The 71,844-nt window shown below is 33.9% G+C and overlaps 6 protein-coding genes, 1 long non-coding RNA gene and 1 other non-coding gene across 10 annotated transcripts; 5 read left to right on the top strand and 3 right to left on the bottom strand.

Moving 5' to 3' along the window:
- Positions 1-4,117: 4,117 nt before the first annotated feature.
- LOC111015939 (loganic acid O-methyltransferase-like) lies at positions 4,118-8,586 on the bottom strand. The gene is made up of 3 exons (XM_022291138.2): positions 8,452-8,586; positions 7,184-7,807; positions 4,118-4,683 (listed from the first exon to the last, which is right to left on the bottom strand). The coding sequence occupies exons 1-3, from the start codon at positions 8,530-8,532 to the stop codon at positions 4,342-4,344; spliced, it is 1,047 nt and encodes a 348-aa protein (XP_022146830.2). The 5' UTR covers positions 8,533-8,586; the 3' UTR covers positions 4,118-4,341.
- Positions 7,600-8,753, top strand: LOC148209235 (uncharacterized). Its single transcript, XR_015787266.1, has 2 exons — positions 7,600-7,738; positions 8,432-8,753. It is a non-coding gene; the product is annotated as an uncharacterized LOC148209235 (long non-coding RNA).
- Positions 8,754-17,703: 8,950 nt separating this feature from the next.
- LOC111015905 (vacuolar fusion protein CCZ1 homolog B) lies at positions 17,704-24,984 on the top strand. Of its 3 annotated transcripts, none has more exons than XM_088117748.1 (10): positions 17,704-17,820; positions 18,636-18,844; positions 19,432-19,525; positions 20,183-20,366; positions 20,592-20,701; positions 21,169-21,264; positions 21,431-21,868; positions 22,522-22,677; positions 24,012-24,241; positions 24,695-24,984. In XM_088117748.1, exons 2-10 carry the CDS (start codon positions 18,660-18,662, stop codon positions 24,723-24,725), a joined length of 1,524 nt encoding a protein of 507 aa, XP_087973874.1. In that variant the 5' UTR covers positions 17,704-17,820; positions 18,636-18,659; the 3' UTR covers positions 24,726-24,984. The 3 variants fall into 3 exon arrangements, with proteins under 3 accessions (XP_087973874.1, XP_022146780.1, XP_022146781.1); XM_022291088.2 differs by having other exon boundaries at positions 17,707-18,038; XM_022291089.2 differs by lacking the exons at positions 17,704-17,820; positions 18,636-18,844; positions 19,432-19,525 and having other exon boundaries at positions 20,227-20,366; positions 20,618-20,701.
- Positions 23,352-23,452, top strand: LOC148209234 (U6 spliceosomal RNA). Its single transcript, XR_015787512.1, has one exon. It is a non-coding gene; the product is annotated as a U6 spliceosomal RNA (small nuclear RNA).
- Positions 24,985-26,745: 1,761 nt separating the features above from the next.
- LOC111015869 (vacuolar iron transporter 1) lies at positions 26,746-32,276 on the top strand. The gene is made up of 4 exons (XM_022291041.2): positions 26,746-27,250; positions 27,407-27,492; positions 28,324-28,438; positions 31,861-32,276. The coding sequence occupies exons 1-4, from the start codon at positions 27,000-27,002 to the stop codon at positions 32,156-32,158; spliced, it is 750 nt and encodes a 249-aa protein (XP_022146733.1). The 5' UTR covers positions 26,746-26,999; the 3' UTR covers positions 32,159-32,276.
- Positions 32,277-34,301: 2,025 nt separating this feature from the next.
- Positions 34,302-38,929, bottom strand: HSFA8 (heat shock transcription factor A8). The gene is made up of 2 exons (XM_022291038.2): positions 38,463-38,929; positions 34,302-35,671 (listed from the first exon to the last, which is right to left on the bottom strand). Exons 1-2 carry the CDS (start codon positions 38,682-38,684, stop codon positions 34,721-34,723), a joined length of 1,173 nt encoding a protein of 390 aa, XP_022146730.1. The 5' UTR covers positions 38,685-38,929; the 3' UTR covers positions 34,302-34,720.
- A 3,670-nt stretch (positions 38,930-42,599) lies between these two features.
- ATTPS6 (UDP-Glycosyltransferase / trehalose-phosphatase family protein) lies at positions 42,600-46,275 on the bottom strand. The gene is made up of 3 exons (XM_022291120.2): positions 43,866-46,275; positions 43,501-43,774; positions 42,600-43,107 (listed from the first exon to the last, which is right to left on the bottom strand). The coding sequence occupies exons 1-3, from the start codon at positions 45,866-45,868 to the stop codon at positions 42,805-42,807; spliced, it is 2,580 nt and encodes an 859-aa protein (XP_022146812.1). The 5' UTR covers positions 45,869-46,275; the 3' UTR covers positions 42,600-42,804.
- Positions 46,276-56,449: 10,174 nt separating this feature from the next.
- Positions 56,450-57,703, top strand: LOC148209233 (uncharacterized). Its single transcript, XM_088117465.1, has one exon. It carries the CDS (start codon positions 56,450-56,452, stop codon positions 57,701-57,703), a length of 1,254 nt encoding a protein of 417 aa, XP_087973591.1.
- The last annotated feature ends 14,141 nt before the right edge of the window (positions 57,704-71,844 follow it).

The raw sequence follows: 71,844 nt of genomic DNA, 5'->3' as shown, positions 1-71,844 counted from the left end.
TCTTCTTTCGATCGAAAGGTACTCCCTACTGCAATGTCCTCAGTTGACAGACCAACTTCATTGTCCTCACCTATCCGAGTGAGTACCCTTGAGCAAGAAGTTTGACCAGTTGCACATGGTGCATTCGTACTAACCGTGTGCATTTCGATCAAGGGGTCCAAAGATGGAGCGGCTACATCCTCTGGGTCTACTTTCTGCTCGTTCTCAACATCAGCATCGCTCTCGAACTCATTATCGTGGTTCTCATGATCTCGATCGAACTCAGTATCGTGGTTCTCATCATCCCCACCTTCATACTCCACGTGATTGTCATCATTGTCATCCAATTGACCGCAATAGTTTGTTTCATCATCATCTAGGTTAAATGATGGACCAACATCCGGAAGCGTGGAATTCAAAGGAACTGATGACACGTAATAGGGAATGGTTTGCTCTACCTGGTCAGGAACTGAATGGCATGCTTCAGTCCTTGAAACGATACGATTCCGTGAAGTGCTTCCACTACCGTGTCTTTCCTTCGATACGACAGATACATACAATGGGACTTCAGATGGAGGTGGTGGCCCTCTTAAAAAAAATCTGAGGTTATGATCATCGAATATATAATACTGTGGAACCTGATATTGGGGCTTGAATAGGTATACACGACGTAACAAGATGTTGAACTGGTCCCGATCAATTCTAGTAAGCATGAACATGGCACTTATGAGCTCATCGTACGTTATACTATCGTCTACATCTTAACCTCCCATAATCCCACCTTCAGATACAGATTGAGACTCATTCCACATACCACCATAGTTAATAAAGAGACGAGGCATCCTGCATTACGAACGACAAGTTAATTCAAGGTGAAATTAAGAGAATTCACGGGCAAAAACATGTAAATTCTCGAGCGTGATGCTTACACATCTCGGGCGTGAATGATATTATTTTCGCCCGAGTATGGTTCAAAAATGGCTTAGAAATAGTTAGAACAACCAGAACAAACAAATTGTTTAACCCATATCCACACTACGTTTCAATCGAAGATGAAAGCTAAAAAAATAAAATTATACAAAAGCTAGAGATGCAAATGTGCGAGTTCATAGATGAAGACAAAACATGTTCTTCAAAATAAATAACACCTACCTCATTCATGTAGAAAAATATCACTTTCAGATGGAAAAGTCCGAGGTAATTTACAGGTACGTAATTCTTTTTGTTGTCTGAGAGCTGAGTACAAGATGCACTGATGAAAAGTAAAGTCATTCGTGGGAATATTTTCAGTTAGGTGTTTCCCTTATTGAAAAAATTCAATTCATGGGCGAGACAGTGGCATTTCACGGACGTGAAATTAATGTAGGTCAACCACATAACTTCATATCTCGGGCGGGATAGTTGTAGTTCACGACCGGGAAATTAATGTAGTTCAGTCTATTTCTCGCAGAAGTCTCGCCCATAATGTCATTATCTTGTTATTTTTCTCAGGTTTCGCTCGAGAAAGTAACGATCTCGCCCGAGAATTCAATTTGTTTGCGAGGGGTAGTTGGGTACATTTACTACCACTGACACGTTAGAAAAGTCACTAGTGGGCCATTGAAAACGTATTTTGAGGGGTGGGTTATCTAAGCAAAAAGTTCTCTTGAAAAGGCCATTCATGTCATTTTCCCCATGTAGCAAGTGATAAAACATATCGAATCCACAAGGATTAAATAACTAAAATGCTTCAACTTTTGCTCAAGAAATAAGAAAAACAAACAAGGGATATTTCATATTATCACTACTTTGCAATTAAGATAAAAATGCATTTAAATGAGATTAAAAAATAATTTAAAATACCCAATCCTTCCGCACAAGGCACAAGTAGAGTGAAATGAGAAGACTAAAATTCAACTATAAAAATGGGGGGTTGTGTCCCTGTTAGTGAGATGTTACTAACCGATACTCCAGCAACAAAGTTGCTATAGCTATTGGCCAAACAAACATGAAATCTTCCCAAATTTCCAGATTTCAACGTTATTTTAACCATTGTTAAAACCAACGACTCTTCAACTCAGTTTTTAGCCATGTTAGGTGAGACCTATTCCTCAATACCCACACTCTAAACTCGAATATAGATATATCTAACATAAGTTAAAGCTATTATCTCTCTATTACAATCTTCCAAAAGTTAATAGTGAGCTCATCCAACATGGTGATCAAGCATATTGAATTTAGAAATTCAAATCAAACTCTAACTAAGTAGAAATAACTTTATAAACTAGAAAATCGGCATTCACAAACAAAGGTCCACGACTCCCTTATTTAGCTACTTAACTCCGTAACAAAGAAGAGGGAAGAAAAAAATACAAAACTCATGAACTAGAGAATACAAAAGAAGAAGAAAATGAAGAATGACAGCATCCCTTCAGTGTATCAGCACCCTTTTTGTCCTTTTCGGGTTTCTCCTACAAAATTTAAGAATCTTCCCTCCTTTCTGTTGGGATAATGAAGCCAAAACAGATGACTCATGTCGTACAAGGAAATGATTTTCAATACCACTACCAATTCCTACAAGGAGTAGGATATTATTGTCTTATAAGGATTACAATATTGTTTTCCTATAAGGATTGAGATATTTGACCTTTTATAAATATAACCATTTTTTAAGGTTTCATTTGTACATAATCCAAATAAGAGAGATTTGAGTGGTTGTGGGCAGTGTGTGAAAAAGAAAGTTTGTATCTCGTGGGTTTAGTGAGGGTATTTTCAATGTGCAATCCTAGGCAGCCATTATTAGACTACTTAGAAGTAAGATAGCAATATCTTGAGTGAGATCTTCATTGTAATATTCTCAACTATAATTGAACTTGCTTTTTCGTAGAAGACTGGACGTAGTGCCAAGATAGGGACGAACCAGTATAATCCCTGTACTGGTGTTAAGCTTTTTTATCCCTATCTCTTATTCCTTTGTTATTGTTACTTACTTATTTGCTTTTAGCCTGTGGAAGAGAAAAATCAAATAGTTCTTGTTTGAAGAACTTACAAGAGGATCGATTGATCTATTTTTTTTCCAACAATTGGTATCAGAGCATTTGGTTCAGAGATCATGGGATCAGCAAAGAAGTCAAGTTTTGAAGGAATCATGAAGTTCGATGGGCCAATTTCGCATATTGGAAGATGCAGATTAAGGATTACTTGACCTGTAAGAAGTTGAATAAAGCTTTAAAGGAACGACCAGTAGGGATGAAAGATGAAGATTGGGTAGAGACGAATGAACGAGCAGTTGCCTTTATCAGATTGTGTTTGTCGATGAATATGGCAAGTCTCGTAGGAAACGAAACGACAACAATAGATCTACACTGGATAATAGGTATCATAATCCCTCAACTAATAATAAGGTATATCTCACAAGGAGATTCTTTAATATTCAAATGGAAGAGAATACTTCTATCAATTCAGGTCACAAAATTAATCAATCAGTTGCATAAGTTAATTGGTTTCTTTCATTAAATTTGTAAGTTTTTTAAAATTATTTAGTGGTGCATTTTGCAGATTAATCGAACTTAATTGAGAATCTTTATTTTCAATAAATTAGTGAGATTTTTATGGAGTTTTATTTTTAAAATTAATGGGTGAATTGCTAGAAATTGAATAGATACGATACATACAAGTTATAACACTTATCTAAATTTATAATTATAAATTTAATTAGATATAAAAGTTAAAAATTACTCATTTTAAATGAAAAAAACATACCTTTTGAAAAAATATAATTAAAAAATCAATAATGTTGAATCAAAAGCTCAAACAATTCCCTCGAAAAAAATGCTCAAACAATCACGAGACATGGAAATGGGGCGCAGCACCAAACCACTAAGGAAGCCAATGGAACAAAAATAAAAACGAATATTGTATAGAAATATTATAACAAATATTCATGTTTCTCAAAATTGTATAGAAATTTTAGAAACAATAAAAACGAGTTCCTTATTTCTCGTTCTTTGTTTCTCGTTCCCATTTCTATTTTGTTTACAGCATAAATAAAAATCTTGTTTTTATCATTATTGAATGTATCGGTGCTCGAATCATGCAATCCTATGTTTCTTCATTAAAAAAATAAAAATAAAAACGTTACCAAACCAACTCATAAAACTAAACTTGTAATTTAATCTTATTTTTAATAGATTAAGTTAAAGTAGTAGATAACCATCGTCCATCCTAAAATAAAATAGAATAAAATGGTGGTCTAAAAGTTACACTTTATCCTTTATTCCAAGTGCAATTCCACAATTTCAAGAAGTCTATTGACAAACATTAGGGCAGTGTGCATAGTTGCTATCCCTTTGATCTTTAGAATAGATCAAAATTAGCATCATTTTATTCTTTGCGCTTCAAAACAGCAAAAAGTTGAACCTTTTCATGGAGTTTTTCATTGATCTCCTTGGAGTACTGCGAGAGCCTTCTTATGGTTCTTTCGAACATTTCGTCGATTAAGTCCTTCTTAAAGTGCTCGAGGAAGGTTCCCTCCATTGCTGCCCTTACATGATTGATCCACTCTCGAGTGTCGATGCTCCCTTTCAACCATGTCGCTGGCTCTGCTAGCTCGATTCGCTCGATGCTAAAATGTCCATTTTTTTCTATCAATCTTGTCATCTCTGCAGGGCATGTGATGTATATAGGTAAGTTGAACGAGTCCACCTGAGCTTCGTTAAGTAGTCCCTGTGATCAAAATAAATACCATTTAACGAGCAATAGCATAACATGATATCAAAACAATAAATTATTTAAGGCTTGTTCGGTAAAAATTCATGTTTCTTATTTCTTTTATTTCTTCTTTTTTTAATAAAAGAAAACAGAATCGTATTTGGTAATTAGTAATTAATATTTCTTGTTTCTTTCTCTGCAATCATTCTTGTTTCTTGTTCTCTACCTTCCAGGGACAGTCCGAGATGATATGGGATGTTAGGCAAAACTTAACAGGAGGCTTTAAGCATATAAACCTTTTAACAACCACCATAATTTGTTGTTAATACTTTATTCCAATTATATTATTTTTATTAATTAATTCTTGCATTGAGGTTAAATATGTGATCGTTACTCGATTAATGACTTTTGAGCTGACGACTAAGATTTTTCAAATCTTTAATTCCTTCATCCCCTAATTAAACTGTATTATATTTAGTATCAAATAACATACCAGAAACAATAAACTTTATCAAAATTCTTTGATTGAACTAGTTAATTTCTATCATTTTTTTCGCCTTTAGATAATTTTTTTAGTATAATGAATATTATAAAAATATCTAAAATTTTCATCCTTCGAAAAAATTAAATGATCTCAGACATTTCTCTACCAATAAATCAATTAATTTAGAATCAATATTTTCTAACATTCCTGGATTATTATTATAATCAGAATGCATCATCCATGATATTCTAAGTAAAGATTTAATATATATTACAATCAATTTTTTTATTCTCTTTTATTCTTTTCTTCTTAAATTTTGATATCAAAATGCATGTTTTGTTTGTAGACATGTTGATATTCTGAGTAAGCAAATCTAAACAAATATATTAAGGTATTGAACGATCAACAATATAAAATAATATTTTTTTAAAAAAGTAAAAGAATTTGAACGAAAAAACATGGAACTTTAACTTTGCTAGATTGATTGAGCAAATAAGAAGATTTGATTTCGACTCAAGCAATTGATAATCACACGGAGTTGTGAGACGAACATCAAAAATAAAAAGTTGAAGACTTGAGAGAGGGAGAGAATTAAAGTTAAAATTAGTTTAACATATCTAATATATATATTTATGGAGTTTTTTTAAGAGAAGTTGAAAGGTTTTAGTTGTAAAAAAATAAATAAATAAAAGACAAAGGAATATAGAAGGTCTCCCAACCTAAACTTAGAAGAGAATTTTAAAGAGGTTATATTAATGGTTGAGATTTTTTAAAGGAAATTTAAAGGAATTGTGAAAAAAAAAAGTTAACAAATTTGAGAGGTAGCCAATTAAAACCTATAAAAATTTATAAGCTTAATTATGAATTTTTTATTTACAAGAGAATTATCTATGTTACTAATTTGTATTTTCAATATTATAAAAAAAATTAAAATAATTAGATAAGTATATACATTATATATCGCCTCACTCGCTTATAGATTAAGCCGGCCTGCTAATTTAAACCTTTCTAAATTAGAAAAAATAAAAGTTTTATATGAAAATTAATTTTTTAAACTAAATATTCAAAATTTTTACATTTGATTTATTTTTAAATATTTATATTACATTTTATAAGTGAAGAATAAAAAAATAATACTTTTATTTATGTTTTGAAAAAAATAAACGTTGGAAAAGAGAAAAAAAACAATAAATTTGATTTATGTTATTTTCAAACTTTCTACACAATTTTGAAAAAAATTCTTAAAAATGATAAACAAAACTTAAAACAAAAAACGTGAACGTTACCAATCATACCTTTATATATTATTCTTTCATCTATATTCATAGTTCCTTTAAATACATACATACATGTCTTACACCTCATCCCAAATTTATATAGGAAAAAAACACAGAAAGAAAAAGTTATCATAGTCTAATAAATAAAAACATATATTATCATTTCAAATATCATAATTCAATCGGTCAAAGAGCATAACTCAGCGGTAATTGACATATATCTCCTGAATTCAATCCCCTAAACCCTACATATTGTATTCAAATAAAAATAATAATAATATCATAGTTCAATCCCCACGCCAGAATGGTTGAACTCAAATTTAATCCAACAACTTTCAAAGTTGTGTATGTCTAATCGATCTTGAATTTTAAAAATTATCTAAAAAAATCTCAAAACTTTCAATTGTGAGTCAATAAGCCCAAAACCTAGTGAACATTTAAAAAAAAAAATTTACAAACTAAATGCCCAAGTTTTTTCTTTCGAATTTTTTCTTTATCTTATTTAATTTGAGATTTTTTATTTTTTTCTTTTGCCATACAATTTATTATAAATAAAAATAAATGGACGGATGATTCGTGAGTGTTTTATGTAAGAAAAATCATTGTAAAGAAGTTATAAAGATCGGAGAAATTAAATACGAACTGATTTGTTAACTCTGATTAGTTGGGCAAAAAAGTAAATTTGTTAAATATGTATTTAGATGATAGTTGTTAAACTTATATTTATTAAAACTCTGTTTATCGGTAGATTTACCTCCGTAGCCATGTCCATGAGAGAAGAAGCCAAATTATCATACAGAATTCCAAACGGAAGCTGAGAAGCAGAAACGCCATCAGAAACGCCCAAACAAATGATCACCATAATCCCTCCGGGAACCACCTCCCAAGCCCTAGCCTCCAGAAATCTCTCCATATCCACAGCGAATCGCTCCGCGTACGCATCCACAACTCCCTCCGCCGCGCCAATGTAGTGGATCCTTCCCCTGTTCTCCACTTCCGCCGGCGCCGCCGACAGCCAGTGGATCGCATACGCGCTGTGCACCAAGTGGAGAGACGCCTCCGGGAACAGGCGCCCGTGGAACGACCCCGGCGCCGCGGCGGCGAAGTAGTCGCGCTCCGGCGGCAGAGACACGAACAGGGCGTTGAAATCGTTCGAGATCTGGTCGTTAAAGAAGACTTGGAAATTAGGGCTCCCAGATTTGAGATTCGATTTCATCGCCGCGATTATGTACTGCATCGTGCAGAAGGTGTTTGGTCCTGTCGCGCATCCCAAATCCGCGACACGAATCGTGTTCGATCCAGAAGAAAGGTCCGTTGTGTTGAATTTTGTTTTGATTTCATCTTCGATTTTGCTCCTCACGATGTCCACAAATGACTTCTGCGATTCAAAATTTGTATTGTAGTATGAAAATTTGAATGTTCTTGTATGATATCGAAAAATTTCCCATATCAGTTTTGATCTCCATTTCAAAGTTCTATGTTAGTATTTCTAGTTTGTAGGGCAGAGTCGCATTCTTACCTTTTTTTTTTTCTTTTTTTTTAATGTATATAACCTCTCAATTTTGAAATATTTACGAGAAAATTAGATAAAACATTTTTTTTTTTAATTTAAGAGAATCTAGGAACCAATTGCCTCATTTACTCCCAACTAGTTTAAGCTATAATCGTTTTTCAAAATTTAGGAGCAAATGAAATTTGACCGTAGTTTTTTCAAAATAAAATTTTCTATACTTTTACTAAAGAAAGCTGCAATTTGACTCATCCATCTTCGTCGAATCCCAATTTTAGATCATAGGCTCGTTTTAACGTTTGTTACTCTAATACTACATCAATATTTATAAGTTTTATCTCAAATCAATTGGTAGGAGTCCATGTCCATGTCTATTATAAATTTTTGTTAAAAAAAAAAAAGAAAAAAAGAACTCAAATATTTTACAACACTATCTTGTGTTTTGATGATGAGTTAGAACTCATAAGTTTATGCTTTATCCATTGATTGAAGAAAAGAAGAAAACTTGGCACCTGATAGAAGGAGTTTTTGGAGTAGCTGTGTGAACCATGTCCTCCATTTGCAGGACGAGAATCTGTAGGAGCTCCTTCCATTTGATCTCCACCATCAATTGCCCAATCACTTTGCCATTTTATATATGCCTCTTTGGAGAGAGATTATAATATAACAATGTTGAATGTTGAATGTAATCATCCTTTTATGAAAAGGAAATGTCTTTAAACAATATTGTATGATTGGTGAGACAACCAACCTTTGTGGTCCATATTAGTACGACCCGCTAAGAATATATCGAAAAATATTAAATTTATTGTGATTTATTAGTTTAAAGTAGTTTAATTTAACGTGATATTAGAATAGAAGGTCTTGTGTTCAAATCTTATAACGTTGTTTCTTCCCCCAATTTATTTCTATCTAAGATCACTAAATCTATTGTCCGAGCTTCTTTCACCTAAACACACCTTCAACGCTTCCGCACAAGTCATTTCTTTGGCTACGTAGGAGGGAGAAAGAGTAGTCTCTTGTTGGATAGGTGAGTTTTAGAATTTCAGAAGGAATCATCCACACATCTAAATCATCTTCTTCTTTAATTTATCAATTTAAGTGTAGTTTAACGTAGTATTAAGGGGAATTTTTGATCTAAATCTTTATGTTTTCTTTCCAATTAATATTAATAATCCAATTATTAGATCCTCCACTATTTTATGCGCCTACCAAAGCAAGCTATGAGAAAATCTCAATAATTGACTCAACAATCTCCCTGAATTTACTATTTGAGATGCTCACAACACCCTACACTTTATGTTTTACAGGTCCGACCTTTATTTATGCATCAACAAATTCGATCCTCCACCCACACATGTTTTACTAAAAAAAATGAAAGGTATGTATTAAAAATATTAAATTATTATTACTAATCTAATTAAGTGTTTGGGTTTAATGGTATTTTATCATGATTTTATCCAATGCATATGACAAAAAAAAAGTATAAAATAAAAATCAAGAAAAAGTAATAGTCATAATAAAATTTCTACTTTTCTAACTAAAATAATGTCCTAAAGCCTTACTTCAATTTATATTTCTCAATCAATATAACTTTTTCACACTCTAGATTATTAAACAAAAATGTTACGTGTTGGATGCGAATCTTGGCTTGCCACGTGTCATGATCGAAAAGGTGGGTTGGTTAAACACGCAGACGAAATGTAGAAACCGACTCCAAAATACTTAGGTCGGCAGTCAGGGTAGGACCTACAGTGCCGAGCTGAGCTGATACAAAGTCCGTAACAATGTCTCTTCCGTACCCGACAACACGCCGTGATTTTAGGGTGTGTCAGAATCCCTGTCGGGCCCAATTTCTATAAATAGAAACTCTTGCCTTAAATGCAAGGTACGCAATCCTAAGTAGACTCGGCAAGTTAGCTCGAACTAGAACTAACTTGCTCGTCAGAGTGCAAACTTTGTTTTGCAGGTCTCAAAAGTGCTCAGGAAAGGTGTGGGACCGTTAGCCGTAGTTCGTCTTGAACGTATCGATCTAAATTATATCCGAGCTCATCAATTTCGGGCTCAAACATTACGTGTTAAATTTGAGTATAGATTAACGGTTTTTTTATTATTATTATTGTTATTACCGTGAACTCATGATTAAGATATTAGCAAATTTTTTTTAAAGATGTTGATAATTTTTTATTAGTGATGGGACATTGATAAAATTTAATCAAAAGACAAAGAATGGTAATAAAACTTTAAAAGCATAAAAATTTAAAATAAACAAAGTAAAAGAAACATAAAAAATAATTAACAAAAATAAAACTTTGAAATTTTAAAAAGATTAAAAGAAGTGTCGGCAAATTGAAAAGAAGAAAAAAGGAAAGCATTGGATGCATTGACAGATTCCCCTAAGCAAGAAGCGTATGAGAAAAGAATAAAATTTATTTATTTTTATCATATCTTAGGCCAACACAAAATGACATTAAATAATTAAAATTGAGATATCCCATCAGAACTTAAAAACAACTTTGAATAAATTAAAACATAATTTTTTATTTAAAAATTATATAATTTTAGATATTTTTAAGTTAAATATATGTTTTAATATGTAAGAAAATAAAATACGTATGTTGAAATGTTTTTTCAATTTAGTATGTTGTTTAAAAAACTTCAATCTAATTTAATATTTTCCAATATAACATTATCGTGGATTAATGTTAAAATTGGATGATGAAATTTAGTGGAGAAATTAAGTCATTAAAAGAAAAGGAAACCGAAAATTTTACCAACTTTAAAAAATTTGGAGGTGATCTAATTCATTCTTTATATTTTTACCAACTCATTGAAGATCATGTGTCAAGTAAGTTTATCATCAACCAATTTTAATATTCATCCGACGTAAATGATACATTTGAAAAATGACAAAACATAAGAGACTAAATTGAAACGTTTTAAATAATAGAAAAGTTTTGGAAAAAAAAACTCATAAATATTATAGACTAAAACATATATTTAGTCAATTTTAGCTACAATTTAATTTGCCTTTAAAAAATCATAATTAGGGTACGCAATTTCCAATTAACTCTAATGCAACACCTCAAAATTTTTATTGTTTTACATGATTATTGGAGTGGTCCATCTTTTTGGCACACCCCATAACAAAAATAATACTTGCTCTTTACCAAACCCTTATAACTCAGTGATATTATATTTCGAAGCCTTATATTAATTTAAATGAGATGATTTATATTTTATTAATCAAATAATGAAAATTAATCTCAAAGTGATTTGATTACTACACTAATCCTTTAATATAAAGTTTGGAGGTCGTGTTATATTTTATTAATCAAATAATAAAAATTGATCCGACTAATCCTTCAATATAAAGTCTAGAAGTCGTGTTTATCCTTTAATATAAAGTCTAGAGATCGTGTTTAATGTATGTACGTGTGTGTATATATATATATATATGAGTCTAAAGAAAGGGACAATAAGTTTTTATATATTAAAAAAAATTAATTTATATTTAAAGATCATATCAAATCCTATTTTGATGTAATTTGATTATGAACCGTGATCTCAAAGTGTATGTGTTATATATATATATATATATCAAAGAGTCCAAAGAAAGGGACAATATAATAAGTTTTTATATGTTAAAAAATATTAATTTATTTTGAAAGATCATTTCAAATCGTATTTTGAAATATATATATATATATATATATATATATAAAAGAGTCCAAAGGGACCATATAATAAGTTTTTATATGTTAAAAAAATTAATTTATTTTGAAAGATCATTTCAAATCGTATTTTCAAAATTGATGTAATTTGATTTTGAATCATGGCCTTAAAGATTTTCTATTCATGACCATAAACATATAGAAAAAACAATAACAAATCTATTTTTTAAAACAAAATTTGTAAATATTAACTCTGTTCATTAATATATCTCAATCGCATACATTTATCTGTTCAGTGATAGATATGTATTATTAATAGACGTCTATCATTAATAGATGTTTATCACTTTCTATTAACGATAGATGGTAATAAACGATAGACATATATCATTGATGGCAAGTGATAAATATTTATAGATGGCCGTCCTACAATATTGTCGTATTTATAAAAATTTACTCTTTGTACTATGTTTATAAATATGATAAAATATTTTCACCCACTATAATTTCTCTCTCTCTCTATCTATATATATATATATATATATTCTATACTCGAGTTGGAACAAAATTTTAATATAATCTTTCCATTTAAAAATCTTTTAGAGGACAACAATAGAAGAAAATATTTTAAAAATTCATTCCTTTATATATGTTTTTTCTTTTAATTTTAGACAAACTAAGATGCCAATGGCCTTTTTTCTTTATTCTTGGCTCTGCCCTATGTAATTGTCTGCTTTAAAGTAATTTATCTTCTTATTCTATTATCATTATTTTTTTAGTACAACATGTAGAAGTAGGGTATCGAACTCACATCTTTTTAATTTGAGATATATGTTAATTATCGTTGAATTAGACTCGTTATGACAACTTATGCTCTTATTTAAATTATCAATCGATGTTTAGGTATACTGGGCAATAATTAGAAATAGATTGAAGTATTTTTTAAACTATAAAAACTAGTCAAATTACTCTTATTTACTTATATTAATATATATTATATTTTCCCTAAGAATAAAATTATAATTAAAATGGTCCGTTTTTATAAGTTTTTTTTAATATTATTAAATTTGTAACTATTTATTAAAATATTGCAATCCTCAAATTTTTAAAGAAAAAAAAATACTCTTTTTATTTTCCTAGTTGTCCCCGCTTGTCGTCTTTGCAACCATGTCATTTTTTTAATCTAAAGCATGTAGCTTTATCATTATTATTTTTTAAACCTCATATGTTGTCTCTAATGAAGTTTATTTTTCTAAAAATAATATAATATTTTTTTTAATACAACACGTAGAGGTGGAGGATCGAAGTCACAACCTCTTGGTTTGAGATATATGTCAATTACCGCTAGACTAGGCTCATTTTAACATAATAATAATAATAATATTTGTTTTTCATTTATCCTCCTTCCCCTCCATTCATCTTCTTGTGCAATTCTTGGGATATCTTATTTGTATGTGTTTTCTTTTCTCTATTTCACGAGGTTCATCCAAAACCATCTCGAAAAGTGGATTTGCCCCAAAATCATATGAAACCATTTAGTGGATATTATATAATGTAAGGTAAAATTTTGATTATCTTCTAATAGTTTATTGCATTTTGATTTGGAACTATATGTTTAAGCTGTCCATTGGAGCATAACTAAATAGTTAAACATTTATATTTACTTAAGCGTCATATTTTTAAATCTCCACTTCATATTTTAGAACTAAAAAAAATATCTATATTGAAATGATTATGACTATTTTAATTTGAAGTTATCAGCATAAATTCAGATCTATTGTTCTCTTTTTTCCCTTTTTTTACTCGAGGACATGCTTCATCAACATTAAAATAAAATACAACATTTCTCGAATCTTTACAAAACTCCTTTCACTTATTAGAGAATGTATAAGATATTATTTAAAATTTTTGGTTTGTTGAAATATTTTCTAAAATAATTTTAACTTACAACTTAGAGGTACTAATTTCAAACCACTTAAACTATATTTTTAAGAAAATATTTAGAACTTCATAATCCATATTGATTTATTTGTCTTGCCTTATCCTTAAAAATTTTACTTATTTAAAAGACTATTTCAAATCACTTGACCAAAAACAAATTTAAAAAATCACCATAAAAACTGAGACAGCCATTAAAATGTAGTTACAATACCACCTCTAAATTCTTTATTGGATTAGATATCTCAAAACTAAATTTTAGATGAAATTATTATTTTTCTTCTTTTACTAAATTGTCATAACCTTCTAACAAATGTTAGAAGAGAAATAAATTTTCTGTTATTGATAATTATCTTGAGTGGATCCTGCTTTAGTAAAGTAGAAGTAGCCACTGTTTGTGAAACCACTTTTCCCTCTTTGCCTCTCTGCCCCTATTGTCTTTCTCTCTCCCTATTGTTTTCTTAGTCGATACGTTCGAATATTTATATTCTAATAATAAATTGTGGACCACATATTAATACAATTATTATTATTGGACTATTTGATGGGCCAAGTGATAGTTAAGTGATGGTCCATGATTTTTATTGAATATGGATTTTTATTAGGGCAATGGCAGGAATAGCAAAATTTAATAACACGTTTTAATAAATGGTCGAGATATTGCAATACAGCTAAATGACCTTTTTTTTTAATACGGAGAAAATGTTTAGATAAATAAACCCTTGCAACCAAACCAATTAGGTATATATGCATCATTTTAGGGATTTAGAATTTTACAAATAGCAAAAACAATGAGGCTTAATATTAGGGAATTAATTGCATGTAACAAAAAAATAAATGAAATTAAAATAATTATCTTAAATCTGATTTAAAATTACTAATTAGAATTTGAGAGTAGATTTAAAAAAAATTGGTAAGACTGTATTGTGGTAGATTTTGAAATTTACCCATCTAAAATAGAAATTTTCAAATAGGAGAGTAAATATAATTAAAGAATAATTCATCGTAACTTTTCTTTATTTTGATTTCAACGTATTAGGGTTTGACTTCACTCGCCCCAACACGCGTTTTAACAGGAAAGCAGTATTTCCGTCCTTCTATAGAAGCAGACAAACTCATAAAGAAATATTCGAATCTGCCTATTGCGTCGACCTCATGAGCTGTATACGTCCATGCATGATAATTATTGATAAATGTACACATATACACCTAAATTGAAGAATCAATTAAAAAAATATACAGTAATGATAACGTTTGGTACATATACATATATACAACAGATCTACAATATCAATAAATATATATACATTAGCTTTGGGTGACCTCATAATCGATCAACTTTGATGCAAACGACGGAATGAGCGTGTACGACTCTTCGGGTGACCTCATAGTTGATTCTGTTGCCTTCTCTTTTCCTCTCCAAGCTTTGTAATAACTAATATTAACACCATCGTTCTTTCGAGTGTAATTTAATAATGTCCCGAGGACTATAACTACCTTTCATGTCCATGATTGTTTTTACACACTGACTAACTATTATTGAGGTTGCCTGCCTATAATCATTCTTTACAACATCAATAGAACAACTATGTTCCTCCACAAATTTCCTAATAACTCGTATTTTACCTTCTAAGTAACGAGAAGAGCAGAGGTACCAATTGCATAATTCGTCTAAACATTTTAATACCAATTATTTTTTGTGTGATTTTACTGTTTTGAAGTGAAAACTACTATTTAAGGCTACAGAGTAAACTGCCTTCTTCAATTCTTCCTTACTTAGAAAAGCACAATCTTTTTTCAGTACAAAGTTGGACGGGAAACCATTAATTTGACTCGGATCAATTAGTATGAGTTCTTTGCATTTATGGTGGGATCTCTGTACTGATGTCTCACTTCCATTCATAGGGTCAATGGGAGTATCTACAACAATATATCTAGTGTAGACTGCACTTGTGTAGAACTCTCATAGATAGGGTAAATGTTGATATTTACATTCGTCCGACATGGTTTCCCATTTCCATCTATGGAGTCAATACGGGTATCCACAGTATCAACGACAATGCAGTACTTTGTCTCAAACTCATTCGACAACACAGTTAAAAACCATGTGACATCCCTATGTTCAGCTAGTCTTATAATAAAAGACATGTGACTATCATTTTTGACCAACGATATGGATAAATTTTTTCCTCATCTGTAAATGAATATTCTTCTCAATGTCTTCAATAAGGTGTGATCCTTTCGAACTAACATCTAAGAGATGTTGAAATTGTTGTATTTTTTTTCATTCCACGTACCGCCATATAGAATTGTGATTGCTACATTCACCATTGTTGCAAAGAAAGAAGAAAGAGCTTAAAAGAAGAAGATACAGTAGAATGACAGAAGTATGAGATAGAGATCGTGGAACATTACGTTTTTTTAGGTGGATACCCATTTACTTTTACTAGGCTTAATGGGAATCCGTGGAAGAGTTTATAAATTAAATACAAGGGTTATGGTCTCCGATACGCTAAATATATTCCGATTCTCCTGTTTTCAATATGGCAGAGAGAGGGTTATAAATACATTTTTTTATACGACATGTGGAGGCAGGGGATCAAACTCACAACCTCGTCGTGGTTGAAAATATATGTCAATTATCGCTCAACTATGCTCGCTTTGGCTATATAAATATATTTTTAACTAATTAAGCTAACTAATCAACTAATATCATAAGACACAAGTATATACAACTAAACATAATTATTAAAGCATAATTAAGATTAAGGTTAGTATGACTGATATAATGTAATACCTTCTGTCTACTTTCGAATAATCATTATTTTTTTAACCTTTTCATTTTATCTCTAGAAACAACCTTTCACTTTCATTTCATCTTTAACTTAACTTAAACTCGTCAAGTAACCTTTGCATCGAATTTAAAATAAACAAAATATTGGTTTTGGGTTCAAGCCACATGGGACACAAAGGGATATAAAAATCAAAGGACCGTTGACTCTTGGATAATCAAAAAACAAAACAAAAAACAAAAAACAAAATATAATTTAAAATTTACATTATATTAAAATTTGAACAATTATCTTGTATAAAAATTGAAAATTAGATATAAAACACAAAATGATGCATAATTGATTTTTAAAAGGAATTTCATATTAATTAACCAAATACTATTACATGCCCTTTTATTTTTAAAACTAAATTTTACCAAAAACTAATTTACTTCATATTAAAGATGAATTTTATAAAAATACAGTTGAGAGCAATCATTCAAGAAAATTAAAGCAATTCCAAACTAAGCCTAGGTGTCTAAACTTAAAAAAAAAAATGGCTAATAAATTCTTAAGTTTTAAATCTCATGTATAATATATATTTTTTAGTACAAAATCTTATGTTTAATATATCAGTGAAGATAGTACATCATAAAAAATTGGAAGTTTATGAATCTATTAACATGTAACCATAAAAGTTCATACTAGACCAATAATTTAACCAAATACTAATAAATTTTATGAAAAAGTAAAGTAAGAGAAGAATTCAATCCAATCATAACTAAGTAAATAAACACATATTACCATCTAAAAAGTCGTTGGTTGAATCCCTCACTTTACAATTATTGAAATAAAAAAGACAATTAAATCTCCTTTTGTTTGAGTAAAAAATAATAATAATAATAATAAATATATTGAAGTTTGGACATAGTTTTTATTTGATCAATAAGATAAAAAAAAATCATCACTTTTAGTCTTTTAAATTTAAATTTAGTTTTTATTTAGCCATTAAATTTTAAAAATAACATATTTAATCATTGAAGTTTGAACTAAAGAATATATGAAATGTATACAATCCAGTGGAGACCCCAAGCAAAAATGAAATATAATAAGATCAAATCTCCTCCCAAAGATCTCTCCCTCCTTCTATAAAATTTATAAAAACTAAATTTAAATTTCAGGAAAAAAAAAGACGGTTTTTTAAACTCTATCTCAAAACCAAAGAGTGCCTAAAAATAAAAAAATCTCAAAACGAAAGAGTGTATTTTATCCCAGTAAAAATAATAATAATCAAATCCATACCACCCAAAAGCCACACGTGTTAGTCTCATTTCCCACGTGCCATTACCGAGCCCTTTGTTTTTTGTTCTGTTCTCTGTTCTTAGCTGCAGAGGGCATTCAGCCCCAATTACGCGACCAATCAACCCTAAATTATATTATTTGACTGCAGTGGACACTCATATTCTTCGACTTTGGAAGATCTTCGGCTTGGATTCAGGTAATTTCAGACCACCTAGATCTCTCTCTCCGATCGGTATCCCCTTCTGAAGTTGTTGCCGGAGAATTGACCTCCGTCGGGGCTCAAACGAGTTCATTTTTGAGCCGCGCGGCTCAATTCTCCCAATGCTCGCCACCAATCTCCGATCACCAAGCATTCGGGTTTAGCGTTTCCTTGTGAGCGCTACTTCGCATGCTTCAATTGCTTTTTCTGTACGGGTACGTCTAACTTCTTTGAATTCAAGTCTAGTGGTGTTGAACTGAGTGAATTACGCCCATTTTTAATGAAATTCAACTAGATTTTGGTCTTTCCGTTTGGATATTAGTTTTCTGGAATTTGGAAGAACTCGTATTAACTAGGGGGCTGGATGAGTTCCATGGAATTTAGTCGCTCTTCAAAATTTTGCCTGGATATGGGTTCAGCACTTGCTCTCTTTTCCAGTCTACTGGTATTGAACTCTGTGAATTATACCCATCTTTAACGAACTCAGCTAGATTGAGGTCTTTACATTTGAATCTTAGTTTTGGGAAAGTTTTAAGAACTCGTATTAATTTGCAATAATCACTTTCTATTTGGGGCTAGATGACTTCAATGCAATTTAGTCATTTTTCTAAATTTTACACGGTGTTGTCCCTTATACATATAACTATTGTGTTCAGTAATTGTTATGAAGTCTGAAAGTTTAGTGATTCATACAAATCTTTCAACAGTTTACGGTTGATTCATTTTTATCGTTCCAGCTTGACATATATGTAGGATTGGTTGAGCAGTGTCCCAGATTTGAAAACTCTAATTGATTTTTACCCTTTCTGAAGGTTGTTAACTAAAAAAGGTGAATAATGGGCCTGTCGACTGCTACTACTGCTGTTTCCGAGGCCATTCAACTCTGCGTCTTTGATTCTAGGAGGGGACAACAGGAGGGGCAAGAGCTGGATAAGATATTATTTTTCTTTCCAGCTGATTTACCCTTTACAAAACAACTGTATATTATTGGGCTTAGTGAAGGACTTATTACATTTACAAGGTCAGTATCATTCTTCTTTTTTTTTTGTTTTTTTGTTATTTATTTAAATAGACCACTATCCAGAAATATTAGAAGGGCAGAAGAAATAAGAATGACAGTAATAGCTCCGTGAACGTTGGGAACTAGTAATGAAATAAGCAATAAACTTTTTCTCTGAGTGAAATTTCTTGCTTTCTTAGGTTGTTAATTTGTCCATTTATTGTTCATTTCTTCCATTCACAAGGTCTAAGCATTGTTACATTTTTTTTCCTTCTTTTACCCCTCTTTCTATTTTACTTATACATGTAATATACGTATGAAAGACAAATAAACTATAATGCATGCATATCTATCTTTTGGATAGAAAACAATCCTTTCACTATACAACTATATACAAGTTCACCGTGGACTCCTCAAATTATGTTCTGTAGCAAAAATTTGAGAGTTACTTGACAGTTAGCCCTACTTGTCTTAATATAGTTTTAATGAGATAACTTCGTAAGCCTAGTAGATTTAAGTGGTCACTCAAAGATTCCTTCAATATATTTACAATTTACATTTTCTTCTTTGTTGTTGGTGGTTAAATGAAAAATGAAAACTTCATGCAGAACATTCTCTCCAGAGGCAGCTTGTGAGGTCATTGAAGCGGAGAAGCATTCCCATGTATTTTTTGAGGCAGAGCCAGATATATGGATGGTTTTGGTACTGTTAGTTTTGTTCTAAATAATGTATCAGTACATAGTAGTAGTAATTTTTGTTTGGGGGTTATTACATTCAGATAGTCACATATTTTGTTTATCATCCATGCAAGTAACGTGCTAGCCTGTTGTCACTTAAATGGAAACATTGTTGATCTGTTTGATAATTTAATTACAGATTTACTTTAGCATTGGCTTCTTTATTTTGTTTTTTTCCCCCTCTTTTCTGCACTAGTCTTACTTTTAAAGTTTCCTGATTTTCATTTAACATGAGGCATGATATCCTAGAGGCTAGAATTCTGAGTTACTTTCAGGCATTAGAGTTTTGTTTATAATACTTGTTGATTGTTTGTGGTGATATCATTGCTTGTGTTGAAATATGGTTAGAATAAATGCTCATATTTTACTTTAGCCTTCTTAGGAATGAAGAAAGTTCAATATGGTAGAATATTGTTTACCACATCAAGTTTCTTATTGAGAAAAGTTCGCTACCATTTTTCTTTGGTCTCTTTTGTTTCAATCATGTATGTAGTTGCAAGAGACCCATGCTGTATTTCCAGTCTTGCTTTTCGTAGTTCTAAGTGTTCTTTTATTCTCTAAAATAAGCACTTTTAAGATTTAATAGCTCTGTATTTCTAATGAGTTTTCTATGTTAGAGTAGGTAGTGGAGAAAAACAAGGAGGTAGAAGCAATTTGGCGGACAGATGCATTGCAGAAGCTTCTTAAGGAAATCCACTCTCTTTTTCTAATGTTTCACGGATCTATAAGGTTATTACTAGAGAAAGAACCTACTGGAGAAGTTTCCAGATCACATTTGTATTCCTTCATCATGGATTATCTGAGTGGTAAGCCATTTACAGCCACTTTTCATCTAAAATTATTTTGATGAAGTCAAGTACTTATTACATTCATTTCAAAATGTTTCATTGTAAGTTACTAAATGTCAACATGTCAAAAGCGGTCTGCATTGGATAGGTGCTGCTGTGGTAATATTAAGTTGCTAAATGTGAAGATTGAGATAAAAAATTACTGTATCTCATGCCTTACTCCTTACTTCTTTTTTGAGGCAGATTTTCTTGTTGGAAAAAAACTGCAGTTACCATCATTTGTAGACTGTTTGAAGGAACGAGGAACCGTACAGATGCTGACCATAGGACGAGATGCTGCCATTGAAGTTCAGGTTTGTTCTTGTAAAGAACTTCAAGTACTTGAATTTATGTCATGCACTTAATTTTTTTTTTCATTCCCCTTAGATTCGCTGTTTGTTGGCTTTAATGTTTTAGATAAATAGTTTAGAATGTTTTTCCTGCAAAGTGGCCTTCCAGGGTTTATTTAAAATGGAAGGACTGCTCCTAAGAGATCTACTCAGCGCCTTTTCCTTGGGTTAATTCTTGGATCTCTTTATGTTATTTCATTTTGAACGTAGAGCTTTAAGGCTTTTGATCAACCTGTCTTTAAAACCTAAACAGCAATCTTTGACGATGAATTTGAATCTTAAGAACTGTCTTTCTTAACGTGATGAATAAATTCTTTGGTTCCATGCTACGCTGCCCCGTCAGGAAAAGAAAAAGTAGTCAAGATTTGGGCATTGTTGACATTTTTATTTTTATTCTTCTGACTTAATTTAATAATGTATTTATTTTTCAGGCACTTGTCAGAACACTTGATTCTTGCATCGGAAACACATCATGCCACTCTCTGATTTTATTTCAGGACTTACTCGTGTCTACAACACTTTCTCCTGTATGGGTTGATCTCCTAATTGTAGTTTCCATTTTTCATATTACAAAGGCTGAATTACATGGGGATGCCAAAGACCAAATACATATCCTGAGACTGAATTTTCTCATGATATATAATCTTGGTCATTCAAAAATGTTAAAGCACTTAGTTACAAGCTCTTTTGCAGGATGACACTACAAACTTATTTTCTTATGCTGTCCTGAGGTTGACTCCACGTGTCTTATCTTCTGGTGCAAGTTCTTGGTCCTATTTACTCAGGGGGAATGCTACATCTCATGTTGCTGAACATGGTTCCGTTTCAGATCAATCATACAACTCTCATAACTCTTCTCATGGCGGAAATGTTAAACGTGTGATACGACCCTTGCAGCATGGAAAATGGTCAAAAGGGAAGGACAGTTTTCTGGAGACTGATATTTGGGGTATGGAGGCAAGTGGCTTGCTTGTTTCCACCCCAACAATCTGGCTTTCTCAAACGGAGGAGAAAATGTACCTCTATGTACATCAGCATAAAAGCCTGACTCTGATTCTTCTGGTTCCTGTATCCTCAGTACCTAATGGGGCACAAGGTATTTCAATCGTGAGGCAGTATATTCTTGAAAATGTTAGTCCCCTACCTCCTTCATTATTCTGCTATCATATTCTATTCTATTTTTCTAAATGAATTTTCTCCCTAGGTATAATTTATTTTGAAATGGAGATTCTATGCCTAAGCAATAGATGTTGGACAGATAGGAAGGGAAAAATTAGAACACTAGTGGGAAAAGAGAAGATAAGAAATATCATCTATTTTGCAGTGGATGAAGAGTGTAAAATAGGGCTAGAAATAGAGAGATTAGAGGAAGAGAGGAAAACATGGAGTAAATATAGGGTTCCAATATTTTCTGATCCTATCATCTCAATTCTGTATTTTATTGGAGTCTGAACCAAGTTAAGGAAATCTTGAAGAATAAAAATTTACCAAAAGAATTATTAAAATATGGTTACTATCGTAAGAGATAAAATTACTAATAAAGTCACTCTAATATTACTAACCACTAGGTCAACAAGGGTAAGTCAAAGTGGTTAATAAATGTAAATAGTAAAGGGCTAATTTGGAATGGGAAATAAAAAAAAAAAGAACCTCTAAATATTTCTAGTGCAAATGCTTAATATTCTATTTTGACTGCTCTAGCTAATTTTTAAATATCTATTAAACTGATCTATGAATCTTTGAATTCTTTCCCTTTGTTGGTTGAATTTCTTGCTATCTTCTAGGCGTCCCTGAAGATAATGAAAGTTGGAGAAAAGTTGTCAAAAGGCTGGGGTGGGGAAAATGCTTATCATGTTGGTGGGTATCGTTATCTACTGGTAGATGGTGATAGACAAATATCCAGGGCTTCACCACCAGGAAAAGTTACCACCCTCACAAAGGTAAAGTGTTCTTTGACTATAATTAAATTTTCATTGGATAATCATTATGTTTTTTATTTTCTATCTCTGAAAATTAAGTTTATAAACATAACTTCTACACGTGTTACTTTGTTTTGTCATCTCCTTTTTACAAAGGGTTTCAAACTTTTTTTGTTTTTAAGGTGGAATACATTCGTTAAACATACGACGGGAACTTGAGAAATCAAGTATAATTTTTCTTAAAAAAAATGAAACCGTAATTAAATGGGGACTAAAAATTCCATGATGGTCACTTACCTAGGAATTAATTTCTTACATGTTTCCTTGACAATCAAATGTAGTAGGGTTAGGTGGTTGTCCCGTGCGATTAGTCGAGGTGCGCACAAGCTGACTCGAACCCTCACAAATACTAATAAATAAATAATTAAATGGGGGCTAAACTATCCCTCATATTATTACTTTGGTATCATATATATTCATGTATGTATTTATTAGTAAGAATGGGGTATTATTTCAAAATATTGTAATGTATAAAAAGGAAAAAAGTGAGTCCCTAGCCATACGGTTACAAATAATCTCTCCAATTAGCACAAGAGGATAATTACAGAAAGCTTTTCGAAGAGCAGTCCAAGAATCAAATGTACAACGATATTTCATATCTCACTGAATCTCCTCTCCAAAAGAATGACCACCCTGTTCCTTTGGGGACATCAATAAAATTGGAACGATATAGAGAAGATTAGTATGACCCTTGTGCAAAGATGACACACAAATTGGAAATGATCCCCAAAAAAATAAAAAATACAAATGATCACTGTGCCATTGTTTCCAGCCAAGTTTTCTACTAAGTAGCTCTAACCACGTTAAACCAATGAATTGTAGTTTTCCTCCAAAGGGTTGACCTCTAAATATTGATTCCCTTAACGGTTTGAGGACAAGTATCATTAAACTGAGAACTACTTGGGTATCCTTTGCCACAAACATATATTAATAGGCAATGCAAGAAAACATGATCTACTTCTTTATGACCTTGTACATGTTACATCAATTTATAGATAGGAAGCAGTAAGGAGTCCTTATCGTTTTTGTCAAGAGCATTTCACCCTCAAAGTAAAGGGTCCGAACAAAAGCTTCTAACTTTTCTAGCCCATTCAGCTTGAATAGAGATTCGCAAGAAAATTAGCCATATGTTTCTTCCTATTTTTACTGCAGATCAATTGTATTCTTAGTCATCATTAATTCAGATAAAGCATTAAATATTACTGGAATCTTTACTTGCCATGAGTAAGCTTGAACTTTGTTTTCTTGTCATGCATTGAGAAATGAGAATTTTAATACGAGCACATGTATTACAGGAGTCTTTACTTGCCATGAGCAAACTCAGAGAAAAGGTTGATTTGGAGAAGAGTCAAGCGAAACAGGATATTATTGGTGAGGAGAAGGAACTGGAAGTAACAATAAGAGCCAAAAACAATGCTTGGGTTATTTCTCGAATCACAAGAGGGAAAGAGCTTTACATGGTTCTGGAGAAAGCTAACGAAACCCTACTCTATGCCTCTGATATGGTGGAGAAATTCAGCAACAGGTAATGTTCATGATTGATTTCATCTTAGATATTTCAAAATACATGATAAGAGAAGTTACACGGGATTCATAGTCTTCAGTTAGACAATCAAAAGTGACTTTGAAAAGTTTGAGATTCTAACTTAAAGTGGCTTGTATCTATGAATATTCCATCTAGCTTCACATTTCACACACATCAATTAAACTCATGGAACAACTCCCTGAATCCTCTATATTTGGTCGTGAATGAAATTCATTGGATATTAAATCCTACATAGGTAACCACCATAGTTTGAACCTATTCCGTCCTTTTTTCTTTGCCCCAATAACCACCAAGCTAATGCGTGGTAGTTGGCTTTAGGATGTAGATGAAGAATTTAGTTATTACTCTCAAAAGTGCTTAAAGAAGAAGCGGGAAAATTCACTTAAAAACACCGATAAATCGTGGATTATCATTCTCTTTTGTGCTCTACAGGTATTGCAACGGAGCATTCTCGTTGGATTAGAGGGGACATGCTTTCAGTGGTCGTCTATACGAACTTGTAATATAAAAGCAGAGGTTAGACGGATGTGCAGAGCTCCTAGTTTATTTAGCTGCTTCATAATTTTACTATCCCTTCTGTAAATTTCTATTAACAATAAGGTGAATTCTCTCTCATTTTCTGTAGAAGAGAGGGAAATTGAAAAATGCATATAGGCCTTCAACCCTGGATAGAAAAAATCAGCTAAGTTATAATTGTGCATTAGTCCAATCCTTTCACTTTAGGAGCTATTTTTACCTTTCTACAAAGCTTGAGTTTCTTCCCTTGGGGAATTTTCTTAAGAAAATTGTATAATTATTTTTATACTAAAACTTGTGAAGAATCCGAAGGAAAACTCAATAAGGATTTGATTGTTGCCGAGGAAAAATGAGGTTCTTGGAATTTGAATTTTTTTTTTACAATTAGTGATGGGAATGCCAACATGAAAGACTTGGGGAAATGGGATGCTTATATTTGGAGGAAGTATGTGCACATGAATTAGATTTCAAATATTTAAAGGATGCAGCGTTTGGTGTAGCAAAAATTGCTTATTGGAAATGTAAGGGTCAAATTTTAAAAAAAAAGTGGTAAGTTAAATGTTAAAAATATATCAATTTTTAAAACAAAATTTAACAATTCGTCCGTTTTTTCCTTTTTTTTCGAAAAAAATTAATTGAAAATTTTTAATTCAGTCCGAGTAAAAATTAAAAAGTATTATAATTATTTTGTACGTTTAGCCCAATAATTGTTATGGGAAGTGTTTTTTTTTATTAGTTGTGATCGAATGATTTTTAAGTTTTTTTAATACAACATGTGGGAGTAGGGATTGAACTTCAAGTACTGTTCACTCTGATTTGATTTGAACTTTTATACTTTTTATTTAAAATTGTTTAAATATTACATGGTGGATTGAGTTACGACATTTGATCACATAACATAAATAGTTTATGATATGATCTTTTAACATCAATTTGAAAGTTCAAGAGCTTGGTAGGACAATTTTAAAATATAAGAATTAAATTTACCATTTTAAAAATTTTGGGACATGCTAAAAATAATTTAAAAGCATTTTTCAATATCTAAACCAAACTTTTAATTTTAATTTTAAAGTAAGCTTTTTACAACTTGGCTAAAAATCGAAACATATATTTTAGAAAATGAAAAATATACCAAATAAATTATAAGAAAGCTACAATCCACGGGTATAATTTTTAAAATAAATTAAAAAAAAAACAAGTATATAAGTAAAGTTCTAACTACCATGTGGTAGAAATATTGAAGTCTCAATTTTATTGAAATATAATCATAACTTTATATTAAATAGTTTTCGTTATGTGTCAAAATTTTGCAAAAAATGGTCACTTTTTTTTTTTTAAAAAAAAAGGTGTAAGGATTAAAGTAAATTTGAAAGTGTAGGGATTAAAATGAACTGAAGTTTTTTTTTTTGACAAAAAATGAATTAAAGTTGAGAGTACAAAAACTCAAAATAATATTTTATCTTTTTCCAAAAGTATTTTGTCAGTTATTTAATATAACTTTATGGAAAAATATCGATTCACCTATACATCGAATCTATTGACACCATGGTTTTAAATATCCATCGATGTGTCGATATATCCATCGACATGTTCATGTATCCATAGTTCGACATTGACATAAAGGTAAATCGATATTTCCATAATATTACAAAAAAATATAGAAAATATCAATAAAATTTTACTAATATAGACACACTATTAATTTTAATAATTTTTAACATGTTTAGAAAGGGTGGAGCCATTTATTTGTTAATTTAAATATTATTTTGGGGTTTTTCATTTTTATAACTTTTCTATGAATAGTTAAATTTTATATAAAAAAAGTTATGAATGGTTAAACTAGTACTTTATTAAAATGTTTATGAACATTATGCATGCTACTTGAATGTTATTTGAGATCGACCCCAACAAAATATCTTCTAAACATATTCATGTGTCCATATATTTTAAGAAAAACAACAATTTAATGAGCCATAAATTTTCTATTTCTAGAAGTGGGAGTGAACTCATATTTAACAATTCGTAATTAATAAATCCAAATTTAATAAAGCTGCTGAAATATGCCAACCAAACACGCTGTGGCGCTGGCTTTCCCTATCAAATTTCTTTCCTTTGCTGCGCTACGTCGCTGACATTTCACACCGTTTCCATTTCCATTTCCTCGCTCTCTCTCTCTCTCTTTTCTACTCAGTTCCTGAGCTTATTCCTTCTCTCCGCATCAATGGCGGCGCACCGCAACGGCGCACCAGTTCCCCTAGACCCTCAGAAGCAGACGCTCCTCAACCACCACACCGAGAGGCACTTCACCGCCGGCGAGATCGTCCGCGATATCATCATCGGCGTCTCCGACGGCCTCACCGTCCCTTTCGCCCTCGCCGCCGGCCTTTCCGGCGCCAACGCCTCCTCCTCCATCGTCCTCACCGCCGGCATCGCTGAAGTCGCCGCCGGCGCTATCTCCATGGGACTCGGCGGGTGCGTGCCTTTGATCCATCACCATTAATTACATTTACGTTTTAACCTAATTAATCGATTTCGATTTCGAGATCTGGATTTCAGTTTTTTTGTTTTTGTTTGTTCTTCTGTAATTTGCTGAATAGAATCGGCAATTCGTTTGGAATTTGTGCGTAGATATCTCGCGGCGAAAAGCGAAGCGGATCACTACACGAGAGAATTGCGGAGAGAACAAGAAGAAATCGTCGCGGTTCCCGATACTGGTGCCGATTCCTTTACTTTCTCCTTCTTTCTTCTTTCTTGTTTTTTTAAACAAATTTAATTTGAAATCAAGTTAATTATAGTATCATCGACTAAATGGATTTAAAAGGAAAAAAAAAACCTTAATTTCGAAGATTTGTTCTTGAAATATGACTAGGGGTAGTTTCGGAATATTCATTTTAAAATGACTTTTGAAGTAAAAAATAAATAAAATATTTTTCAAAAATAAAAAGTAGTTATTTTTAGTACATGATGTGTAGATGAGAAATTGAACTAACTTCTTGATTTGAGATACATGACCATTAGAACTCTACTTAACTCTCCTCGTCTATTGTCGATTTGAATTTGATCTCTGGTTCTAATAAAAAATTAATTTACACTTTGTACCCTCGTTTAAGTTTCTCAAAATGTTTTTTTAGATTTACTAAATATTGATAGCTTTCAGATTTTTTTTCTTTGGACATTAACCCAATGAGGGGAGAAATTTTAAATTTTTAGAAAAAATTTACTCCATAACATAAATTTAATATTTATTATGTAGTTTAAAAAATATCACGACTCACTTTTGTAAAAATATATATTATATATTTGACCTTTTCATGCGTATTTCACATCAAATTTAAGTTTGCTTTTAATTTGGAATTTTAACTTTCTGCTATATTTGAAAATTTATGCTATTAATATAAATGCTTGATAAAAATAGTTTTGAAGAATGATTGTAAAGAGACTAATTTAATTGTTTGAAGGGAAAAAAGAGGACTAGTTTATAACTTTATATATTGTAATTGAATGTGTATTTATAATAAAATAAAAAAATGGGAATAAAAATGCAGAAGCGGCAGAAGTAGCAGAGATATTGGCGCAGTACGGGATAGAAGCCCATGAATATGGTCCGGTTGTGAATGCTCTTAGGAAGAGCCCTCAAGCTTGGTTGGATTTCATGATGAAGTACGTAATTTCTTCTTTCCCCCTTAAAATCTCACATTTTTATAAATTTAAAAGCTTCACTGTCACTATAAAAATAATCAACTATTATCCGGTATAGTTCAGTATCTCATTTAAGATCGATGATTCGATTACTCACCTCTATATTTATTAGACACAAAATATCATATAAAAATATGAACTAATTAAATATTCTTTGTTGGACAAATGCCATAGAAATTAGGATGGTAAATTAAGTTTTTATTTTCTAATTTAAATAATTTTTATAAGTTTCTTGATTTTTTTTTTTTTTTATGATTTCCTTAGAATATCTACCTTACCTACATTAATATTCTCCATAAATATCTTCCAATTTGAGATTTGTGCTTTGAAATTTAAATATTATCTATGATTGTTTTCCCTTTTGAGCACCTTCTTGGTTTTGATGTGAAATGACACACAGTAAGATTGAGTCTAAATATGACAAGTAAAGGAGTTGTTTTATTTATTTATTTATTACTGTGGAGTAGTTTGAAAAATTAGTTTATTTGCATATAAATATTTTGCGAATAGGCTAGAAATTCATTAGTAATATTTTTTTTTAATAAATTCAAGATTGGATCAATGTTAAGGTGGAAAATAAATTTTCCAACCTTATCCCTCGAGACAAAATTATTTTTCATTTTTATTTTTTTGGAAAAAAACATTTTTAGGTTTTTGGTCTTTCATCCGCCAAAAGAACAAATTGAAAATTTTCCTAAATGTCTAGTAATATTTTTGCTTATGGTTTTTTATTGTAGAAACCATGTTTTAATATTTTAAAGAAAAATGAGAAAAAGAAAAATAGAATATTGTTAGATTTTTGGTAGCTATGACAAAGCTGGCATTTGCCTTTGCTATGAGACAAATTTCGTTCACCGCCAAAGAATATTGTTAGATTACTACAAAATTTTGTCACCTCTTAGGTCATTTGTTTAAAATGTAAAAATGGTTTTAACATAAGAACGGCGGATTTGATGACTATTTTACTTTTAGTTTTGTGTTTCTAAAAATTATTTGGTTCTTCACAGTTTTATGGATGTGTTTTTCCTCCTCCGTAAAATACATTGGAATTCTTAACTAAATTTCAATAAGAAAAACAAGTTTTCAAAATATGACTTAGATTTTACAACTTTTTCTAAAAGCAGATAACAAAGCAAAGAAATATATAAGTAGAAGTAGTGTTTTAAAGTTAATTTTTAGAAATAAAAAATAAAGAAAGGAAATGGTTATCAAATGAAGACTACACAGTTTGCTTGCAGATTCAATATATCTAAAAGCAAATTACATTAAATAATTCTAGTTATTCTTGGTTGTTCGCCATTCTAAGCCTATCTCATAAAAGTTACTCTTGGTTCATCACTCTTAAAAAAATAATAATAAATCAAAAAATAAAAAGTGATTTTTATTTATTGTCACTTTTTTTTTTTAACTTTGGACCCCTCGAAATCACTTCCAAATCATGCCAAGAATATTCTATAGTCTTCCAAATCTTATATCTTTTTTTCTTTTTATAAGTACAACAAATTGGAGGTAAGGAGGTTTGAATCTCTGACTTCAAAGGAAGGAATAGATGTCAATTAACGTTAAGTTATACTCATTTTGACAAATCGTATGCTAACCTCAACATAACCCAACGGTTAAGGTATTTATCTGTTACAAATGTTGTGAGTTTGAACTCCCACCCCTAAAAAGAAAAACATATAATTTCTGACTATATTATTAGGTGGTGGTGAATTTCTATATCCTATAAATTTGTCTAATAGCAAAAGCAAAGGCCAAGTTTGTAGTAGCTACCAAAAATCTAATTGAAGTTTCCACCATTTTGTTTTCTAAGTATCATGTGGACTCTGTGGAACAATCCAAAAAAGATTGACATCACAGTTCACAGCTGCATCCTCAAACATCCAAACAAATATGGAAATTTGTTTCTTAAAGCAAAAGGCTTTATATTTGAGTTTTGACTCACGATTTTAATTTTTAACAAGTCTATAACTATAAAATTTTGGGTTTAAAAGTCTAGATTTTGTGTTTAAATCGTTCAAAACAGTGAGCCATGAAAACTAAAGTCTATGAAATTGGAGTACTTTTTGGTAAACTTATGATTTGTAAAAGTTGGTCATTATTTTAGCAGAAATTGCTAACAGGGTTATTTTAAAAAAAAATTAGGTACAAAATTGAAACCAAAATAGGGATTAGGGGGCATTAGGTAATTTAGCCCATTAAATTCATAAGATTTAGTAACACCTCTAACTGCACTCATACAAATATATTTGTGTTCAATATTATCCTTTTATTTTTTATTCTTCTTTGAGTATCTAATAGCTAATTAACAGACAACAGTCTCTCATCTAGTAAATTTGTTATGTTTTAATTGAGTTTAAACTAGTATGTATCTTTTTTAGTGCAATATTTAATATTTATAATACATTATAATACTGAACCATTAGGTACTTGTAAAACAAAGAATAAATTTTCTCAAAATTCTCTTTACTGGCTGTTTTTTTTTTTTTATAATTTTGCATAGCACTATGCTATAAAGGTGTAACAATTTGTCAATAATGTTTTAGGGATAGGAAAGACTTCCCCACCCCATTTAATTTCTCATCCCCATGAAATTTTTCACGCATTTTATGCAGGAAATTCGCAGGGATTAGGTTTCTCATAGGAAAATTTTCCCTATTTATTTTTTTATTTTGTAAAATTATTTTCAATTAAATATTTCTTTCTAAAGGAATTTCTAATTAATTGCTAAATTTCTAATGATAAAATCTCACTTACATCTTCTAATCTCTCTCTCTCTCTCTCTCTCTATATATATATATATATATATCTCTTGGGTAGGTGGGTAGAGAAAAAATACAGGCTCTTAATATATCTATAAAATAAAAAGAATAATAGAATTGCTTGTCTTTTTATATATATATATATATATATATAATAATATGATTGTTTATTGAGGTGTGTATATATATATATTACAAAAAAGTGGGGCGGACAGAGAACAAGCTCGTCCCCGCCCCCATTTAGGTGACAGGGAATCTAAACGAAGATTCTTGGTCTCATTAGGCAGGTTTCTGTGGATCCATCTTTGCAGAGAAAATGAACATATCCGTAATTACATTACACAAACAACATTTACATATTACCTCATTTGTATTATAATGTAACAATTCTTTGGAGGGAAAAAAAATCACCAAATGTAACAAAATTTTGCTGCCCTCTTTGGATGGGTAGATAGGTGTAATTGTATGCCACAAACATCACTAATTCACTGTGTAATGTCAAAGTGAAGTAATTCTCCTAACTGTTAGAACTGTGAGTTTTTCTGGTTCTTATGTTCAACATTTTTCCATTTCAATATTCATTTATGGTTTAATCTTTGTAGTGTTTGTGTGGTGATGTAGGTTTGAATTAGGACTGGAAAAACCAGATCCAAGAAGAGCTCTGCAAAGTGCTTTCACAATTGCATTGGCTTACGTATTGGGGGGACTGGTGCCCCTCATTCCTTACATGTTTATTTCAAACACCACAGAAGCCGTGATAGCGTCGGTGGCATTGACGTTAGTAGCGTTGCTCGTGTTCGGGTATGCGAAGGGTTACTTTACGGGTAATAAGCCCTTCAAAAGCGCCATGCAAACCACCCTCGTCGGAGCTATTGCATCCGCAGCTGCTTTTGGCATGGCCAAGGCCATTCAACGATGAACTAAACCATCTCATTGTATTGTAATGTTGGCTAAATAGATTTCATGCTTAATCCTTTATTAATTTTTACTAAAATTTTGTGAGTTTTTTCAGAAATGAATGATGTGGTTTTTTACCATCCAGAGAATCCAATTTTCTACCCAACAAATGTATGGTTAAACCATCCTTGTTAGTCCTCATATTGACTTTTGTAACATTTTGGTATTTATACTTCTTTTATTTAATAACAATTTAGCCTTCTAAAAAAATGTACTGTTGAATCCTTGATGTTGAAAAGGAGGAGGTCCTTCAATTCACTTCTAGACTCTTGTGAGAAACCGAACTTTCAATGAAAAAAATGACCTAAGAATGAAGCCTACAAGGAGGTAATTTAGAGCCTACAAAGAGGTTAGATACCAATGACAAGTTGTTATAAATAAAATTATGGATGATAAAATGTAATAGGAGTATGTTGGTTCTCCCAAAATGCATTGAGGCATAACAGTTGACTGGATATATCTAAGGATAAAGTATTGTTTCGGTGTGAATCGCAAGAGCAATACCAAATCAAGGCAAACTTTGAATACTATATATGATCTCAAAATAATAGGGGTCAAGATCGGCCAATAAATGATGGGGGATAAACTTTGGATCTAAAAATCAACGACAATATATATCAGTGAGAAGAATTGAGAGAAAAAAGAGAAAACGATGTTGAAGTGAAAGACTATTTATTTCGGATAGGACGACGTCATTGGATTGGAAAAACATAGGACCTGTTTGATAATTACCATTTCGTTTTTGTTTTTGATTTTTAGTTTTTCAAAAACATGGTTGTTTGCCCATTCAATTTCAAAAACAAAAAAAAATGTAGTTTTCAAAAACAGGTTTTTGTTTTTCAAAATCTGATTTTTTCTTCTAATACGCAACTTTTTTTTCCCTTTCTCGTATTTATCTCTAAAAAATTTATTTCTCACTTTAAAATTTTTTATTTCTAAACTTCTCTCTACAAAATTTATTTTTCTCTCTCTAAAATTTTCATATTTTAAATATTTATTATTATTTGTCTCTTTTATTTTTGTTTTTTTCTCAAACTTATTAGTTTCATTTCTCTCTCTATAAACTTAATATTTTTCCTAGATTTTTTCTTTCTAAAATTTCATCTTTTATAACTTTTGTTTGTTTTCATAATCTATTTTTCTCTAAAAATTATATTTTATTTTCTCGTTCAATTTTTTTCGCTGTAACTTTTATTTATCTTTGTATTTATTTATTTTCTATAAAAATTATATTTTGAATCTTGTTATTATCTCTACATTTATTTCCAATATAATTGTTCTCTTTCTTTATAATTTTTTTTCTTTAACATATCTTTTCCTTTCGACTTTATTTTTTTTCTCTATAATTTTTCTTTTTTTGTCTTTCACTTTTCTTTTCCTTTTTTTTTCCTTAATCTTTTTATCTATCTCTCTTAAATTTATCTTCCAAAAGTTTATTTACATTTCTCTAAACTTGTATTTTCATGTCTCTACGTTAGAGGAAGACAAAAATTTCCGCGGTCGAGTCCCAAAAATAAGAAATGCATGTCCTGACTTTGTTCCCGATTCCATTTTTTAAATAATTAATATATATTTATTACACTTTTTTATACTTAAATTCTAAATATAATTAAAAACAATTATAAAATCAATAATTTTTCTCGAGAACATCTCTCGGACCCAAGAACGAGGTAGAGACGAAGACTAAAAATTTTCATGAACTCGAGAATGGAGGAGAGCATCCTCACTCGCACCCACACCTCTCTAATATGTAATTTCAATTTTCTAACTTTTTTAAAAACAAAAAACTAAAAATGCTTACTAAACATGTTTTGTTTTCTGTTTTTTAAAAACAAAAAACAAAAAATAGTTATCAAACATATATATATGATTTTTGTTTTTTAAAAACAGAAAATAAAAAACTAAAAACAAGAAAAATCAAAAATCAAAAACTAAAATGGTTATCAGACGGCCCTTGATTTCTAGGAATCAGGTCAATTTCCATTCATCCTCTAAATTTTGGGCCATTTTGCACAAAAAGGAAACTCAAATACCATCTCTGATATAATGCAATCAACAAAGTTTTCCTGTAATGTGTATGATATGTGTACACTAACACGCACGTGTGAGATTTTGAGCATCAAATTTAATATCAAGTGAACATAACAAGAGCGTTTGCCATGCTTTACAGAAAAATATATGGAGCAAGGCAGTAGTAAAGAAGCAGTTGAGAAACCGCCTCATCAAAATTGATAATATATACTATATCATAAAAATTTACCTAGGCTCCAAGATATAATGCTTGAAAGTTGAAACAAAAGCGTTACCAGACGATACCCCAAAGAAACGAGATGGCTAGCATTCCCAACGAAATCTGTTTGAAATCCAATGCTCTGGTCAAGACAGCCAACTAATCGTTGCTATATGTGGATGGTGAAGATGGAAGAATCACATTGAACTTTGAGTTCTTAAATCAAGAAAGTACTACGAACCGACGAAAACATGTCGTTCTTTTAAGGTTCTTGCATCCTGTCTGGCATTTCATTCATGTTTCTTGATCAGATGCCAAAAGCTCCATCTGCTGGGTTAGGAGATTAACAGTATTGGATTTCTCGATACAAGATTCGTCAAACCTCAGGGGCATCCCAGAATTTTCACATTTCTCCATTTGTCTAACTAGGAGTTCAAAATCTTGCGACTTCTCTTCATCAGTTCCAGTATCAGTTGTTTCCATATCGAGTTCATCGTCGACTTTTCTACCATTTTCTGAATTCCCTGAAAAGTGACTAGCTAGAAGAAGCTGCTCCCATGCAATATCTTGAACATCTGGAAGAACGAAAGGACTATGATTGTCTAAACACAACTTTTCATCCATAAGAACCTTCATGAAGTCAGAATTAAGGAAAAAGTCCTTCATTCCTTCAGGGAATGGTTCAGATTCTTGATGTTTCCCTGAACCCGACACCGGTGGAAGTAGAGTTGCTGGCAGCTCGTCTAATGGTCGTTGATACCTGACTATCATACCATTTGAAGGTACTTGATTATCATCTGGTATTTGTTCTAGGATAGTGCCCGCCTCGGCCATTCGCCAATTCTTTTCTTTCGGTTGAAGAAACTGAACCAAAAATCCGGGGCTCTGCACAGCCATTACTAAGAATGACAGCATCTGCTGTTGATTCTTTTCCATACCTTGAAGGCGGTCTCTCAATAGAAGCAACTTATTCTCTGAAGTTTCTTGGTGCTGCCTAAGTTTAACCAATTCCTGCATTAGAGCATTTTTATCTATTTTAAGATTCTCAACTTCCTTCCATAGCCCTGTATAATCATGTAGTTCTCCTTGTCCCTCGGAATTTTCTTGGGCGGGCTGCGATGCTTTACGCTGATCTGTTCCCTGGATGTTTTTCCTTCGGCAGATATTCTTCAACAGATGTTTTTGTCCTTTAACAAATCCATCAGTTGCAAATTCCCAGCAATCCGTATCAATTTTCCGAAAACCCTGAAATAATATAAGGAACCACTTGTTATAACCTATGACTTGAAAATACAAAACTATATATTGTTAACTGATCAGGAGTCAATGAAACAAGTTCTATTTGCAGACAATATTTAAAATAAGGGTAAAGAAGAAGCTACAGATGAAGAAAATATCCATTTTAAGTATAATAAAGTGAGATGGTCGTAAAATTTCTCCCTTTGAGAAGGCCCTTGGCCTCACCGATACAGCAATCGCAAACCTCGGCCCCTCAACAACTAATCTGACAAGAAATTAACCCAGGAGGATCAAGGGGAATGAACTGAAAAGAAGAACAATTCACTTGTTTGATTGGTCTGCATGGACCGGAGTTCAGCCAGAAAACCTAAAAGCTGCAATAAGGCATGCCTCCATATCAAATGTTGAGAAGATAGAGCGGAGCCATTTCTATTTTCATCCCTATTTTAGAATGTCAAATCTTAAAATGAAAGGTAACTTTGTGGGGTTAGATTTTGGGATGTCGTATGAGATTTGACACATTTTAGTGCTCCTCTTTAGGCTCGAAGTTCAAGTTTGTTTTATAATTATCCTTTACTGTTGATTACCAAAAACTCGGGATCTTTTGGAACATTCTTGTATTCTTCCATTCGTCGAATGGAAGTTGGTTTCTCCTAAAAAGTAGATTATACATACAAGTTACAAGTGGAAGATAAACCATCACGTCCTAAATCTTACCTTACATTTCTCTTCTTTTCTATTTTCTTTAATTCAGTTGCATGTATTTTCAGGTGAATCCAAGCTGCTGGCTTGTTTCTGTCGTTTCGTGCTCACCTTCGAGCAGACATAACAGTATTGTACAAGTCTTTACACTTTACACCATGACATTTCTTTCAAGGAATAGCTCAGAACCTCTATTCCTCTATCAACTTCCTGTGCCATTGGGGTTGATCTCAGCCTTCCATGATCAAAGAAGCAGCGAAAATGGCTGGAGAACACAAGAAGGGAGCCCATTCTGTGGGTGAGAACCATGTCGGTCAAAGAGGTTTGGGCAGCCATAGCCAAGCTAGAACAACAAATGGAGGCTCAATTCACCACCTTCACCCACAAGAATAGATAGAGCCTCGGGAATTTAGGCGACAGATTGGGATTGGATTCCTCCACAACCTTAAGGGCAAGTTTAACCTTTCCTTTATCAAGTTGCCCGTCAAGACCTATGAAAAGAAACTCTCACAAATCGCAAAATTCAGAATAGAACTTTTGACTAATTCCTTTATTTATGGAAAGCCTTGAGAGCTATCCATGAACCAGCATCTAATAGTGAAAACTCATGGAAGAGTTTGAAGATGTGGGGAGTGCAATTGCAACAAGTTTGAGTTCTTCAAAATTTTCCTTGCATGTTCAACCCGACCATTGAAGGTTGATCCACCATATTTTGATGGCCACCGTCACATAGAAGATTTTCGTGACTGGGTAGAAGAAGAAGAAATTACTATGGGTATTTGGACACACTATAAGAAAAACGTGTTAAGCTAGTTGCTTAGAAATTGAGGGTGGTACTGTACTGCAGCCTAGTGGCAGCAACTACAACTGAATAAAACATTTGAAGGAAAGCAAACCCATTCAGTCATCACTTCTAGTTGAAGAGGAATCAGCTACTCAAAGCCAGGTTTCTACCTATACCAGAAAATACTAGACCAAAAAAAATCAAACACTACACGAGTATGTTGAAGCGTTTTATCAACTGAATGCAAACAAGCGACCCATTTCATTGGCAACCTGTGAGATTCCACAAATCAAGAAATTGGGTCTCTCTCAATGACTACAATTCACTAATTTGACAATGACAAAACCCCAATATATAACTCCTTGCCCAATGCCCCTCCACCAAAACCCCCTTTAGAGACAACAGTCAACCTTCAAAAACTCCATGGAAGCACCTTCAATCCAGTAGCATTATCACCCAAATGCAAGAGCTATTCCTTTAAAATAATACAGTTTGTTCCCATGACCGTACCAACCACAAGCAGCTTGAACTTATTGATGAAAATGAAGATTCCACTGAACTTCACACCCAACCAAATGAAAACCCCATCGTCTTCAACACTCTACCATAAAATATTCTTCATAATCTTTTTAACATAGTATTGGCAGAGGAAGGAATCTCAAACAATGAAAGAAAGTATGTCAGTGTCATAATCCCACTCAATACAGATTGGATGAACGTCACTCAATCACGAATTGGAAAATAAAACTCTTTTCTATGCAGAGAAACATTTATGAACCTTTTCCACAATTGGATTTAAAATGGACAAAAGATGCATCTAGCCAGCTTAGAGGAATCACAATAAACAAAAACCGTAGAGCTTTTATCCCCATTAATCTCAAGACCGAAAAATGATCTTAAGACAAAAAAAATTCCACCAAACCTGGAAGCCTTCAACCAAGACCCTTATTCGTTCCTAAAGCCGCTAACCAACTAAGACAATCAACAACCACTAGAAAAGAAAGGGGATAAGAATTCTCCATCTAGAGGAAAATGCTCTATCCTTGAGCTTACCATTAACCAAAACAGAGTAATTAACCAACCTAAGGCGATTTCACACCAAGAATTTCCACTAAAATCAGGAATACAGCTACTTCCAGCTTATGGTCCTATAATCCTCAATTGCCTTATTAGCAATTAGGGCAACTAAAACAAGGTGTGTCTTATGAAATAAAAAAACAACCATTATAGTGGAATTTCCCAGAAAAATATAGAATCGACCGGAAACGAAAATACAGAATTGAAAATTGAATAAACAAAGAAGAAACTCACGTAGATATTAAGCTGCCGCATGAAGCTAGAGAAATTACTGTGCTTAAAGTACTTTGGAAGCAAGAGGACAGAGAATTGGGTCATGTCCAGAATCGTAAAGCTATCATCCGTAGGACTCCACGAGATAATCGAATTCGTTGCCTCATCGTCCACCATCTGGTACAACTTGTTCAGAAACGGCGCCGCCGACGGTCCCTTCCTCTCCGCCGCCGATTTCACCATCGCAGCGTCGCGAATTCCGCAGGTCCGATGAGGTTGGGAAGCGTAATTAGGACGAAATCGGAAAAATCAAATGGAAGAAACCCCAATATTCTTCGTGGTTCGTAGTACGAGAGAGGAATTCTGGGAGTTGTACACTTTTTTTTGGCGTGTCTGTCGTTTGGTTTTTGAGAGGAATGTCAGTGGATGCTTCCTTCTCCGCCGTTTGCTTTCGCCGTTGGCGCTGCTCTAAACTCTAAAAAAGAGATTCTTGTATGAATTTCGCCATTAACAGACTGCCACGTCCATTTTTTGTTTCATCTAATCCAATTTAGTTCTTTTTGAGAAAATTTATATTTTGTTTTTAGTGTTCTATTTCTAAAAGAAATTAAACTTTAGCATGTGTTTTGTAAATTTTTTTCTCTCTCAGTCAACTGGTAAGTACCTCGACTAATTTTATGATAATCTAATTTTATTATATTTAATTGTTAAAGAAACACATAGAAAATTAATTCTGAATTTTTAGACGTTGTATTTTTTGTTTTTTAAATTTTCTTTATATTTTGAAACCATTTTTTAAAATTTTGATAACAAAATAAATAAATAAATAAATATATATATATATATATATATATATAAAAGCCGTGATTAAACTAAAAACAAGAAAGTCATCAGAACACTAAAATAATCTTTTAAAAGTCTCGGTTTTAGAAATATTGTATTTTATAATACACATTAAATTTAAGTTTTGCAGTGAATTTTCTTTTCTTTTCTTTTTGTTTCTTTTACATCAAGTATAAAAGCCAAAAACATACAAAGGAATTTGTTCCAAAAAAAAACATAAAAAGGAATGCCTCAATTTTGAATTTTAGTCCTCTATTTTTTAAAATTACACTCATTTGTTCACAGTTTATTTGATATTTTTTCACCTATTTTTAAACATATTTGAATTTTTAGTCAAATTTCAAAAGTAAAAATAAATTTTTGAAAGTTATAATTCTATTTTTTTTTTAGCACAACGTGTGGGATGGAGATCCAACTCACAACCTTTTAATTGAAAAATATATGTCAATTGATAACCATTTTGTTTTTTATTTTATGAATTTAAAAATTGGGGATAAGAACCTAATTACATAACGACTTAAATGTTAACAATTTATAGATTTATCGTACTTAAAAAAATTTATAAATTTGTCAAAGCAGAGGCCTAGGCCCATGTAAAAATTACCAAACTACTCGTATTCATATATTTATAATAAATAAATAAACTTTTAAATCTCAAATCCCAAACTCTAGACTTAATTTCTCCTTTTTGAATAAATAAATAAATAAAACCCTAGATCTTAAATCTTAAACCTGACTCTAAGCTTTAATTCTTTAAAAAAAATACTTTTTAAAATATAATAATAAATGTAATACAACAACATTTACTGTGGGCAATTTAAGAATAAAACAGTTTCAAAAATCTAGATTTCTAAATATTTCTAAAAATGACACTCGTAAAACATCACGTGGGATAAGACTCACACAATTTCTCTAAAAATTATGTTTGTTTGCTCACAATTTCTTCGATAGGTTTTCAGGTTTCTTAAAAACACATCAAAAAAGACTTTTTAGTTCATTGAACAAACTTACCAATATAGATATACATATACACACACGTACATGCATCGATATATATGTGTGTGTTTTATCAACAAAAATTTCTCAATATATCAAGGACTAAAATATATATATTTAGCCTAAAAAAACAAAATAAAAGGTCTTACATATATGGATAACAAACTTGAAATTTGAATACTATATGATATATAAATATACCAATAGAAAAAGGTCTGACAAATTTTTGCACATATTTTTCTTAGCATTTTGTAATATATTTACCATGTGCACATAAATGTTTGGGAGTCATTTATGTCCGAATCACTTTTGTCATGGTCAAAATCACTTCCTTTTCCATTGACCATGTTTTTGAAATTACAAAATTGATTTTAAGAAAGTTTAAAACCATTTTAAATTGATTTTTAAGGTATCATTCGATGGTAATTTTGGAAAATTAAGCATCCTTAGACCTTTTAAAAAATGTGATTCTTTTGATAGTTATATTTTGTACCTTTTTTTTCCAACAACATAAATATTTGAACCCACGACCTCATAGTTGGTGATATATGTCCTAATTAGTTGAACTCTGCTCAAGTTTACATAATATATTTGGTAGTTGATACTTAAGAGAGTTTTTATTAATCATATGGACATAATCACACTTGTTTACAATTATTTGGTGTCAATTTTTTTTCTTGTTGGAGATCTTTTTAGAGTAAGCTATTTGAGAATACTATATGTTTTGTGATATAATGGACTACACATTTTAGTTAAGAAAAATAATTATGGTGGAAAATCATGATTTATAGCAGCCAAAAAAGGCTATAAAAATATATAATAACCATGAAAAAAGTTTTTTTTACCATGCAAGTAGGGATTCAAATTCACCTATCTTTTAATTGAAGATAAGTGCATTAACAAATTGAGTCATGTTCACGATAAAAATAAATTATACATATTTATAATAGTATAAACAAAATGTTATTATAACTTATAAATATTTATGATAGCTCAATTGGTTAGTTATAGAAACATCTAATAATTTGTTGAAGAATCCTATAATAAATTTTCATACTCTATATTTATGGTTTATTATAAGCATTTTTAAAACTCACAAAAAGAAATGTTTGTACTTTTAATAACATAGGCTATCAAAGCTTTTGAAAATTGACTGGTTATAAACTTTAATGACATAATAATCAGTCAACTTGCGAAAATTTGAAAAAGAAAAAATATTATCCATGAAGAAAATTCTACTTTTAAAAATTTGGAGGAGGGATTAGAAACTCAAGTTTATTGTAAACAGTTAATGCATAAATTTTGTCTCCTGACATCTCGCCAAATTTGCACTAATCTTCTATGAAAGGGATCGACGGGAGAATAGGAGGAGAGTAGGGGGTTTTAGCATACCTCTAGGGTTTGGCTTACTTCCCCATTTATAGGAGTTGAATTCTAATCTCGGCTTACAGAAGTCGAACCTAGTATCTTTAGGATATGGACTTGTGGGCCCATGTACTTCGTCGATCTAATGTCAAATCAAGGGTTGAGATCATACGAGATTTCGGATTGGACTGCATGAGGATCGAGGGGAGTCGAGTTAGGATTCTCGGCCTTTTGGCCGAGAACACCTGGGCGCCGAGGCCTGGTCAGTGCCGAGCACAACTCGGAGCCGACCACAAGTCGGTCCGGGTTGACCCGGGCCAATGGTCTTCAATGATTCATCTTCTGTCGCTTCGTCGATTCTATATTTTTCTCTCATAACATAAACCAATTCCAACATTTATAAATTTAAAATGCATGTCGTGGATTAATGTTGAATACCATCGACAAATTTTGCATCTATTACTTGTTATTATAGGAGATGGAATTGTAGTTCTCTCATTTAGGAAAAAAAAAGGTTGAGCTACAATGCTTGTGCAATTCTTTGTGATTTAAAATAAGATTTTAATCAATTTCAAAATGTTATTCACAAATCTACTCTAGGTACGAGAGCTCTCTCCGGTCAACGACTGAGATTTTTTTTTTTGGGTCAGAGATATATACCTTAACCACTTAAGTTGTATTCGGTTAATTAATTAGTCCACATGGTAAAAAAATATTATTAAAATTTGATACGATTTCATATACGTTGATCTATAAGCTATTGAGAAACTACATCTATTTATAAATTACAAATATTAAATTGTGATATAACAAAATCCACCAACTTAATTTTGATGAAATCATTTATCATTTTCAAATTATAGGGATTAAGTTGTTTCATATACTAAATTATTACTGATTTAAAAGTGTTAATTAACGTAATAAACAATCCAAAACAAGAAATTGAACTTGGGGTGGAATCAAATTTTCTTGGTTATAACACATACAAATATATCTACAGCTTTTACTAAATATAGAACCAAAACACAAAAAATGGGTCTCAGTTTTTTAACTTTCTTCCTTTAGTGAACCTCGGCAATATGTACATTGTGAAGTGTAAATGAGATTGAAACTGAGGACATTGAGAAATGGAAAAGTTCCGGCTAATGCACCTTGTTACTTAGCTTCGGGGCGGGTAAGGCGGGACGTTCTGCCTCGACACCGAAGCCAAACCATGCATCAACCTCGCGATCTCGGATGGATCGTCGAGATAATACTTGGCTTTGCTTGGTTTCTTACCTACCGTGCAAGCGAAAATTTCAGCTCGGGGGGTGATCGATGGGCCGGCCAGGGAACTTGAGATCACCTTGAACATGTCTTCATCCGATCTGTCGTCGCCAATGCAGAGAACAAAATCCGCAGGCGTCCCCTTCTCTTGCATCACGGAGAGAAGTCGTTTCGCCACGAGACCCTTACTGACACCCTGCGGTTATAGAAAATCGAACAACAGGCTCCCCCGTCAGGGTTGATAAGAAAGCAAAATGGCTGATGATATAACAGTATATGAAGATGAAAGAAAGTAGATTCCCCCATTGATCATCTTGGTATTTTTTTTGGTATTATATGTACTAAAACTATTAGCAGGAGGTCCTCGGTTCAAATCAATGCTTTGCCCAGGTGACAATAAGGCATCGTTTGTCAACGATCGATAGTTGTTTGAGTAGTTTCAATGATTTCAGATAAAGTTGGACTATAAACATAATTATGGCCAAACAATTTCTAGTTGTAGTCCTAATAAGTCATATTTCGTTATTGAACAGAGTATGATGAACAGAAACAATGGTAATTAAAAAGATGAAGATCAATGATGTTGTACCTGAGGTTTTACTTCCACAATATTTTGTCCACTTTTGACAGTAACTGGTTCATTGGCTAGAACGCTTTCAAGATGATCGAAGAGCTCCTTAGCTTGACAAGAACCAAAATCTGGATCTGCATCTTCATAACACCATCCGACTGCGGTTTCTCGATCTTCAATTGTTGATCCATCGGTCGTTTCAGTGTAGAGTTTCATCACTGGCTGCACCATCTCCTTCCAATAGCCATCTGCAACTGGAAAACTGGTTTCCCATTCCTCATCTTGCTTTAGCCTGAAAAAATCAAACATAATCCCTTTAAAATCAACACGATGTACGATCAATGAAACAATACGAGGAAAGTTATTCATAATCTGAGATTCACCTGATAAAATATCCGTGCTCGGCAGCAAGGCCGATCTTTTCACATGGCGCAAACCATTCAGCAAGTGTCTTTCGTCCTTTTGCACTGACAATGAATACCATATTGTTCTTATCCCGACATAAGGCATTAAGAGTTTCGAGGCATTTCGAAGTAGGACTCTTGTCAACCGAAGCTTGAGGCATTAAAGTACCATCATAATCCAGAAGAATAGCTCGAGATTTCGTTCTCTTGTAAGTTGAAATTATGTGCTCCATTGCGAGCTTCCTAAAGTTGGGATCAAGAGCTACAACTCTAAAACTTAAACCAAACCCGATACCCCAACATCGGTGCCTCACATGGTCCCTACAAGTCCTCTCCAAATCTTGAAGGAAACTCCGAGCCCAATACCCGACATCGTGCGAGCTGACATATCTAAAATGCTTCTCATGGCGAAGCTCCTTTTCGGCCTCTTCAATCTCCAATGCACATTCCATTGCGTCTGCTACAGCATCAATATTCCAGGGATTAACTCGGATTGCTCCACTTAAGGATGGAGAGCACCCGATAAATTCGGAGATAACCAACATACTCTTCTTTGGTGCTGATGATTCACACCCCAAAATTTGATCCAACTTATCGTTTCCTTGGCGACTGACAATGTACTCATACGGAATGAGATTCATACCATCTCGAACAGCAGTGACCAAACAACACTCGGCAACAGTATAATATGCGATTCTCTCGTAGAATTTTAGTGGTTCCTCAATCAACACAACTGGCTCATACCCAGGCTTCCCAAACATTTTGTTAATCCGCTTAACAGTTGCCTTCGTCTCGTCCTGAACTTCTTTCACATCTTTCCCTCGGCCTCTCGCAGGATTGGCGATCTGCACCAATACTACTTTCCCCTGCCACTCAGGGTGTGTGATCAACAGCTGCTCCATAGCCAATAGCTTCAAACTTATCCCCTTGAATATGTCCATGTCGTCAACTCCGAGCAACATTATCCTACCCCGATCGCGAAATTGCTTAATAAGCTCACTAACTTTCTCCTCTGTTTTCTGAAGACTCAAAACAGATTGAAGCTGACCCATATGAATCCCAACAGGAAGGATCTTGATACTAATCGTTCGACCGTAGTACTCTATCCCGATATACCCCCGCTTCGACTCGTACGTTAGACCGAGCATTCGACTACAACAAGATAGAAAATGCCGAGCATAATCAAACGTATGGAACCCTATCAAATCCGAATTCAAGAGGGCCCGCAAGAGCTCCTCCCGAATTGGGAGCGTCCGATATATCTCCGAGGACGGGAATGGACTATGCAGAAAGAACCCAAGCTTGACCCTATTGAATCTCTTCCTCAAGAAAGTAGGCAACACCATAAGATGATAATCATGAATCCAAACAAAATCATCCTCAGGATTGATCACTTCCATAATCCTATCAGCAAAGATCTTATTCACAGAAACATAAGCCTGCCACAGCGGCCGGTTAAACCGACCGCCGAGGTCGGGCGACAGCGGGAGCATGTAATGAAACAGAGGCCATAGCTGCTGCTTGCAGAAGCCATGGTAATATCTAGTGTAAAGATCTTGTGTGAGAAATGTGGGAACACATTTAAAAGTTTCCAAAAGTATTTGAGAGACCTCATCTTGTTCATTTGGATGAACATCTTCCTTAAGACAACCAACATAAATTACCTCAAAATCATCGTCTCCTAAGCCATCTTTCAGCTGGAGGAGGAGTGAATTCTCATCCCAACTGAAGGTCCAGCCGGCGGAGGCGGTGGATTTCCGGTGGGCTCTGATGGGGAGCTCATTGGCGACGATGATTATCCGGTCGCGTGGGGCGGAGGAGGACGACGGCTCCGACGACACGCTCTCCGATGGGTCGTCGTCGACGTCGGAGATTAAGCCGGCGACGGTCATAATCCGCGGAATCTGGCGGTTCATACGGCCGAAAGACGGCGATTCTCCGGTGGCGAGCTCGAGTAAATTAGAGTACGACCTGGAAACCATTGTTTGGGCCTTTGGGGACGGATTTTTCAGAGATCAATCCATGAAGTAGACGAAATGGGTATTCTTTAAAACCCCCCAAAATCGAAGCAGAACCAGAAACTGAAATCTGGGGTTGGAGAAAAATTGGAAAAGAAGCAGAAATTTGGGGAACCAGATTATGGGGTTTGGTTCTAGGAAGCTTCCGAGCAAACCCAGACAAGAAAGAAAGGAGAAAAGGAAGAACAGTCACTCACTTGCTCTCTCTCTCTCGTGTATTGACACACAAACAGTACTGAAATGAAAACCCGCAGAGACCCAGAAGCCAAAATATCCAAATTTCAACTTTTATTAAAAATATGCCAATTTGGAGAGGATTTACAAAAACGTTCAAGTGGTTGGAAGAAGCATATTCTGAATTCAGTGACCCAAAAGAGGAGAGAGAGAGGGAGAATGATCGGATGGGGTCAGATCGGACGGCAGAGAATTAAAGAGTGGCTTTGGATTTTGGTACACTGGAAAGCACCGGATAATCTGCCATCGTTCGCTCGCTCTTTGTTCTTATCCGTTTCTTTTTTTCTTTTCCATTTTTTTTTGTTGCCCCGTTGGTGAGTCCGCCATTGCCATTGCCTCTGCCACGAGCATCGAACTGGAGAGTGGGACCCACGGGGGACGGGTTTTTGTCCCTCAGATATATATTTATATATAAATTATGTTTGACAAGAAAAATAAAATTATGTTTGAAATTTTTATTTTATCGAAAAGAGAAAGAGAAATATATTGGGTTAAGTTTTAAAATAATGACATTTTAAAAAGAAATTACAAAAATAATGGTATTTTAAAAATAATAACTAAATAAATGTAAATTAAATAAATAAATACAAAAGTAAGTTAGGTTTTTGAAACTATTACAAAAATAGGTTAGGTCGAAGGGGGGTCAAAACTCCCATACAATGGACGCTACTCTCGTGCAACGTGTATTGTCTATGTGACGGGTCGGTTGTCGTTGACGTGGACGCGACTTCCAAACGGAAGTCGCAGGCGATGTACGAGACTTCCTCTTATTGAAGTCGCGTGCATTGCATGCGACTTCAATCATATTTTCCTTTTTTTTCCGCTGAAGTCGCAGCCATTGGCTACACGGGGAGCCACGTCAAACCGAAGTCGCAGCCAGTGAAATCGCGGCCTAAGATCGCGATTTCATCTGACTGCGATTTACCTACCCTATTTTTGGAATTAGTTTTGATCATAAGCTACCTTTGCCATTTGTTTTTAAAAAGTAATTATTTAAAAAAAATCCAAATATATTCGGTAACTTTTCTATTTTCTCAAATTTTCAAAATTTAAAAATATATATAACATGCATGTTATATCTATTTTTTTTATATTTATTATGCATTTTATAAGTAGAAAGATCGATAATATTTTTATCTAAGTTTAAAAAAATATAAGAAAAAACTTGATTTTGCTGTTTCTGAAATTTCTACACAATTCTGACGTTTTCTAAAAATGAGAAACAAGAAACATGAAAAATTATCAAGTGTTTACATTTCTAAAAAACTCAGAATGAGAAACAAAAACAATAAATGGGAACGTTACCAAATAGACCTTAAAGTTACTAAAGGCTTAGTAACGTTCTCGTTATTTTTTCTATTTTTTAATTTTTAATAAAGAAAATAGAATCGTATAGCCTAATACTCATGAATATTCAAGGATGATCAAATAATATTTATATTTATGTATTGTAACAAATTAGAAACGGAAACAACAAGTTTGTTTTGATTGTTTCCAAAATTTCAATACAATTTTGAGAATGTTTCCAAAAAAAATAAGAAACAATAAACATATTTAGTTATTATGCTTAAGTTTTTTAATAAACTTTGGAAACGAGAACAATAATTGGGAATGTTACCGCCCTAAATTTTCATCCATAGTAGCTCTTTAAACTAAAAAAAAAGTATTAATAATAAATCTTTAAATTTTAAATCTTATATCTCTAATGTCTAATTAGTTTCTCAACCGTTAATTTTGTATCTAATAAATCTTTAAATTTTCAATTTTATATCTAATAACTATCTAACTTATTATAAAAAAATGAAAATAAAAAATCCAAACTTATTTGATATTTCTTAAATTATATTGATCTATTAGATACATAATTAATTTGGTGTAAATATAACCTTTAGTGAGGGAGTTTAATAATTTATTAGGGTACTTTTAAAATACAAAAATTTATTAAATACTAAATAAAAAAATTGTGAGAACTTATTAAATAATATTACACTTTTTTTTCTTTTGAGTCTAAGAAGAGCTCATAACTTCTTGGTCAGAATTAAGTATCAATTATCGTTGAGTAAAATTTATATTAATAAATATTTTTATAATTGAGTAACTAAAATAACATAAAAGTTAGAAATTTGGCAATGTACTAAGACTAAAAATTTTAAAAATTAAAAATCTATGAAATAATTTGTAAAGCTGAGAAATTAGACAGTTGTGATTAAATAGAACCTTTTTCTTGTTGTTTTTTTTCCTTTGGAAACGACGAGTTAATAATAATAATTATTAGTTATTGAACAGCTCGTAGCTAATTGGCGTTTTGCCTTTGTAAAATCCATGTAGAGTAGGCGGGGAGAGGATTACGTGGCGACGTGTCGACGCTTCGTTTTTATAAAGTACACACACCTCGGAATTGATGTCTCTCACTTTAGTCTCATCGGTTTTTGCGGGCTTTCACGAAATTCTTCCAAAATTCACCCTCAGTCGTAGGTTCCCACGTTGAGGAAAAGAAAAAGAATTTATAATAGTTTATGGACAAATACATTTTTGGTGCTCGAGATAGGTATCTACTCCATCCCTAAAGTTTCAAAACGAACATTTTTTATCCTTGAGGTCTAAAGTAGGTGTCAACTTTGTCTCTGAAGTTTTAAAATGAACATTTTTGGTCCCTGAAATTTGAGAAATAGTTCTAAATTGTCCCTGATTTTTTTTTACCGTTAATTAACTAATATTAAAATGATGTGGCAAATTACAATTAAATTGTTTATTGTAGTTGCTGATGTGACAAATTATATTAATTAAATAATATATGTGTGAGTGATGATACTTTATCTCTCATCTCCTCATCTCTCCCTCTCTCTTCTTCCTACCCTTTTTCGATGACCACCACGTCTTTGTCGTCGTCGTTCGCCATTTATATCGAACATATATTATTTAACTATAGAATTTACCACATCAACAACTACAATAAACAATTTAATTGTAATTTGTCACGTCGTTTTAATATTAGTTAATTAACAGTAAAAAAATCAGAGGCCATTTAGAACTATTTCTCAAATTTCATGGATCAAAAATGTTCATTTTAGAACTTCAGGGATCAATTTGACACCTACTTTAAATCTCAATGATCAAAAGTGTTTGTTTTGAAACTTCAGGGACCAATTAGACACCTACCTCAAATGTTAGGGACTAAAAGTATTCATTTTGAAACTTCAAGGACCAACTAGACACCTACTTCAAACCTGCGGGACCAAAAACGTATTTTGCCTTAGTTTATAATAGACATAGACTATTTCTTTCATTGCCAATTGATTTTGAGATGGAACCCATGAATTACGATTGAGTGGAGATGTTAAGGATGAAAAAAAAAGACATTTATAATAAACATGAACTACTCTCTCATCGCAAATTGGTTTTGAGATGAAACCCATGAATATTAATAGTGCTTGTCTTCGTTGGTTTTTGTATTTTTATATTTTATTTTCCGTACTAGTATCTTCTAAAAATTATTTTTCTCTTTTTATTTTTATTTTTTATGTTATTAAAATTTTAGTATAACACTTACTAAATTTTCTAAAATACAACCATAAATTCCTGTTAAAATTTCATCAATAGAGATTAAAATGGTAATTTTTAAAAAGTAGATATAAAAAAATGGAAGTTTTGAAAGTAAATACACTCAAACGGACAAAAAAAAATTGAGACTACAACACTCAAAATAAACCAAAATAGAAGGTACACTTGGTAAATAAATTAATTCTATTTGACCAAACAAAAAAGTCGCGTGGACGCAGAAAAAAAAATTGTTACAGGGGAATTAGATTATTTAATATATATATATATAAGAAAACTGAACTCAAATCATATAAATGATTATTTAACATAAATCTAATTAATGGTCAATAGCTTTATAAGTCAGATGATCATAGAAATACGAAATAAATAAAATTGTTATCAGAATAATTTAAAATGTTCATTGAATTAAACAAGTCAAAATCCAGTGCAAGAGAATAGTAGTCAGTTATTTCTAGTAGACATTAGACTGAAAATGAAAGGTTTTTTTTTCTTCTTTTTTCAGAAAATGAAAGATGGCTGTATTTATTTTGTAATGTTTATTTACAAAAATTAGGAAATTATATATGTTTTCTAGATTTATTCAACTATATATATATATCTTGGTAAAATGACATTCTTACGATATCAAATTAGCATTAAAAGTTTTAAATTACAACATAAATTAATTGAGTAAAATAAAATAAAATATTATTGGTTTTCTTATGAAACACACACTTGAATTGGTTTACAGGCATAGAAAAAAAAATTATTCTTGGATAGTGAAAAGTAAAACCTACCTCAATTAGAGATTATTATGATTGTTATAAACAATCAAAGTTAGATTAATTATTAACAGTTATGATTAAAATCTTTCATCGTGATTAAATAAAATAAAAATATACAAATTATAATCAGTGATTGGTAATTTTTTAGAAGATATTGCAGTTTTAAAAACAAAAGAGTGTATTTATAATTACTTTTATAAAAATAAAAATTTGTAGATATTTTAGAAAATGACCCCATGGCCCTTCAAATTTCCTTGGATAAGGTGGGACATCCAAAAATGCTCAAGCATCTGTATCTATCGAGCTATTACGAAATTCAACCAAAATATGTCTATATATATATATATATATATATATATATATATATATATATTATATACACAAATATTACCTCAATTATATTTTATAATTAAAAATAAAGTCAAATCCTGCGTATCCAATGAGGAATGACAAAATAATCAAAAGAAAATATTTCTTTTATTTTTTAGAAAATGCTGGTAAGTGCATACAAGATAGGCCTTCATTAGTTACACCTTAATATTTTTTTTAAGTTCAATAATACGTGGGGACTCTGAATTTTTAGTCGATAAGATATGTTCTAACTAGTTGAGTTGAAAAGTTTACGTATGAAGATTGGAACATCATGCACCTTGATCTTTTATAAATGTCTGAACACTTCTAAATGAGAGAAATGAAATTATAGAAATTTGAATACAGAATCTCCTACTATGATATCATGTTAAATATCAAGGTGGAGGAATTTGTGAAGAAAGATATAGGGCATTGGTGAGAGATTTTTTAATACAACATGTGAATGTAAAGATTTAAACTCACGATTTTCTGGTTATAGATAGGTATCTTAACTCGTTGAGCTATGTTCAACTTCACAGCATTAGAGGAAAAAGTTGTATGCACTACGTTGTAAGGATTTTGAGATATAATAAAAATGATGTGAGTTACTTATTCAAAGAGAGGCACAATTTATAAGATGTGTGAGAATTTTCTCTATCGTTCTTTTGTAGATATCTCTCCCCTTTCATAGTAGAAACTTATGCATCTCGATATAGCATAGTCAAAATAAAACTGTGAAAGTACGTATATGTAAAGCTTAAGTTTGATTGCTCTCATCTCTTCTAATGTTGGTCTATATTGTATGTTAAAGGAAATTTAAATCACTAATATATTCATTGAATTTCAAACAATTTGGTACCGAATTAGGTATGAAATCTTGTGAGATAGTATGTTCAGGCGGACTCGATGGGTGAACGGCAGATTTTGGATAAAAACTCTAAGATTTGGTTGCATTTGAGAAATGAATTTTTCAATTTACACTTAAGTCTATAAATGATGTAAAATAGAATTTAAGCGTCAAAAAGAGTATCTTAATATTAACCAACTCAATTAAGGTGTGTGAGTATATATAGGATTATATGGACAACTCTTTGAAGTCATATATGGTAAGTTAGGGGTTAGATTTCTAGATCTAGATTTTTCTTTTGTTAAATAATTAATGAAAATTAATAGAAAAAGTTCAAAGAGATTTTTCTAATGTAAAATTTAAGAATTCAAATAAAATATTTAAAAATTTAACAAGTATAGGTGTAGCTTGATAGTTGAGGTCTCTTTATTTTATTTAGGAGATCGTGGGTTAAAATCTCTATTTTATGATAATAAAAAATATTAATAATATTTTATTAACATGTTGGTACACGTGGCAAACTATAATTTACCCTCAAACAAATATTTTTCAAAAAGCCAGACACAATTGAACTTGTCAATGGGAAAATAACCATAAACAAGTAAAAAAAGTTAGTTTAAAATATCTTTTGTCCACCCATACCATTTAATTTTTTTTGTCTATCTACTTGTTTATTATGTTTTTTAGTAGAACGTGGGGTGAAATTTTGAACCAACAATTTTTTTATCGAAAATATATACCTCAATTAAGTTTGAACTTTTTTCAAATTGGCTGGTCTACCCTCTTTATGTCACCTAATGTTACATGTTGCACATCGTCACATGTTAATCTAATTAAATACCACACGTCAATATTTAAATAATAGTATTAACCACGTCAACTTATTTTGAATCAAAGAAAAGTTTAACAATACAACGAAATCTTATAAGTTAATACACTAAAGAGACGCCAGAGTAAGAATTATAATTTAACCTACCATATTTTAAACCAATAAACCAATTTGTTTTCCCAGCGTGCTCATATGGATCACATGCACAAAAAAAAAAAACAAAACAAAACAAAAGTTAGGGGTAAAATATTTAAATTTTGATTTAAATATTATTTTAATCTATGTATTTTTTTTATTTTTATTTATATATGTTTATTTTAATCTATATATTTTAGCTCCTATACTTTTAATTAACTACAAAAGTTTTATACTTAATGTTAACTACATTTTTAAAAGTTCAGTCAATGAATTGTCATATTAAAACTATAATTGAAAAAAATGAGATGAAAATAAAAATTAAAAATATATAAATTAAATTACACGTTTTGAAAGTACATGTATTAAAATAAAAAATTTAAAAGTAGATAGACAAAAACATATATTTTAAAATACCATAATCAAAATAAACAAATGTTTAAAAGTAAAAAGAATAATATTTAAACTTTAAATTTTTATAAATAGAGAAAAAAAAAGGGGAAAAGTACATTGGAGATTGGGAACAGCCAGATAGAGGCACCAGAGTCCAGCTGGAGGTCACATTGACCGAAAAGCCACGTCATCCTGAATGGGCCCCACATCGAAATATAATTATTATTGTTGTACAACAAAAGTGGATAATGTACTTAATCCATGCAATAAGGTCGTTTCTTAAATCTGGATAAGGACGGAGCACAGAGCGGTACACGTGTCATGCTCTGACGAATTCCTCTATTATGTTAAATATTGTTTATTCAAAAAGGGTAAAATGGAAATTATGAATTATAAAACCAAAAATACAGCGGGCAGCAGCACGTTTCTCAACTAAACCAGATAACGTTTATATTAAATAAGTTTCTACCCTCTGTGCTGCCACTCCACCGTAATATGGTACTCCTCATCACGTGGAATAATTTCTGGCCGTTCATTTGTCCATTTCCAACAATAATTGAGACAGGTCACATATTTTACTTTGGATGATGCAATATTTTAGGTAATTTAACCTCTATACTTATTTATAATAATTCAATTCATGAACTTGATTATGTAATAATTAATTTCTACGATTTAAAATTTATAACGATTTAACCTCTATATATTGTAAAATTTATAATGTTAAATGATAAATTTAGTCAACGTGGTTTTAAAAGTTTCTGTTTTATCCTGCAGTCAAGTTAAACCTTACCTTTTTTACCTTCTATTTTTTACTCAACATTAAATCCTAATATGGTCAACTAGCACCACTAGACAATTCGTTGTTAAGTTAAAAAAATGTGTTAATATGATAAAACATGCATGATTCATGAGGTTTGCCTAGACCGCATCAACCAAATTTCACTTTTAAAATCTTAAAAATCGGATTAAAACTAAACTCAAATTATAGAGATAAATTGAAACCTTTAAAATTTTAATGATTGAATTAAAATTATGTCCAAATCACAGTGACAACATTTTTAATGTAACATAAAAAAAATTATACAGTTTTCATTTACATGACTAATCAAAATTTATATACGATGAGAATAGTGTTGTTCGAAGCCGTGAGTAGTAGGTTAGATATTAAGTTTTGAATATATTTTGAATCTTAATAAATTATTAGTGAGAAATTAAATTAATTTTTTTAATATAAAATTTAAGCAGTAAAATAAATATTTGAAAGTTGAAAGACATAGAACAGTTAAGAATTTATGCCTAAAACTTAGAATCATAATAATGTAAAGATTTTATTTTTTAAAATATTATTTTGATTAATTATGAGATACAAACTTTAATATATTCTATTTTTATTAACTCAATTGATACTGAACTTTGATATATTTTAGTTTACTGCTCTTCTTAATTTAGTTCTTAAAAATCTTATTATTATTCTTTTTAATACCATGTATGAGGTAACCATCATGGTGGTTTATTAGTTCAAATAGATTAGGCTTAATTAAGAGGAAATCCTTATCTCTTAATTTTTACGGGATATCGTTTTTTTTACTATATATTCATATTATGTCATTTTTTTCATTGACTCGTGTTTTGGATTTTAACGGAAAAATTGAATTTAAAACATTAAAATTTGAGAGGCTAAAAATATAACTTTTTAAACTTAATAATTAAATTAGAGACGAGATCAAATTTTATGGACCAAAACTATATTTTAATTTTATTTTATTTATAAACAATTTTATTAATTTTTGTGGTTAAAATTTTCATGTTACATTTAGCTTAAATCTTAAATCATCCAATTTGTAGTTGATGTATGTGATCTAAAAATGCAAGATTATGTGATGCCACAGGAAAATCTAATTAAATATACTACAAAATTTGATGACAAAAAAAACTATTATATAAACTTTAAGGGTTGTAACAAAATATTTTTTAAATATAAATAAGATATAAAATAAAAGCCAAAGTCAACAACCAAACAAAAATTTTAGCCTTTTATTGTCTTGCACATCCTACTTCAATAAATATTGATAAGCTATATTTTTTTTACTAATAAAACCATCTCTCAATTTCTAAATTACTAGGCATGTGACTACCAATTAATTTTAAAAAATCAACTAATTATTTTATCTCTCTCTTAAATATAGTTAATAATTACTATACGGAATATAAAGGGTATTTTCTACCGATTTTAATTAATTATCAATGTTGGAGGCGAATCCTGGCCTGCCACGTGTCATGATCGAAAAGGTGAGTTGATTAAACACGCGAGCGAAATGGAGAAAGCAGCTCCAAAATACTCAGGTCGGCAGTCAGGGTAGGACCTATAGTGCCGAGCTGAGCTAATACAAAGTCCGTAACAGTGTCCCTTCCGTACCCGACAACACGCCGCGATTTTAGGGTTTGTCTGAACCCCTGTCGGGCCCAGTTTCTATAAATAGAAACATTTGCCTTAAGTGCAAGGTACGAAATCCCAAGTAGACTCGGCAGGTTAGCTCGGACTAGAACTAACTTGCTCGTCGGAGTGCTAACCTTGTTTTGCAGGTCTCAAGAAGGGTTCAGGGAAAGTGTGGGATCATTGGCCATAGTTCGTCCTGAGCATTCCGATCTAAATCGTATCCGAGCTCAATAGATTTCGGGCTCAAAGATTTGGCGCCGTCTGTGGGGACGACATATCTAGAAGTCAGCCTCACCTTTTACAATCTCAGCCAATGGCCCAAACCCGCTCCCAGCAGTCACGATCTCAACTTTCGCCTATCCGCTCTCCTATGAGGGATGCGGTCACTTCCCGAGCCCATCCTCGACTCACGTATTCTCAGGTGGCAGGAACTCCCGTCGTCAAACAACGACCCCACGCGGGAGCGGTCAAGGAGAATGGAGGTCGGCCGGCCACGTCCGATCCCGTAGCAGTCCGGGACTTCCACCTCGCCTCAGATCAGTTTCCGCCACTGCCGCCCCGCGCACCTCGCCTCCGCGGTTGGGGAAACACAGGTGTACGTTCCGGGGCAAGTGCTAATGCAGGCATGGACCCCGTCATGGTAGCCGACGTGATCGCCGAGCTCAAGGAAGTCAAAGCAAGACTTGAGGCGGTTGAGAGAGGCAGCGAGGTGTCTGGCTCTTCCGTCTCCAGGGATCCCATTCGAGGAAAGGGACCGATGCATCCTACCCAAAGAACGGAGTATCAGTTCCAACCCCGCAGGGACGCCCGAGCTAGAGCACCCTCGCGAAAGCCGCAATGAGTCAGGACAGGCAGTGCCCTGGGAGCACAGATTCACGACCACCCTCGGCGGGACGATCGGGTCGAGGGCCGGCGCCCGAGGATCCGACCAATCCGGACTCCCTTGGCATCTTTCAATAACTCCAACGCCCATCAGGGCCGAGGTGCTGAGATGCCGAGGCGACGAGTAGTGGCACCCGAAGATCGGGAGTATTTGGTTGACGATGAGGAGGAAAGCCCAGTGGTCGACGTTCAAGAGAGGTCCTCCCACGCTGACCATTCGTTTCGGTCTGAAGTAGACCTCCTCTGGGATCAGTTTCAGAAGGAGATAGAAGATCTTAAGCGGCGGTGCAGGCCTGTAGACCCGCATCGCGTGGCCGAGCAAGAGGAACCGCCTTTCTCCCAAGCGATCTTGGACGCACCTATTCCACCGAGGTTCAAGGCTCCGGTCATGAGTTCTTACGACGAGTCTGGAGATCCGATCTCCTACGTAGAGGTGTTCGAGGGGAAGATGGATTTCCTGGCCGCGAGCGACACCATGACGTGCCGAGCATTTCAAATAACCTTAGAAGGCTCAGCAAGATTGTGGTACCGACAGTTGAAGCCACGATCCATCGACAGTTATCAACAGTTGAGAAGGATGTTCATCAACCAGTTCTCAGCTCGGCAGTTGCTGAAGTTGCCACCCTCTCACCTCGGAATAGTGAAGCAACGGGACAATGAATCCTTGACAGAGTACGTCGCTCGGTTCATGGACGAGCATGTCAAAGTGGTAAGTTGCACTGATGACATCGCCATGATGTACTTCACCACGGGTTTGAAGGACAGGAACCTAACGATAGAGTTCGGAAGTCGACCGCCGGCCTCCCTGAACGAGATGCTCGCTAGAGCTCGCCAGTACATCGACGACTTGGAGTTGTGGAAAGCCAATGGAGCTCGACAGAGCAACCGTGGTAAAGATCGAGACCAAAGGTCCTCTCTTCCCAAGAAGCCGCGCAGCGATGGTTGGAGCTCGTCTCGACAGGCCGACGACAGTAAGAATAGAGGTCGTCGAGACGAGAAAGCCCCTTCAGACCGTCGAGGGCTGAAGTTCGACAAGTTCACTCCGTTGAATGCCTCAATTGCGGAGATCTACGCAGCGGCCGAAGACACCGACCTGGAGGCGCTTTTCGCAGCCCCAGAAAAGCTCCGCCGACCTCCAGGGAAACGAGACAAACGACTCTACTGCCGATTCCACAAGGATCATGGCCACGACACCTCATGCTGTTTCCACTTGAAGGAGCAGGTCGAGGATCTGATTCGGAGGGGTTACTTGAAAAATACGTCGGCAGGCGTGAAAGGGCGGAGCCAAAAGGGTCGGTTCAGGAGGACAAGCGAGAGAAATCGCCCCCGCCGAGACGGAAGGAAGATCGTCCCGCCGTTATAAATACCATCCATGGGGGCCCAAGTGGGGGACAGTCGGGGCAGAAGAGAAAAGCTCTGGCTCGGGAAGCAGCACACGAGGTCTGTACCTCGTACCCCAAAGAGCCTGTGATGCCGATCTTATTCGACGACCAAGACGGCAAAGGAGTGCACATGCCCCATAATGACGCCCTAGTAATCGCCCCACTCATAGATCACGTGAAGGTGAGAAGAGTTCTTATCGACGGTGGAGCGTCGGCCAACATCTTATCGTTCTCGACCTACACGGCCTTAGCGTGGTAGAAGAGGCACTTGAAGTTCAGCCTGACGCCGTTGGTCGGCTTTGCAGGGGAGTCAGTGAGCGCGGAAGGATATGTCTCGCTCCCTGTTACCATCGGCGAGGGAGATCAACAAATAACTAAAGTCGCAGAATTTGTTGTGATAGATCGGAGCTCCGCATACAACGCCATAATTGGTCGGCCCTTGATTCATGATCTAAGGGAAGTCCCGCCGAGGTGAGAGAGGAGCTCGTCGGTTTTCTGAAAGCAAATACTGATGTGTTCGCATGGTCTCATCACAACATGTCGGGCATAGACCCAAGTATAATGGTGCATAGACTTAATGTAGATCCTAGTTATAGGCCTGTGAGGCAAAAGCGTCGGCCTGTCGACGCCGAGCGAAGTAATGTAATTTGTAAAGAAGTCGAGCAGTTGATGCGAGCTAAATTCATAAGAGAAGTTCATTACCCCGCGTGGTTGTCTAACGTAGTTTTAGTGAAAAAGTCCAACGGTAAATGGCGCGTCTGCATTAACTTCACGAGCCTCAATAAAGCGTGTCCGAAAGATAGTTTTCCCCTGCCTCGGATAGATCAGCTCGTCGACGCAACGGCAGGACATGAACTCCTTTCCTTCATGGATGCTTACTTCGGGTACAATCAGATTCAGATGCATGTGCCCGACCAAGAGCATACCGCCTTTGTTACCGACCAAGGGTTGTATTGCTACAATGTCATGTCATTCGGTCTGAAGCATGCCGGGGTGACCTACCAGTGGATGCTCAACATGATGTTCGCCAAGCAAATCGGACGCAACATGGAGGTGTATGTAGACGACATGTTGGTGAAAAGTAAGCAGACGAGCTCCCATTTAGCCGACCTAACAGAGGCCTTCGGCGTGCTTCGAAAGTATCAGATGAAGCTCAACCCGAGCAAGTGTGCCTTTGGGGTCTCGTCGGGGAAGTTCCTCGGGTTCATGGTCCACGAACGCGGAATTGAAGCAAATCCGGACAAGATAAGGGCAGTCCTCGAGATGGAAGCACCGAGGAATGTTAAACAGCTGTAGAGGTTGAACGGCCGACTGGCAGCCTTGAATCGCTTTGTGTCTCGCTCCACGGACAAGTGCCACCCTTTCTTCCAAATACTAAGGAAAAAGGGTCGGTTCGAATGGACCGACGATTGCGAAGTTGCACTTCGGCAGTTGAAGCAATACCTCAGCTCGGCTCCCTTGTTGTCAAAGCCGCTGCCTGGCGATGCACTCTACCTGTACCTAGCAGTGTCGGAGAATGTAGTGAGCTCAGTACATATCAAGGAGCCGGAAGGGCGGCAGAGCCCTGTTTACTACACGAGCAAATCATTGACCGAGGCCGAGGCTCGTCACCCCTGTGTTGAGAAGCTGGCCCTAGCCTTGGTAACCTCGGCGCGACGCCTACGACCATACTTCCAGGCACACAAAATAATCGTTCCGACAAACTTCCCCTTGAGGCAGATTTTCTACAAGCCCAAAACGTCGAGTCGCCTGATGAAGTGGGCACTAGAGCTCAGTGAGCACGACATCGCCTTCGAGTCGAGAACGGCGTTGAAAGGTCAGGCAGCCGCAGACTTTGTTGCCGAGCTGACCCCACCCAGGCCAGGGGGCGATGTCTGTGACCAGTGGACACTCTATGTGGATGGTTCGTCCAATGAGAAAGGTTGTGGGTCAGGTATGCTGCTCCTCGACCCCGGCGGTCTTCGGTTTGAGTACGCACTTCGGTTTGGTTTCCGAGCTTCGAACAACGAAGCCGAGTACGAGGCATTGATAAATGGACTAAAGGTCGCCAGAGGGATGGGCGTGAGGCGACTTTTGATTCTCAGCGACTCCCAGCTGATTGTCAATTAGGTTACCGAGGAGTACTAGGTAAAGGAAGCTCGTATGGAGAGGTATCTGGCCAAAGCCCGAGGGCTCCTCGCCCAGTTTGAGGACTATGTGATTCGACAGGTGCCGAGGTCCGAAAACTCCAACGCCGACGCACTGGGTCGCCTGGCCTCGGCATACGAGACCGATCTACCAAGAACGGTTCCAGTTGAAATACTCGCTGAGTCGTCCATCGACCAGCCTGAGGTGATGAAGCTCCAGCCAGCTCAGCCTACATAGATGGACCCAATTAAGGACTTCCTGGTCAATGGCTCTGTCCCCGTCGATCCGAGCCAGGCCAGGAAGCTCCGACACCAAGCTGCTCACTACTTGATGCAAGAAGGCAAGCTCTTCAAGAGGGGATATTCCCTACCATTACTGCGATTCCTTGACCCGGAAGAGGCGAGGTATGTCATGCGCGAGATTCATGAAGGGGTTTGCGGAAACCATGGAGGAGCTCGGTCCATGGCCGCGAAGGTCGTCCGCTAGGGCTACTACTGGCCGACGATTGAGCGCGACACGAAGGAGTTCGCCAAAACATGCGACAAATGTCAACGCTTCGCGAGCATTTTGAGGCAACCCTCGGAGATGCTGACGCTGATCTCAAGCCCTTGGCCCTTCGCTCAATGGGGGATAGATCTAATCGGCCCGCTACCGACGGGGAATAGACAGTTGAAATTCGCCATAGTAGCTGTAGATTACTTCACCAAGTGGGCGGAAGCGGAACCTCTGGCGTCTATTACCGAGGCGAAGGTCGTCAGCTTTGTATGGAAGAGCATAATATGTCGGTTCGGCATACCGAACGCTTTCATTACTGACAATGGAAAGCAGTTTGACGGTGCCCGGTTTAATCAATTCTCTCAACAGCTCGGCATACGTCACCTCAGCTCGTCGCCTGCCCATCCGCAGTCTAACGGGCAAGTTGAAGCCATCAACAAGATCATCAAGCGTGGTCTGAAGACGAGGCTGGAGTCTCTGAAAGGTCGGTGGGCAGAAGAGTTACCAGAGGTATTGTGGTCCTACCGAACTACACCTCGCCGATCTACTGGTGAGACGCCATACGGCCTAGCCTTCGGGTCGGAGGCTGTTGTCCCTGCGGAAGTCGGCATGCCAACGCCCCGAGTTGAGAATTTCGATGAGCAAGCCAACAGTGAAGCCCTACTCATGAATCCTGACCTCCTCGAGGAGAAAAGATCTCACTCCCAGATTCGGCTAGCAGAATATCAGAACCGTATGGCTCGGTACTACAACGCCAGAGTAAAAGTCAGAGCGTTCAAGCCTAGCGACCTCGTCCTCAAGAAGGGTTCAGGGAAGGTGTGGGATCGTTGGCCATAGTTCGTCCTGAGCATTCCGATCTAAATCGTATCTGAGCTCAATCGATTTCGGGCTCAAACAATCAATAATAATAAATATATGAAATATAAAATATTGGAATACAAAATATCTTTTAATTTATAATTTATAATGAAATTTCTAATGTTTTGTAATTTTAACTGTATATTACTCCATAAATATAATTTTTCTTCTATAATTTTGTTCATAAACAATTAAAAATCCATGAATTCTTCTTTTTAGCTCTATGAACTATTGTTCTCAAAAAAGCTCTTCAATCTTCAATGATGTCTTAAGATGTTGGTGATATATTCAAGTTGTAAGGGAAACATATGTTGGATCTATATCTCGAATCCTAAGCTTACTCTCAGAGAACTCTTCAATATTCAAGTTGCAAGATTACATGTTGGATCTATATCTAGTGACATTACAATTCCACTTTGTGATATATCTCAGTCTAATTGTTGCTATTGTTTTTTTTTTCTTTTATAATTAGTGTATTTTTTTTATTTCAAATGTTTGGTGAACTTATTTATCATAATTATAAGTTTATGTTCTTTTTTTGAAAAAAAAAATCAGGTAAGTCAATACCTTACAAAATTTTTAATTAATTAAAATAGATAATTAACTATCAATAATATTAGGTTAGTAATCTAACAAATTAGAATACAGAAAAATTTCTTCATTTCATTCCTAGGAACTTGTAGAATTTTCAAATAGTTACTATGATTATAAATATAATTAATAAAATTAATTTTCTTTAGCGAAGTTGAAAATATATAACAAAAAAATGCTTAAATTAGGTAAAATGTATTTTTTAAAATTAAAATATAAAATAATTATATATTTTTAATTGTTATATTAAAAATAATGTAATTAAAAATATTGTATGAATAATGCCATGTATATGTACTTAAGAGATTAAGTGAATGTAATATGAAAAGTTAGTGTAAAAAGTTTCGTATTCATTCAAATAAATTAATTGTATAATTAAATATTTATATATAACAATATTTAATTATAGAATACAAAGTTTTGAAAATAATTTTTTAGTTCCCTCGATTTTCGTATCTTAAATTCATTTTCACTCATCATAAATAATAAAATATATTTAACATAACTATATTGTTAATTTATATAAATTTAAAGCGAGCAAAAAGTAAAATTATAACATTTATTTATCCACTCTCAAAGTTATATCTATTTAATTTTTTAAATAGTTATATCTTTAAATATTTAGTTTCGTGTCTAATAATTAAATTTATGGCATTAATTTATTAGTTTAATACATGACATATTGCTTATTTTAATTAGAGAATCAATTATGTGATTGAACATGTCAACTAAAACATGCAAGGTAGACTAATCTCAGATGAGTGAAGGAGCTAATTGTAGAGATAAATTTAGTGCTTAGTTGACCAACCTGATTTTTTCAGATGGCCAAGTAGACTAAATTTCATGTATTTTCTAGTTTATATGGCATGCTTCAATTGTCATGTCATGCAACATAACTCCTAAGTGTCAAACTGATCAAATAATTTTAGAATTTATTAGAAAAAAAACGAAAATTAAAAAAAATATTAAAATTTAAAAGACTAAATAGACTCACCCTTAAACTTAAAAAACAAATTTGTAATTTAACCTAATAATAAAAAAAAATCCCAAGGATAGAGAGTACGTGCCTCCTTTCCTGTTGTCTGTGTGAGAAAAAAGTGCTATAAAATTCTCTCTTTTTTTAATAAGAATTTTTAAATTAAATTTAAACTTTGTATATAGTTAAAATTGGAAAATTGAACATACGTTTTTAAAACTTTGCAAATGTAACGATTTGGTTGGTTAAAATTAGAGTAAATTTTTATCTATATATTAAGGGTAAGAATCCATACATTCGAGAAGTTGGTTAATAATAATGATAAGAGCTAGCATTTTGGAGTAACTGCATTTTCAAGTTAAAATGATAAGAGAGAGTTTTCAAGTTACCGTAATCAAATCTCAATGTAAAAAGTTGTTAAGCATTGCATAAGGAAATTCCCCCAAAAAAGAAAAAAAAAAAAAACATTGCATATGAAGAGATATGATTGCTGTCCCCCTAAACAAAGCCCTATGAGCTCTAATTAGTAATATTTATTATATGGATAAATTGCCTTGATTCAATCATTTTACTATTTTAGTTGTGTTATCCATAATGTCTTTGGCTTTCAATTTCAACTTGCCTCATAAATAAATAAACAACTTAATGTCACAAGAACGAAAAAGAAAAAGAAAGGGAAAACACAACTTAGAGTTTCAACTGCGAGTTCTTCATTTAGTTTCAACACCTCTCACAAATCTCGATATTTTTTTCATATTTTGAGAATGATCCCTATAAATTAACACAAATTTGTTAAACATACTGTCTTCATTCACATACTTGTAAGAAAATAACTCAAGATATATATGACCCAATAAAAAACTACTCCAAATTGATCTAAATAAATAAATAACTAACTAAACACGGTTAAGAATAGTTCCTAGGGACACTCTTTCCTGCTTTTTTTCAATACAACAAATTAGGAATATGAGAGTTTGAACCTCCGACCTCAAGGAAAAGAATTAAGTGTCAATTAACATTGAATTATGTTGGTGATACTCTTTCATGCTTACTCGGTATGTTATATTAATAAATATAGTTTTGTATCACATGCAAATGTAATTAATTTATTTGTAATTTTAAATTTTAAAATAATTATACCTTTTTTCAGGTGTTATTAAATTTGGCATGAAAGTTTACTAAATTTTGCTTCACACATCCAATAGAAAATTTCAAGTCTTTTTTTTTTTCTCCCAAACTCAATACCACGTGACAGCACATGTGGGTTTTTCTTTGTTAAATATAATATAAAAACTTATAACCAATCCAGATATATTTTTAAGAATATAAAGTTTTTTAAATCTAAAATGGTAATTAAAATATTGATTTACATTTTTATCCCTTCTGCTGCATATCAAATTCAATACTAACTTGGACCTAATGGACCTTAATGATTGATTGAAATTGGGCTAGTGAGTGCCACTGTGCTATTAGGCGTTTTTGTAAAAATGAATTTTCTCCTCTATGAAAAGTCATACTATACATCCATTTTCCTTGGATACTTTTTACAAATGTCCAAAATTAATTAAAAGGATGTTTGAAAAATTAAAAGAATATTTTTTGAGGTGACTCCAACGTCTCATTGATATGAAGTCTCTATGGTTGTTCGATCAAAAAAATGATCAACTTCGCGAACATCGGATCAGCTAAGATGAACTTCGGAAATTACCACGTAGAAGACTTGCAAAACAGAGTGAGCACTTCGACGCCAAAATTAGTGAATGTCCAAATCAACTCAAGAGAGAGAATCAGATTGTTCACGTACCTTAAAATGAAGCGGTATGGTTCTATTTATAGGCGAAGTCCCCGACAACGTTCCCGACAAGGCCTCAATGGCTCTTTAAGGTTGCCGTAAAACGTGGCGTGATGTCGCAGAATCTGTCGGAGAATGAGCTGAGCCGAAGTGGAAGAAAATAAATCAAGTGATTGATCTGGTCGGCTCGTCCGTTGGAGAAGGTCGATTCGACATGAGGAATCATGACCGAGGTGTGTGAGCTGAGAAATCACTTCCAACAATAGTCTTATATTTTTAACTGAGATAATCTAGTCTAATCAGAATATTAAGTAGTTAATTAATTTTTCATTTCTTAACAAAATGTAACGATGAAGATCAATTAGACATAAAATTGGATGGTAAAACCTACTGAACTTTTTATAATTCAAGAAATAGCTTTCTAAATTTTAGTGACCTATAATAATTCTTTTAAAGACATATACAACTATAAAAAGCTTAAAACTAAATTTAATTTTTTGTATCACAATCATCCAAGATTTTCAAAAGGAAAATATATATTTATTTTTAGAATGTATTAAAACTCTAAAAGAATCGAAGTAAAATATGAGAAAAATGTCTCCATTTTTGTCATTTGCTAAAGCTCCAAGTTGCTTGTTTCATAAAATAAAACCCAAATAGGGGCACTTGAAAATATGACCAAAAAATTCAATAAAATAAGCAAACTAGCACCCACATTTAGTTTTTTCAAATATAACATTTTTTTTCAGAAAAAATGGATGTCCAATTATAAAATTACAAATTTACCCTTTAATATATCTGATATATATCTGTAATATATCTGACCACTGATATAATAATGATATACAATTGATTTATTTATGGTATAATCATGATATCTACTCAACTTCTAACATGTCTTATCACTGATATACGTATGATAATCATTGATTTACCACGCTGATACAACACATATATATGTGATATGTATCTATATACAAGTGATATACCACTGATATAGCTATGTTATCTACTGATATAACTTCTTATATGATTATATGATTTACCACTAATATAACACTGATATATATTTGATATATACTTAATATGCTTCTAATTTACCACTTATATACCTCTGATATAACCATTATATCTACTAATATAACTATGATACATGTGTGTTGATATAATACTATTATATCCAATATTTTTCTCAGACGAAAACAATGGTGCAAAATTTTTTATTTTTTATTTTTGAAATATAAAGTTATTATATAAAAGATTTACGTGGACCATGCACGTCCAAAAAGACAAGTTAAAATTTTGATATACTTTATAAATTTAAACAGTTGATATCCCTTATATTTAGTATATAATTAATGTTATTATTGAATAAATAGGGAAATTGGGATTTTTGACCCCTTTCAATAACCACTTTGTACTTTTGACCCCATTTTGATTTTTACCTATTTATGACCCCTCCACCTCATATTTCTGACCCCTCCCCTTATTTTATCATGTAAATTGACTAAATTGCCCTAATTTCATAATAAATGCATTTATGATATAATAAATTTCCAACCAACCCACCAACCACCAACTTAACAATTCTCACTTTGTTTTTTCAACTCCAAATCACCACACACACGCAAGTCACGTTTTTTTTTCCAATACTCAAGATTTTCTCCACGTGATTGTTGGCCCACATTATCCAATCGATCGGTCCCCACATAATCTGTTATCTCGAATCCATTGTTTTCACAATATAGGTATGTCCATTTCATCATTTTAGAATATTGTACTTCTTCAAACTTGTAATGATACAAAATTTTATCATTTTTCTAAAAAAAAAACGTTATTTTACGGAAAACAGAAATGAAGTCTAGAATTTATCTTGGACCGGGATTGGTACCGGGATGAAATTTAGAACCGGGTTTGAGACCGAGATATAAGGTAAACTCAAGCCCGGTCTTTCATGTCCAGATACGACCGGGATCGGGATCGGGACCGAGATGGGGATAAACTGGGGTAGATCGGGATAGGGATTGGGACCGGACCGGGATAGGGACCGAGACCATGCAATATAAATCTTGAATTTTTCTTGTTTGTTTGTAAATTTATTGATTTGTATTTAATTATAGTGTTTTGGTCTATTTGCAGGATGCCTCGTCTTTTTATATCATTCGGTGGAGAATGGAAAGATATTGAAAAGGATTACGTGGGTGGTTGTATAAAAGGATTGACTGTGGATAGTAAAATCACTTATGCTGAATTTCTAGGACATGTATGTAGGCTAAGTAGTATAAATCCATTACAGGAAGATATCATAATTAGACGTGTATATAATTTTAAGGCGAAGGTTTGTGTAATGGAAATAACTGACGACGATGACCTGACTTTCTTCTTGACTGGTGAAGATGTCTTTGAATTGCCGTTATACATATCTACCTTGCCAAAGAAGGTACATCAGAATGAATCGTACATGCCTTCTTTCCCATATTATTTAGGCCAACACGTGTCCAATGTTCTTATTCCCTCAACTTGTGCCCCCCATTTGCAAAACCCTTATTTCCGAGACCCTCATTTTCAAGTCCGTCAGTTCCGTCCTCGTCGTCGAACCCCTCTTCTTCCGGCCCACCACCCCCTACTTTGGTCATATTGGTCATGATATAGCATCTCTCACACCGTTAGGGTCAAATGTTGTTCCTTGTAATTTGGGAGATGATAGGGCATATGATTGGGATGTGCCTGGCTTGTGGAATGGAAGTGAAAATGTGGATGAAGATAGTGATGAATCATATCGTCTAATGACCGACACGGAACAAGGAGACGACGAAAGGGAATATGGAAATGAGCACGCCAGTGATCGACTTGATGTGCAACATGAGCATGAAGAGGTAACAATTCATAATACAATGGCTGAATATCCTGTATACCGTCCTACGACCGACACGAGGTAGAAAGGTAGTATAGATTGTGGTATTTTTGCATGTAAATTTTTGGAATATCTTGTGTCGGGTAATAGTTTAGAAACTCTTGTTCAGGCTCAAGTGTCGCACATTAGAAGGCAGTATGCGACACAACTTTGGCATAATGAACCTTACTTTGAATGAACCATTTTTTTTCCATTGCATCTTTGAAGCTCGCTCTCGATGTTATCCAGTCTCGATCTCGATTTAACTCGATCTAACCCTCTCGCTAACTCGATCAAAATCGATTTCGATGTTATCCAGTCTCGATCTTGATCTTACTCGATCTAACTCGATATAAATCGCTCTCGATGTTATTCACTCTCCATCTCGATTTAACTCGATCTAACCCCCTCGCTAACTCGATCAAGATCGCTCTCGATGTTATCCAGTCTCGATCTCGAATCTCTGTAGTAGTATATACTCGATCAAACTCGCTCTCGATGTTATCCACTCTCTGTAGCAGTTCCTCCTTTATGAGAACACCCAACAACTTCTGTAGTAGTATATACATTTGTACTTCAGTATCTGGAATCTGTCTCGCTTTATGGCTTATTTTGTCTCGCTCTCGTTGTCTCGATCTCGCTGTATCGCTCTCCTTGACTCGTTCTCGATGTCTCGCTCTCGATATCTCACTCTCGATGTTATGCTCTCGATGTCTCGCTCGCAATGTGTCGCTCTCGATCTCATTCGCTATCCTTCTTTTTTTCGTTCGTCTCCATGTATGTATATTTATAAGATCGCAAAGATAACAACCTATCTTTCTCGCTATCTCGCTTTCTAAATTTCTCGATTTCTCTCTTTCTCGCTATCTCGCGTTCTAAACGTATGTATCCATACCCACTTATCTTATAATTAAGAGGTTAGTAAGAGGGAGGGTGGTTGATTAATTAATGCGCCCTTTCAAATCCTCAGTCCCAGCCCAGTTGTCTTTCCACCTTTCCAATGCAGTGATAAATTACTCTTCCTCTTCCTTCCTACCCGTTAACCCAATTTTCGATATAATTATTTTTTCAATTTTCCATGAAACCAACCAAGAATTTCTCTATATATAGATACCACAAAGTACACAACAACGACATCCAGATTAGAAGTATCTATCTATCTAACATTTATTAGAAGCAAACATGTCAACATCTTACGAGTCGGACGGTTCCTCTTCTGACGGAGCAACCGGTCCTATCTCAAACCATCCCTTCTCCTTCGCGGAGAGCGGAGTGCCAATTAACGGTCCTCTTCAACAAGCACGGGAAGAAAACGACCAGCTCAGGAGAGAGCTACATCAAACGCAACACGAGCTCAACAACACGAGGTATAAGTTAGCCCGGGATGAAGAAATGTGGGACTTGCTGGAGGGACTGCTGAAGGAGGAGAAGGAGGAACGACTTCGTCTGGAGGACAGGGTGGATCAGTTACTGGCCCGTCTACGCCGATACCGTAATAATAATAATAATTTGTAAAATCCCATTTTAGTAGTAGCTTATGGTTGTTGTTTTGTTTCAGCTACTAAAAAAACACTTTTTGTAATGGGATGGATGGATGGAGCCCCTGTTTCCTACTTTAATGAATCAATTATTATTATTTTTGTTGTTACTGCTTGCTTACTTTCTCAAAATTCTACAGTCTTCTTTCTCTTACACGCCCATTCTCGTTCGTGGTAATTTTCGTTGATTTTCGTTGTACTTCTAAAAAAATTTATCCTTATTGTCATCATGGTCGCTTACTTATTACGCTATTTTTCTTCTTCCACATTATTATATATCCACTTATATGCTGTTAATCGTTCACGATGACGTCTCATTTTCGTTCAAGCTCATTCTCGTTCAAGCTTATTCACGATCACTTTCGTTATTTGTTTTGCACTCTCGCTGCTACTTTCCACTGCACCCGTTTATTCTCAATAGACTGAAATCGAATAAGTACTAAAAAAAAATATTAGATGCAGCATTTCTTTAATTTAAAGAACATCAACCAACAATTGAAAGAATTAAATTTCACGTCTTTTCATTTCTCTCGCTCTCGTTCATGCACGCTTTCGATCAAGCCCATGCACGTTCTAGATGTACGCTGTCGTCAAGCTCATGCACGCTATCGCTGTACGCTCTCGATCAAGCTCATGCACGCTCTCGATATCGATCACGATCAACCTCATTCACGCCCTCGTCAAGCTCATGCACGCTCTCGCTGTACGATCTCAATCAAGCCCATGCACGTTCTAGATGTACGCTCTCGTCAAGCTCATGCACGCTATCGCTGTACGCTCTCGATCAAGCTCATGCACGCTCTCGATCGCAATGACGATCAACCTCATTCACGCTCTCGATGAAGCTCATGCACGTTCTCGATCAGATCTCGCTCTCGCTCATGAACGCTCTCGCTCTTGCTAATGAACGATCTCGATCTATAACATACTCCAAGTAGCTATCCATATCCATTTAACGCGCTAACGATCTCCTTCTTCTTCACGCCCTGTCCGTCAGCTTCTCTCCCTCCACGTCTAAAAATAAACTACCCAGTAAACAAACAAATAAATAAATAACTTATATGCGAACAAGCCCAAAAAAGCATTTCAAAACAAAGACCGATGGATAATGAAGTTTAAGCATCGACAGTCAGTGACCTGTAGATGACAGAAGCAAAACAATCCTAATAGTGAGAGAGAAATGGAAGACCGATAGATGCTGGAGAAATGAAGTTTGAAATAGAGTGTTTTCAAAAAAGGGAGGAGGGAAAATAAAAATTTGGTATATTAGGCCCCAAGTAAAGGAGGAGGGAAAACTAAAATTTGGATCAAGTTAAGGAGGGGCATTGGAGGTCATTTGGCAAAGTAGGTGATGTCAGCAAATGATTAGGAAACTTGTGTTTTGAGAAGGGCGATTAAAAAACTTAAAAGGCCCCTGCAGGAGGCTTATTGTGTCAATTTTCCCTTGTATTTTGTTAGATATGAATAGGTAGCTTGTACCGCAAGTAAGAATCCATGCACATGCATGAACAATAGGTTGCTATTCTTTCATATATGATTACAAACGTGTTTTATGTTATGTTACTGTTCATCAGTGACTACAGCTAAACATAAGTATGCTAAAACAAATTATGATAGGTCATATTTAGGTCCGTGGAAAAAAAATCGATACAAAGAATAATTACAACTAAAAAAAGGGTCTGCGAGCCCACATTTATACAGCATATTGACAACGAAATAAAGAAATGTTACTTTGAGTCAAAGTGTCCATCTTTGACCCAGTTACATCGTACTCGAAAAATCTAACACAAAATATGCCGCAATCTGTGAACCCGGCTTGCTGAGGTACAGTACGTCTTCGGACCCTCCATGGCACCGTGGGACGGTTAGGCCGAACTACGAGCATCCCGCTCCAATGAAGAATCACCGGGATTATCGTGCACATTGGCTTGAGCGCCTTCTCGAGATCATCCAACGGGGTGCTCGACTGCAGTGAGTCCCATACGGTTAGATCACCCTCCACAAGATCAATCCCGATCATGACCCAGTGGTTGCCGCCAATATTCATCGGCGTGTACACGATATCGGCCTCGGTCCATGGGGTGTCGTAGTCCGATTGTCGACCAAGCACGTACCAAAAGATGGTACGCTCTTGCCTCCAATCATACGTACATTTCGACGGTAGGACACCCGGCTTCATAGCTGCATATGGTTCGTCTGTTCGTCGTAGCAAGTTCTGAAAAAAAAAACCCCACAAACGTCATTCACGTATCGAAGTAATATCGTTCGTTATATGGGTGAAAGGTAAGCCGAACTTACAGATAGAAGTACGTCGCCTATTGCGAATCGCACGCGCAATAGATGTTTACACTTGTCAACCTTCCTTGCCGTTAACATCATGAGCGAATCGATATACTGCATGTAACATTATAAAAAGTATAAGTCTATAATTAAAAACAACTTTGCTGCTTCTAAACTTCACTAACCTCGTCGTCGAGTTGAAACTCAGGATCTAGGAGCAGGCCAAACCAACTCTTGTATTTGATCCCGACGGACGTTGAACGGGAATTGCTGTCGGTTGATGGGTCGTCCATCCATTTCTAGAACTCCTCGTCCAGGAGCGGTGGGATGGGGCATGTGGGGTCGTACGCTCGAACTTTGATACCACGTTGGCCGGTGGGCGTGTATATGGCCCGCAACTTCCACGGATATTTCCTCTTCCGAAGACCCTGGCCAAGTGGGCCTTCAATAAACTCACGTTCAACCTGTAACAAGTATAAAAGAAGTTCAATACAAGACTTAATGACGTTGGAGTTGGAGTTCGAAGTTGGCGTTACCTTAAAAACGGTCAAGTGTGGAGTTCCTCCATGTGA

Source organism: Momordica charantia (assembly GCF_013281855.1).
Source record: "Momordica charantia cultivar OHB3-1 chromosome 9 unlocalized genomic scaffold, Mcharantia_2.0 BLBB01000009.1, whole genome shotgun sequence".
In the NCBI taxonomy this organism is placed as follows: Eukaryota; Viridiplantae; Streptophyta; class Magnoliopsida; order Cucurbitales; family Cucurbitaceae; genus Momordica; species Momordica charantia.
The sequence above is the reverse complement of the archived record's forward strand: the minus strand, read 5'-3'. Positions and strand labels throughout refer to the sequence as shown.

Bases quoted from the DNA above. Each gene is read 5' to 3' on its own strand.
- LOC111015939 (XM_022291138.2), bottom strand. From the start codon at position 8,532: ATGGAAGGAGCTCCTACAGATTCTCGTCCTGCAAATGGAGGACATGGT. The intron at 7,808-8,451 runs GTGCCAAGTTTT...TTTGAATCGCAG, and splicing joins CCAAAAACTCCTTCTATCAG to AAGTCATTTGTGGACATCGT. The intron at 4,684-7,183 runs GTAAATCTACCG...TTTTGATCACAG, and splicing joins TCATGGACATGGCTACGGAG to GGACTACTTAACGAAGCTCA.
- HSFA8 (XM_022291038.2), bottom strand. From the start codon at position 38,684: ATGGTGAAATCGGCGGCGGAGAGGAAGGGACCGTCGGCGGCGCCGTTT. The intron at 35,672-38,462 runs GTGAGTTTCTTC...ATATTATTTCAG, and splicing joins TGCGGCAGCTTAATATCTAC to GGTTTTCGGAAAATTGATAC.
- LOC148209233 (XM_088117465.1), top strand. From the start codon at position 56,450: ATGCCGAGGCGACGAGTAGTGGCACCCGAAGATCGGGAGTATTTGGTT.
- ATTPS6 (XM_022291120.2), bottom strand. From the start codon at position 45,868: ATGGTTTCCAGGTCGTACTCTAATTTACTCGAGCTCGCCACCGGAGAA. The intron at 43,775-43,865 runs GTGAATCTCAGA...TGATTTTTTCAG, and splicing joins GAGCACGGATATTTTATCAG to GCTAAAGCAAGATGAGGAAT. The intron at 43,108-43,500 runs GTACAACATCAT...CTATAACCGCAG, and splicing joins TTGTGGAAGTAAAACCTCAG to GGTGTCAGTAAGGGTCTCGT.
- LOC111015869 (XM_022291041.2), top strand. From the start codon at position 27,000: ATGGCGGCGCACCGCAACGGCGCACCAGTTCCCCTAGACCCTCAGAAG. The intron at 27,251-27,406 runs GTGCGTGCCTTT...ATTTGTGCGTAG, and splicing joins ATCTCCATGGGACTCGGCGG to ATATCTCGCGGCGAAAAGCG. The intron at 27,493-28,323 runs GTGCCGATTCCT...ATAAAAATGCAG, and splicing joins CGTCGCGGTTCCCGATACTG to AAGCGGCAGAAGTAGCAGAG.
- LOC111015905 (XM_088117748.1), top strand. From the start codon at position 18,660: ATGGGCCTGTCGACTGCTACTACTGCTGTTTCCGAGGCCATTCAACTC. The intron at 21,869-22,521 runs GTTAGTCCCCTA...GCTATCTTCTAG, and splicing joins GGCAGTATATTCTTGAAAAT to GCGTCCCTGAAGATAATGAA. The intron at 22,678-24,011 runs GTAAAGTGTTCT...CATGTATTACAG, and splicing joins AAGTTACCACCCTCACAAAG to GAGTCTTTACTTGCCATGAG.